Source organism: Phalacrocorax carbo, chromosome 1 (genome assembly GCF_963921805.1).
Source record: "Phalacrocorax carbo chromosome 1, bPhaCar2.1, whole genome shotgun sequence".
In the NCBI taxonomy this organism is placed as follows: domain Eukaryota; kingdom Metazoa; phylum Chordata; class Aves; order Suliformes; family Phalacrocoracidae; genus Phalacrocorax; species Phalacrocorax carbo.
Genome location: NC_087513.1, coordinates 82,918,377 through 82,989,490, shown reverse-complemented (window position 1 = coordinate 82,989,490; position 71,114 = coordinate 82,918,377). Strand labels below are relative to the sequence as shown.

The 71,114-nt window shown below is 44.5% G+C and overlaps 2 protein-coding genes across 5 annotated transcripts; both read right to left on the bottom strand.

The window, feature by feature from the left end:
* Positions 1-468: 468 nt before the first annotated feature.
* On the bottom strand, positions 469-12,569 carry TIGAR (TP53 induced glycolysis regulatory phosphatase). Of its 2 annotated transcripts, XM_064462356.1 has the most exons (6): positions 12,418-12,569; positions 10,808-10,845; positions 8,479-8,600; positions 4,926-5,003; positions 2,347-2,457; positions 469-1,940 (listed from the first exon to the last, which is right to left on the bottom strand). In XM_064462356.1, the coding sequence occupies exons 1-6, from the start codon at positions 12,447-12,449 to the stop codon at positions 1,482-1,484; spliced, it is 840 nt and encodes a 279-aa protein (XP_064318426.1). In that variant the 5' UTR covers positions 12,450-12,569; the 3' UTR covers positions 469-1,481. The 2 variants fall into 2 exon arrangements, with proteins under 2 accessions (XP_064318426.1, XP_064318435.1); XM_064462365.1 differs by lacking the exons at positions 10,808-10,845; positions 12,418-12,569 and adding an exon at positions 10,726-10,795.
* An 8,263-nt stretch (positions 12,570-20,832) lies between these two features.
* Positions 20,833-59,454, bottom strand: CCND2 (cyclin D2). Of its 3 annotated transcripts, XM_064462341.1 has the most exons (5): positions 57,310-57,922; positions 55,548-55,763; positions 52,629-52,788; positions 41,601-41,731; positions 20,833-24,999 (listed from the first exon to the last, which is right to left on the bottom strand). In XM_064462341.1, the coding sequence occupies exons 1-5, from the start codon at positions 57,502-57,504 to the stop codon at positions 24,844-24,846; spliced, it is 858 nt and encodes a 285-aa protein (XP_064318411.1). In that variant the 5' UTR covers positions 57,505-57,922; the 3' UTR covers positions 20,833-24,843. The 3 variants fall into 3 exon arrangements, with proteins under 3 accessions (XP_064318411.1, XP_064318404.1, XP_064318396.1); XM_064462334.1 differs by lacking the exons at positions 20,833-24,999; positions 41,601-41,731; positions 52,629-52,788 and adding an exon at positions 59,376-59,454 and having other exon boundaries at positions 52,798-55,763; positions 57,310-57,530; XM_064462326.1 differs by lacking the exons at positions 20,833-24,999; positions 41,601-41,731; positions 52,629-52,788 and adding an exon at positions 58,060-58,137 and having other exon boundaries at positions 52,798-55,763; positions 57,310-57,530.
* Between the last annotated feature and the right edge of the window lie 11,660 nt (positions 59,455-71,114).

Below are 71,114 nucleotides of genomic sequence, written 5' to 3'. Positions count from 1 at the left end.
ATTAGCATCAGGCAAACAGCATGGAGAACAGAAGGAGATCCCTGTTCTGTGTTCAGCTAGGAATCATGAGAACTTTCCTAGTGAATCACAGCCACAGGAGTGAAAGAAGCAAAGTACAGTCACTAGAGTCAGATTAAATAATTATTTTGCTGTTTTTCAGTAAGGCCGCAGTAAAGTACAGGTACCCACCTCTTCCAGGAAACAACAGGAACCTCTTTTTCCTCCTCAGAATTCAAGTCTCTGCCTCAAGGCAAAGAAATCGAGTAGTCTGAAGTACACAGGACAGCGTATTTTTAAAAAGGACAAAAAAATCACAACTTCAGTCAAACATTCACTTTGTGTCATTGCAAGCAATGTAAGACCAGCCTGGGGTTTTCCAGAAAAAAACCCGGAAGTTATAGGATCCAAGCAAAACTTCACAGAGTAACATTAACAAAGATTTTTACGTCAAAAGAAACAGAGATGAAATGGAGTTCTATTCAGGACCCTTTAATTTTAATTTTTTTTAAACAGGCTTAAAATATGCAAATGAAGAAAAAGTATGTGGATGTTATAAATAACATAAGTCAGATAAGCTTACACAGTAACACTACAAACACCCCAGCGGGGAAAGAATACAGTACTAACAGCAACTATAAGCAACCATCAAGCAATCAAACTTGCCTAATTCTAGGCAAAAATATTCATCCACCAAGTATATGGCTGCAACTGGCAACAGGATTCTAGTCGGGTGCAACTCACCCTGTTGAGAAGGTTCCTTTTCAGAAGAGAGACCGTTATTTCAACAATGCGCACATGAGGTTCCTCGTCCTGCTTACAGTTAAAAATAAATACTATATGTTTGTGTACAGTGCTCTTCAACAGAAGCCTCAACAACACTAACAATTTCTTACAAAACACTCCTGCGAGGTAGGTATATCATTGTCCCTGTTTTACAAATGGAAAAGAGTCTCACAGCTATTTAGTATCAAAGCCAGGAACACGTCCCCTGACTGTACCAAACCTTTTCCACTAGGCAATGCTCCTTTTTAGGTTATACTACTGCATTAAAAAAAGTTATTTTAAGACAGCATGTATGTTTAATATTACAATATAGCATTTTGTAATAAAACAAGAATACAGTATAGGTCATCCTTGAGGTACCATTCCTCTCCCCTCCCCAGCTCCTCTATCTGGAGATAACCAAAATAATTACCGACTAATCAAAAGAAGTTTTTAAAAATATGCGCTCTAGGAGCAGATATGCAAGTGACTGAAGTATGGCTCTGTTCAAAAAGAACATTTGTGTTATTTCTCTAGTGCCAACTTATGTCGGGCACTATGACCATGCAAATTGTGTTATTTTAAGATGGTAAGCAGTTGTATGTCTTCGATTTTCCAGTTTAGTGTCAATAACTCCAGTCAATCTCAGTAATGACTACACATACCTTTCCCACGCTTAGTATTACGGTGATCTAAACCCACTTCCCCTACAGAGACACTTAAAACACTTTTGGAGCTACACATTCAGCTCCCACATCCACTAAGTGAGAGTCTTGATTAAGACAAACACATGTTATTTCAGGTTTTAACAAATTTCCGTTTTCAAGTTTTATAATGAAGTGACTAACTCCTGTATTGGGACTGACAGAAGACAACTGAGACTTTGTTAAATTTGTTGGTAAAGTACAGTTTAGATCTGAAACAAAATAACCAATCCAGTTCCTCATGTAGGCTCCATGACTCACCACTAATATATTGGCATCTAACATTTTAGAAGCTCCACTGTTACCAGAGCTAAGTTCTGCTTCACTGCAGTGGTTTGTCCATGGGAAAACTAACTGTTCTTCAGATGCGCCTGAGCTTCTGCTTGCTGCACCATGCACATCTTGCTCCTTCTGTTCCAATTCAACAGCTAGCTGACACAGAAATTCAAAAAAATCCCTTGCACGTTCTCTTACCTAAAGAGAAAGGTCAGAAGAGTACATTGTGAAGAATGCAAGAGACTTCAGCTTTCAGAAATCTGATATAACTACTTCAGTTAAAAGATAAACATTTATGACAGACAAGTCTCAGAAATTAATGATAAGTCTCTGAATGCTGTAAAAACTCCTCCGCCCTCCAAAGCCAAGGTTGAGAGTAATTGCCATCATCCTTCTGCAAACGACAGCTTCATGAGGAGTCAGTCTCAGAATCAATATTTTGGTTCTAAAGAGATTCAGCCACTGCAATCAGGTCAGGTAGTGTTCTTAGCTTGGAAAGTAGCTACCTCTGGTTGGGCTAAGCTCTCAATAAGTTGTTCCTAAGTAGCCATCTGCACTCATGAAACGGCCTAGAAACTAGAGCACAAATAAATAAATACCATACTTCATCCAGTGTTTCTCCTCCAGAAGGTGTGAATGAAGGACACTGCTCTCCGGCAGCCTTTGCCATAGCCTTGAGGTCAGTCAAAGGCCTTCCTTCTGCAACACCGTATTTCTGTAAGAGGTAAGTTATGAAGAGGGGGCTTAGCAAGATATTTCGAGTCTGCAGAGGCGCTTCCAATGCAAACATCTCTTAACAGCTTTGTTTTCTTGGATTCCCAAGTGTAACATGCAGGCTTAACTACCTTTTACATTTTATTCCAATATTGGGGGAGGAGGTATCTTTATAGCTGCTATTGAAGTTAAAGTACATGTATTTGCTGAGTAGAGAAATACATTAAGAGCAGTATCTCATTTAAAGTATTAACATTCAAAACACTACCTTCAGCCTGATCTTTGCCTTGAGAATTTTTCCTACATTCTTGACACTCAGCATACAAAATTCGAGTGTCTTTGCAGCTGAGGTTACATTGCAACCACCTCTGTACATAGCTGTTCACATAAGGATAAACTCCGTTTACTTTTCATTTGCAAATGACTACAGGGAATTATTTTTCACATATAAGAAACAAATGTTTTCTCTACAGACCTCTGAAATCTCCACAACAGAGGAGGATGATTCCATTTTAAAATCTGAATTTTTGAAAAAGACATTAAAAAAACTTCCCAAAAACAAAACCCCAAACCAAAAAGGCCTCCCCCCACTTTTTCAGGATACACATTACTGCTGTGGACAGTATTTTCAGAGAACAAGAAAGGCAAAAAAGATCTTAAAAACATATGCTAGTGGACTCAGAGAACATGCAATTAACTATCTTTAGTGATGTGCTTATTCCTGAGACCTCCAAATAGAACGGCCATATGAGAAACAGTAGCAAGAACCCATATATACCAGCTAGTTATTCTGGATCACTAGAAGTCCCATTATAAAACATAATATTTATCATCTGTAGTGTATTTTACAAGATAGATTACTTGGACGTGCGTTACCATTTTTGACCTTGAAGATCTTTCCAAGGTACTTCTCTAACAATTGTAAAACAGATTAACACTCTTCCCTCTGAAGATTAATACTTCATTACCACTAACAGATGAAAAATATTTTCCAATGGAAAGCTTTGGTCTTTCCTTGGAACATCCGAAGACTGAAAATGCTGCAGTTATGGTATTTTGAGAAAGTAAGAGCTGATGCTATACTGCCAAACACTGAGTTATGCACATTCCAGAAATCCAGATGTTGATGACTAGGATACAGACACGCACTCACTACTGAGGATTTTTTGGCTTCTATGTCACTATCCACTTGCTGTGGATATGCAATTAGATGTCATAATAATTAATTTATTACAGTCTTCAGAATTTAAATGTACCAAAACACATTTAGTTCAGCCTCTCAATCCCTTTCTCTAAAGCAAAATATTGGCAATTTAAGAACATTAAGAAAGACATGAAGAAATAAGTGCTCTGAAGCTGCTGAAAATGAAATCCTAATCTTAAAGATTTTTCCAGAGTTGTCTCATGAAAGCAAGGCATGAGAGAATAAAACTTTATTAATAGGGCCAATGACATATGTTCTTTTAAAGGACTTTTCTTCTTTTCATGCAATTCAAACTTAATTTCGGTTATCCAGAGTAGTGACTTACAACCTATGGCCTGCAGACACTGTATTGGCATTTCTATACATCCATACAAACACCGTGAAAGGGGAAAAAAGTGTAACAGAGACTGAAGGTTATTCTTTCTAAAATTCTGTATCATGAACTGTAATATTTTCAAAAACGTCAGGTGGCAAAGCAACCAAAGTAGTTTGGGAGGTATTTAACTTGCTGATTTCAGGGGAAGAACTGGAATTTCTGACAAAAAAAAAAAAAGAAATCTAAGTAGGAAATGATACAATCGTGTTCTGCTTCTTGAACACTTATTTGCCTGATGGCAACTTGCCATCCCACTTTTGGTTTTATAGCATTTCCTTATTTAAAATTCAGCTGACACTCTCAGTGTAGCATCTGAAGGGTGAGTCATATTAGCAGAAACAGCCAGCATCTGAGTTTATCCTGATCAAGACATACTTAAAAGCAGACAGGAGGTACAATTATGCCTGTTATCAGGCAGAGAGGCTAATCAGGAAAGCAGACTCCATGGTCAGCAGAAAGCTTTCCAGTAGTCTTTGTGCAAATGAAAAGGTATAAACAGCTAAAAAGCCAACACTGAGTTGTGCAATCAGGCTACAGAAGGCAGGCAGAGGGAGTATCTTTAACACTTTATGTATGGGGTTAGAAAGAAGAGCTAAGCTTTTTATTACATTTAAGATAACTCTCTCTGCATGTAAATCTTACCTTACTTAAAGCATTAAAGCATCACAGCTACAGCACTAATCACTAAATTTTGGCTTTGCTTCCCAAGTCTGCAAGCAGTTTATAGTACCTGATGTGAATAGTTCAGTTTTCAGTGACTAAAAACACATCAAATAGTGCTCTTCACTGTTAAATCCACCATTTAATAAGCCAGGATACCCATCACCAGTAAGTTACATTTTCAAATTGTTCAACATTCAGTATTAAAACAAACTCTTTTGGCACTTACTCTCTCTCGAAGTCTTGCATCATACTTGATTTCCAAATCTTTGCAAAACTTATTTTTTCCTAGAATTGTGGCAGCAGTCTAAAAAGTGAATACACAGTCGCATCAATGAGCTGTTTTCTCATGGGATAGCTAGACCATCTTACCACTACAGCCAATGTGAATCACATTAGTAGTGCCCAACAACCCAAATAAACAAGATAAAAAGTTTTTCAGAGAGTCGTGTCTGTCCGAATTGGATATATGGCCTGTGTCAGGCCATAAAAGGCAGAAACACTGCGATCTTTTGAAAGTTCTTTCACAATTCAAAGTCCAAAACAGTCAAAGACACTGAGCACCCATGAAAGGTGGGCAGCATGATGCACAGTAGCAGCAGGATTTGCCACTCACAAAGCAATTGTGACAACATGTTCTTTACTTGTAGTATGTGGGTCAGATTCACAAGCAGTATGTTCCTAAAAACTGATCAATTAATCCAACTGTGAAAAACATAGCATCTAACAAATGAAATTACTTTCTGGCAAGTGGCTACGTAATGCACCTCAGAAATCAAATACTCCGGCAGCAGTGAAGAGGCAGGAGGGTATTTGCTGGCAACATACTGAAGTGTCAGACCCGATGTTAAGGAGGAAAAATGTACTGGATGATACACTTGGGGAAAAAAGAAATATCTAGCTTATTGTATTCACCTGCCTTTTGATAGCATGGCTTAAGAGACAGAGAAAACCCATGGGGCTTAGTCTGCTTTTAACAATAGGCTGGATGTCTTAAGTTTTGTGCTATATATCTTTTTTTCTTCCATGGAAGCATATGATTTTGGGGGTGCAGGGAGGGCAAGACAACTGATCAAGAGGAAATTCTGATACCACTTTGGAAAAGTATTGCCTAACACAGCCTCCAGCATGTTGGGTATCACAGACCCGTCTCGCTGCTGCAGCCAATAATGGGAACTAAAGGATGGCTAACCTGCTCCTGTTCTTACATGCACCAGTGTGTGAAGGTTGTACTGGATTTGCATAGTTTTGACTGGTAATATCAGCTGCAAGTCTTGTGCAAATGTCCACATCCAATCTAACTGACATTCAAAGAAGTAATTTTGAAAAGGCTCCTTGGATTCTGGCAAATAATAAGCAGCCCTGTTGTACTAACAAGATTTTGTGACCTAATTAATGTATGGCTTAGGAAAGGCCTTCTGTTGCAACTTTACATTTCTGTCACAGAATAATGTCAAAATTAACATAGGGTTGAATCAATGTCCTTGTATATATGAATAGCATAGTTAACTGTATTATCATATCCTGAAATTTCTCCAGTACTGAGGTCCTGTTCAGTACTTAGATTAGACAACATTCACCTACTGAGCACTAGTTCGTACTCTAAATCGTAAACATCGAAAATGAAGCCTCATTTCCTCACACCTTTCCTATACTATCCATTACTAGAATATCAGCATGCTTCAGAAACGTTCCTGAATCTTCACAGCACCCCAGTGAGAGAAGGGATATTAGGCCCACTTTACATATGTAAAAGCCTCAAAGATTTTCTCTCATCCTTCTCAGAGCCCAGCCTGCCCCAGTCCAGAACCTCCCTTCACTGCTGCAGAGTTCTTGTCCCAACGGCATGAGCATCTCACAGTAGGCCCCATATTCCCCTGCAGGCTTTGGTGTTGTGCTCTGTTAAGCTTATGAGTCTTACAGAACCATGCTCTGTTCATACCACATCCCAGTCTGCCTCATTAGTCTTTTTTTTTATTTTCACATTGCAGGTCTGCCTGCTGTCTTCTGCCCTGCCAATTTCTGGACCTAGTCTTTGACCCTCCCTCCTAGGCTTACTCTCTCAAACAGGCTTCCCTGCAAAGTCTCTCTGCATTTCCTATACCTGCTCACTTTGCATCTCCTGTAGCTCTCAGAATTCCTGCCCAGCAGGAATCATTGCACTTCTCCTATTTTGCTCAGGCTTGAACGTTCAGCTGTCAGCCACAGGCAGTAGCCAGACCGCGTACCACTCCTGGTTCCAGTAACCAGCACACACCCTGACTACAGCTGATTCAGGAAACATTGCAAGGAAAACTAATCTTTATCAGTAACAGTTTCTTTAAAAACCCATTTATTCTCTTTTGCAAAGGAACTTGTACATTCCTCTCATGCTTGAGCTATGAAGTGACAGTGTAGTAAAGACTAAAGGACACTTCTTCATAAATCTGCAGCTGCCAAAAATGGGAGTTCCAAGCAAATGGAAACTGCAGCTTTACACATCTTTGGAAAAGCTTCGACAAAGTCTGGATAGCTTGTCAAACGAATGGCAAAACACATTTCCTTTATACAAAGAACAAATTCAGGTCTGTCTTCTACATTATGAGAGTGCAAATGCTTCTCATGGAAAAGGCTGTCACTAATATAAGGAAAAAAATCACCAACCTTACTCTCAAGTGGTTGAGCATTCAAAAACAATTCCCCCAAGGCAGGCACACAGCACAGACAGTCTTATGAACGCTATAAAGCACTATTAATATTTTTAAATACAATCACTGCCATTCACACACTTAAAGGAAGTGACTTGTCAGGCAGTTATTATGCATTTTTAAAATATCTAATTATTGCACTCCTCCCTGTCTGTCTCTCTAGTTTGTTTTCTGCCTAAGTTGTGCTGCTACAGCAGTTTATGGGACTGTTCTGCAAAACTGATGAGCAGTGTTGATGAACGTTTTAAGAGAAAAAGGGGATTTATGCTAGATATTGTTGATCTGGTTTACAGCAAGGCTTTACAGACTTCTGTAGCAGGACAACAGAGCAAAACACAAGGAACCAGCAGAGCTATCAAGAATTACTTAGTAGTGTCAACCACGTGAAGCCTACATGTCTCCTGAAATCACAGCATCAGTAACAGTAGAGAGAATTGAGGATAGGGCTTCCACAGGAGATATGACCTTCCTAGGACAGCTGATCTATGCCTCTACCTTTAAAAGTTCTGTTTCCCTAATTTTTTGAGTATTTTATAATCTTGCACACAAAATCACCTGTAATCAAGGTGAGAGGTGTGCTATTACGTTTCCTGCCAAAATCCAACCTCTCTCTGCACATTTAACAATCCTTGTACTGACTTTAAAGCAAAACTTGATCTTGCCTATACTGGTCTGCATTCCTCAGAAAAACACAGCATACAGCCACAACGCATAGGACAGCATAACCATATCACAGCCAATTTGTTTTGTTTCTTCAAAGAAAAACTGACTTCAGTCTGTGTTACCTCAAAGTGCTGATTACGCCGTTAGAAAGAACCTATGCACATATAAAATACCAGCAAATCCATAAGAACACCACCACATAACAACCTGAAAAGCAAGCTGGCCTTCATCGCTTCCTAACTGAGCTGTTCTCATGGTAATTTCCTTACTCACTGAGGCCTTCTTGAATTCTGCAGAACTCCAATTGCAGTTCTAAGTCCATCAAAATGCTTTTGGCCCTCCATCACTGTATTATTTTTGCATCATCAATAGCAAATAAATGCCGAAATCTGAAGGTAGTATTTACATTCAGTTGCCTCAAGAAGCACTTGCCTGCTTTGCTCGAAGGAGGTCACTTGAAAAGACATGAGTAAACTTCACATTACTGAGAAATAAACCAGCAGCATCTGCTTGTCTGAAACCAGTTGCAGAAAGCGGCTCATCCACTCCTTGACCTACAAAATAAAAACCCATCAACAGTAAGACATGCAAATTTTAGATAATTTAGCAGCTGAGCAAGCATGGCAGCAATAAATAATCTGATCAGTCATAATAAAACACTTCTTCATTAAAGCCACCATTAGTAAAAGTCACTGTTCCTCAGGTCTTCCCTAAACTCACTCAGATTGTATGAAAAAAGGGAGTGCAGGCTAGGAAGACAGAAGGATCATCATTGATATTTATATTAATGTATACATACAGCAAGTTTAAGCATAAAGCAGAGGCCTACATTTTCTAATATTAGTAGGAATTTCAAATCACTTGTCCTTTTTAGAATGGTTGCTGGTAGGCTTCCTGCAAGAGGAATCTCACAAGTGAAACAAACTCTATAAACAGATTTGGTGATGGTAAATAAGAAAAAGAACAATACAATTGAGATAATGTTGTTGATACTAAAATACACACATGGAAAAAACATGCACAACGGGAGAGTCAAGTCCTGACAAATATGAAGTGCCTGCTCCTCCCCATTCCCTAATGTTGACAATGCCTTGAAGAAATGAGGCAACAAGAAGGGATTCTCTGTAATGCGGAAAGCAGAACACACTCTTTGCCAAAGACAGTTTCACAAAAATTTTACAGTTGACGTAAACACAATCTGTTGTGGTCTCTTCCTCTCCCCTACTCCACCTCACACACTGACACTGATGCTTATGCAGCTGCACACTGAGCAAGATGATGGAACAAACCTAGCAGAAAAGCAGCAAGCCTTCCAAAAACTGTTTTCAGCCAGAGTAGTCTGTGAAACTAGCTGGTCACAGAGCTCTGGAAGAGTGTTGAGAAAACCAGCACTTTGGTGATCCAACTTGAACGAAATAGGTGTGCTCCTGTCACAGCTCAGAGAGCCTGTAGGAGAACCAAGAAAGTGGCAGACGGACAAACCTGTAACAATGTTGACACTTGTATCGCCTACTCTACTTTTGTAGGAAGTCAAAGCAGAGAGTGTGCAATTCTCATCAGATCCAGAATAACAACAAAAACAATTTTCACCAAGTAAATGCACTGTCATTTATATGCTTCCAATAGCAAAAGGACACCAGAAATCCAGAAATTGAGTTCTGAGCACCTTGTCTGTAATTCAGCCATGTGAGACCTCAGGCCCCACCATGCTAGTATAGGTCTTACACCTCTCAAAACACAAGGCAATGTTCACTTTCTGCACTGGAGAGGGGAGAGGAACCTCCTACCTCTCATTTGACACAAAGGGCTATGAATTTAAAAGACACCACTGGTACTTTTAAGAACATAAAGCAGGGGAATATTCTTTATTCACTTTATTATGACCAAAAAGCGATGTTGCAAGAACTGTAAAGTGCAGTATCAAAACAGAGGTAGGAAAATCCAGAAGCACGATTCTTCCTCACAGCCCGTAGCATTATATAAAGGTTATTTATTCAGACTACAACACCACTAGGTTCCTTGGGGTGGTAAGCCTCATTTTTCCTACAACAGACATCCATGCAGCTCAGTGTTTTCAATTCTAGATGTACAAGTCAGACATAATAAAGGAAAGTCTGGTTTTAAATGTTTTGTCCAAGAGCCACCTTCCTAGAAAGAGCTGGGATTGAACAAATCAAGCATTTAAACAATCTTCACTTCTCATTCATCCTTGCTCTACTGTAGGCTTTTTTGCAAGCGACAGACTACCTTCTTAAGGCAACAGCCCCTTTACAGCACGACTTTTACCCAACCTTCTGCAGCTCCTTACCAAATCCATCATACAAGTGTGTACCTGGCTGGTTCTTCACCACAGCTGCAGTTCTCACTTCTCTGAGCCCCAGAAGCCCATTTCCCAGCCTCCATACTGCTGAGATTTAACACAGTGCTATGGGACATTATGACATCCTCTGGAACAGGTGCTGCTATTGTTTTATTTGATTACAGGTAACCTTTTTTCCCCCTGTTCAGAAAAAGGAACTATTGTAATACTGCTGATACCAGAAATGCACCACTATTTGTTGGCATTCTGTGGAGACTGACCTAGAAGCTTCATAGTTCTGTAAAGCTATCAAGCTAACACCCTGGCTTACAAATAAAGTCTCTTAAGGGTTACAATGTTATTCTGAAATAATACTTAACATTTCATCAGTTGGTTACATGTTTTCATATTTTGCAGGGAAGAATAATTTACCATCTCAGTGTCAGAATAACTGACACTAACCTTGCAGTATCTTGTCTTTGTTGTATCTTGTTTCTCCGCTGAAAGAGATCATAAACAAAAAAATTAGCTCGCAATAATTTTACTGAACATTCAAAAATATTATTGTATTAGATACCAAGAGGATACAGCAGAGTCTGATTATGAAAAATGAGATGTAGTACAGCACAGCCTCTTTTCAAAAAGACATACCTGAAGACTTTACAGTAATAAAAAACCCCACCAATTTCAATTAGTCAACCCCAATCATGCCATCAATATTTACTAACACAAACCTACCTGGTATAAAAGGAAGGAAAGTAATTCCTTAAATTTATCGTAAATGCAGCAAAATTAATCTTTTACAATAACACCTCTATACTGGAGAGAGAGAAGATGCAGGAAGACTCTGGAGTCCTCTTATGCAAAGCGTGTGCTAGCCAACTAGACCTTGGTGCTTTAAAGGGAAGCCAATTCGAGCACTTACCAAAGACAGCAGCAGAGCACACTGCACAGCTTGAAGTAACACTAGATTAAGCCAGAGCTGCAGAAAAACTACTGGAATGAAAATCACCTTCTTTAAGAATTAGAATATTCTACCTTGAAAACTATAACTGACAGTATTTCAAGAGAAGAGTGACTAAAACCATGTGCAGATTTATTCAGGAGGGAAAATCTAACAACTAAACTTGACATGAACAAAGTTAAGCATGTTGACTTTGTTGAGATTTCTCACCTGACTGAAACATCATGTGCTTAAGTTTTTTGCAGCATTAAGGCCAAAGTGTGCTGCTTGGTTTTTATACAGAGAGCTATCAACCATGCTGTACAGAAGTTCTCAAGATGAGCCCCAAAGAGGTAACTGATCACAGAACCTTTCTGAAGTGTCTGCAAGAGTCCCACCTGAAGATTTCAAGTTCAACAAATTGTTTCAGGCTCACATGTTTTCTAGCTGATGTAAAAAGTTAGGCTGCAACTGCAGCACCAAATCAGCAGATCCAGGTCTTTAAGGGAAGTCAAGAGTCACTCTTAACAGGAGGAAAATCAGAAGGGGGAAAAAAAAAAAAAAAAAGTCTTCATAACTCCAGTTGCACTGATCAAGTATTAAACTGTATTATGCTGAAGTGGAAAAAAAAGTTAAGCAATTGACTACTGTCAGTTGAAAGAAGCTGGATCTGTTTAGTCTCGTTAAGGACAAACCTTTGACACTGTCCACCGTAGCTTGAAAGAAGGACTCACCTTAACAACTTCAACTAAGTCACAAACGCCAATTCTTTAACATTTCACAGTAGAAACGTTAGACTGCCACTCCTAAACGAGCTCCCTCACGGCGCACACCCGCCCGCCACCCCTGACGGACGGAAGGACTAACGGACTGACAGGGGCCGCTACACCTAAAGGGGACTGACTGACTGACTGACTGACTGACAGGGGCCGTTTCTCCTGAAGGAGCCGCGCGCGCCTAACGGACCGCCCCGGGAGGAGGGGGAGAGGGGGGGAGCGGGGAGCGCGGAACTCCACTGACGTCACGGCCGTCCCGGCATGGCAGAGGGATGGGGGTGGGGGACAGCGGGACGATGGGGGAAGGGCAAGGCCCGGCACCGGCGGGGGCGGGGGGGCGCCCCGGTACTCACTGCCGGACGACGGTCAGCCCGAAGCGCACCATCGCGCGGCCGCACAGGTACGCGCAGGCCCAGCCGCCGCCGCCGCCGCCGCCGCCTCCTGCCCGCACTGCGGCGCCCGGCTGCCCCGCGCCTGCCGGTGACGTCACGGCCCCGCCTCCCGCCGTCCCGTCGCGGTGGTGGGAGGAAGCGAAGGGAGGGCGGATGGTGGAGAGGCGGCCGGCAGCGCTCACCTCCCGGAACACATCCCCCCCATTCCCCGGGACACCCCCCCGGTTCTCCGCCGCCGGCTCCTGGGGGGAAACGGGTAAAAACGGTTCCCGGTGCCGCCTGCTCACGGAACTCCCGCTGGCGCGGGTGAAAGCGTCGCCGGGGGGGATTCGCGGGAGTTCGGGTCCAGCGCAAAGGGGGCCGGCTTGTTTCACACCCCAAAAAAATGAAGAGGCTTGTTCAGCAGCAGCTGCAAAACAGCCTTCCGCAGGGAGTTCCTCTTCTCAGAAGCTCCGAGAGCTGCTCCCGACGGCGCTCGGGGGCTCAGAAGCGCAGTTACTTGACCGCTTTCCTAAAGGATGACCTTCCTCCACATTAACTATGTTTAAAGCTGCAGTATACGCGTTCATCGTCTTAATATTTCGCAGAGACTGTGGGGAGAGGTGCGAGTCCAGTCAACGTTTGGTAGAAGGACGTGAGTGTGTGGGGACAACCTGCCGCTCTCTGTGGCCGCAGGTGCGGGCAGTGCACCAGCCAGCCCCAACAACCTATGTATTTAGAATATTCATTTTTTAAAATTAGAGGGAATATATGTCTAGTCTGAAGCATTTTTGAAGGTCTCAAGGCACATGTTGAGAACAAGTCTTAGGAGGAGCGGCTGAGGGAACCAGGGTTGTTTAGCCTGGAGAAGAGGAGGCTGAGGAGGGACCTTATCGCTCCCTGCAACTACCTGAAAGGAGGTTGTAGTGAGGTAGGGTTTGGTCTCATCACCCAAGTAACAAGTGATAGGGCAAGAAGAAATGGGGTCAAGTTGTGTCAGGGGAGGTTTAGATTGGATATTGTGAAAAACTTCTTCACTAAAAGGGTTGTCAAGCATTGGAACAGGCTGCCCAGGGAAGTGGTTGAGTCACCATCCCTGGAGGTATTTAAAAGACATGTAGATGTGGTGCTTGAGGATATGGTTTAGTGGAAGACTTGGCAATGCTAGGTTAACGGTTGGACTCAAATGATCTTAAGGGTTCTTTCCAACCTAAACAATTCTATGATTCCATGTTCTTACTTTACAATTATAATCAGAAGGCTGTCACCTTAAAACTCTAGTTTCCACATAATCTCATGATTCTGGGACCAGAGCGTTGAGTATGTTTACCACATTGCAGAAGACGGAATTCTGATGATGTTTAGTCTTGTTACATCATCTAAACTAAGAATGCTAATCGGCAACAGAACTTTGCTCAGAATAATATCAATACTTGGATAAAATATGTTAATTACATGTCGATTAAAAGTCTTTGAAGCCAAATCATACCCCTGAGTAATCATTGGCAAGGTGGGAACTGTTTCGAAGCAACGGTTTCAGTCCAGCAGTTTACAAGGCAAAGGAGTATGTAGTGTGAGCTTCCACAACACAGACATCCACAACCAGCCAGGGCCATCCTGGCCTTGTGCGGCAGAAGTCCAGAGCCTTCATATATTTTCTGAAAAACGAGACAGACCATAATCTTCTTCAGGTCCTATTTACCCACATTGTTTCAACTCTTGGGATCTAGATGGAAGATTGGTGGAATACAGTTTGGGGATCCACAGTCCTGGGACGGCTGAGCTTCATATTAAGACTGCTTGATTTGTTGGAAAGAGGCCACTTTTGCTCCACAGCCACCATCATACTTGGGAAATAAAAGAGAGAAGAACTAGGGCAGTTGGGGGGAGAGAGAAAAGCAAACCTACTACCTACACACTCTCTATATTACAGTGATGTTTTCAAACTCAGGAGTAAAGCTGACATTTAAGGTAGATAAGAATAAATCAGCTCTCCTCTTTTGCCTAGCTGTGTTCTTTCCGGTCCAACTGCAGCATTTGTGGGAAGATACATGACACATCTGCATTTTATGGTTCGCACTCTTGTTGCCTGTGCATTACTTGCTGGGTGAGTAAGGGGATTCTTCCTTCAGTTGGTAGGGTTTGACATTCAGGCTCTCACTTTCCCTAGTGAGAGTGAAAAAGCAAAGCAGAAGAAAAAAAAGAAGTCTTACAAAAGTAGAAATTTATTTTGCTGTTCCTTCCCCACTTCCCAGTTTTTGAAGATTTAGGAAAAAACACACATCTTGGCAAACTGCAAGGATACGGCATAGAAGGTGTTTTCCTCCACACAGAAATACAACATTCACCTCAGGAAAGGTCCTGCTGGCCAGAAAATTTTAAGGATTAATATTAAATATTCAAAATGGTTTATATTTTAGGAAATTAACGATAAAAAATTGGTCAGCACTCTGTTTTTGATGTAGAATACAGTAACAGGTAATACCTATTTTACGGTTGCAAAAAGCAAGGAAAGAAATAGGAAAGTCACTTTAGCGTGAACAAAAATATCCAAGGTGCTATAATAGCACACCAGAACTGAGAAAACAGCATTTAAAGTTAATATTTTAATCATTTTGCTAATGGTGATTTCTAATAGACAATGAGAGCAATGATCCAATTGCTATTATTAAATAATAGCTTTATGAAATTACTGCTGGTAAAATGGGCAAAGTAGTGAAGAAACAACCACAAATCATCCTTTTTCCTTCAGAAAGTTCAAGCTTTATGAATTACAGACAATCTGATCAACAAAAATATTAGCTGGTCAGATAGATGAGTGTATATCCTTTAAGATTTCACAACTGGATGGAATAAATGCTATCTGAAAAATCACTCATTTGAGAAATTCTTCTGGGTTGCCCAGAGGTCTGACTTAACTTTGAAACTTGTTTGTGCTTTAACACCAAGCAAATTCTAAATGAAGACTAAAATGTGATTTGTTTCGTTTGATAGCAGTTTAAAAGATGTGCTAAATAAAATATTTAATGCAATGGCGGGTCTGCATCATTGCCTTTTTATCTTCCTTTGGCAGTGTGGCACAATGCTGTGTTTCTGCAGTGCCTCTCCTCTACAGATTTCAGAACTGACATTTTCAAAGGGTGAGACTAGTGACATGTCTAGCCTCTAAATGAGCCAATGCCAAATGACTCAGCTCTGACCTATTTCTATTGTATCACCATTAAAAACAACTGTGGTTTGCTACAATGATAAGAACCCAGCTGTCTTTCAAGCATGTTTTAGAAGGACAAGAAACAAATATGAGCCAACACTGTTAGTGTCTATAATCTTCTAAGTGCATGTTTTGACACAGGTCCCTTTGCAAAAGTGACAGCCCTTCAGGCAAAGTTTTGAAGGGACTTTGAAGTCACACAGTTTGGGTTAGTTAGAAAACAGCTCGAAAGGCCTGCAGCGTCTGACTTACAGCCTCATGGTTTGCCTACTAGATCATGTTTCCCTTTTCCACTGTTTAATCCTCCTATCTTTGCTCCTGTCTCCTTTATCTTTATAGTATGTGCACATTTTTTCCTGATTGTTAAAATTCTGATTTTTCATTTTTCTTCCTCAGTAATTTCTCTGATCTGCTGTAGCACATCATGTCTGTCTCTGTTCATGAGTCTATTTTTTAAACTGATCCATTGAAACAAAGTGTTTCTAAAGCACAACTGCTAACACAAGCACTATGCTTCACCAGATGATTAATAGCCCTTTGAGGAAGTCATCTTAGGAAGAAAAAGCTTTTGTGGAGCTGGAAATTAAACATTTTTTAATGAGAAAGTTTTATTTTAATAAAAATTTTAAACTCTAATCTACTAAATTCGTCATCATATGGATCACATACCACTAACGTCAGACAATATTATCAACCCAGGGAGAGTTATCTAGTCTCCCTGAAACAACAGTCAGCAATTAGGAACGCAAAACTGAAATGACCACCTGGGCTATATTCCTGGCAGCCCACCTGTCATTCAGGATCTGATCCTGCTTCTGTCCCACTGAACAGAAAACCTTCTGTGCTCCTGCAACAGCACTTCACACCAATTTGCCCAAACTCCTAAGTGTAAAAGTTCGAGTCGCAGCTGCAGGGTTACTGGTAGATGAAGATGTTCAGGTGAGCTGTTGGAAAAGCGAGAAGGTTCATTTAAACATTTTACTTCACAGAAGGCTGGGAAACCCCAGGCAGCTCCTGGAGGAGCTCCAGGAATAGCGGCAGCTGTAGGAGTTACATTATCGTCATCTAGCGGTCCTGCTGCAGTCTGCACCCTCGGGTTTTACAGTCCAGCTATAGTCAGTTCTCATTCAACTTTGCATTTTGCTTAGATAATATATTTAATCTTTTGCTCTGGTGCTGCTAGTCATCAAGGAGAATGATATCCAAATTTTGTGCATTTCGGTTGCCAATTCCTATAACATTAGGCCAAGCCTTAATACCAAAACTTGGGAAACTAACTAATAACATCAGGACACTCCAGAAAAATCAATATGTTGTCGTGTGTGAGAAGCAAATCCAAAGAAATTGAAATAAAAAACTTCCTGGAGAAGCAAAGAGGTTGAACTTGAGAAAGCTGGAAAAACTGAGGGAAATTTTTGTTCGGGGATGCTGGGTAACAATCCTGAATTCATTCCTCATCCTCCAGCTGGTTATGTCCAACTCACAGTTTTGTTCAGGTTCTCAAAACCCTAGTCATCAGAAAGGTCACTCTATTGCTCTTCAGGGATGCTTGCTAGTCTCCTGCCAGACAAACCAGTTTTGCCTTAAGAAGCATTACCAAGTAATCTGAGGAGCTGCAGCCCAGAACGTGGCCAGTGTACTGACCTTTCTCTCTTTCCCTCACCACTCTGTCCTAATTCTTCTTGTACTTTCTGCATGTTATATTTTGGAAGAGCTCAAATAACATCCCAGTTTATTTTTAGAGAAAACTCAATAGCAAGACAGAGCTATCACCACATCATTTCCACAGAAGGACAGACATTTAAGGAGACAGACATTTTCCCCTTTTTATTCTCATTTTCTTACTGTGCTTTGCATCAGCTCCTTTACTCTCTCTCGCAGGTTGCAGCAGAACTCATAGCAGCCCTTCATGCCAGACATATTGCATACACGAAGCTCATACCTAAGCATAAATACCTCAGCTTTGCTCACCTTAACTTGTAAGGCCAACAGGTCTTGATTTAACGTATCTGCTACTGAGGGATGCCCTTCCCCACAGTGTACCTGAAGGCCATGCTGAGTGCTGGCCTGATGTTCTCCCTGACAAGTGTCCATACTAAGACCCCGCGATTTTCACTGTTGTCCCCTGGCAGCATCAGCACCAACATCAGCTGCTATGCACTCTTTTTGGTGTAAAAATATTGTGGTACCTGTACCCCTATGACTGCACACAGCTGAAATGCAAATCACCTTTGGGAACCCTTTGAAATATATCATTATATTAAGAAAAATGAAAGAGTGTGGGGTTTTTTTTTAGTATTTCAAGGAGGTACAAAGTAAACGTGATCTAAAGGGATCCCCAAAGTCTTTCTGAAATAAACTTTCCCTTAATTGGGAGAAATGATTCAGTGGGCTGTGGGGGACAAAGAAGTAGAGCATAGCCTGTTTCCCTTCATGCCAGCTGGCTGGTTTTGATTTGCAAACAGTGCAGAGAAGGCTCTAATATTATTCTCTAAAAACTGAATGCAACTACTCTATGTTTATGCTTGCCAGTGACTGCAGAAGGGTGTGAAAGTATGTCACCAATTGAGTCACTCGCATAAGCAAAACCATACTTTCCTGACCTGTTTCTTCTCCATTAAATGTTAGATTAAAATACACCTTTTCTACCTTATGATCTACATTGCCATTAAGCAGTCCATGTGTTTGATAGTGCACGCGAGGTGCCCTTTGTCTCACTCTTTGCCCATGGGACATTCCAGTTACACTATGTTTGAAAATGCTTGTCATTTATGCATCCTCCTGCGCATCCTTCCAGGCAGAGTATGGACAACTGATGGGCTGTGACTGCAGACAGTGGGCTTCAGTGTGCTGATTTTAATAGGATAAAGCACTGATAATGCTCAAGGGTTAACACCATATTCAGAAATACGGCTTCACGCCTCTCATACCTCTTGGCAGCTAAATCCTGACTTTTCTTGCTGAAAAAAAGGAAATGGCTTGGCCAGACTTAGCAGAAATTGTACCTGCCTTTACATCAGCTTCACATTTATTGATGTGATTGATGTAATTTACAGTACAAGGCAAGAATGAACTGGAGTTGGTGGGAAAATTATTAAACCTATTAAAAGGTTTAGCAGCAGGCACAGAATTTCGTTCTCCTTGTGCTGGTTACATTAGATTTGTAGGGCTTTTTGCTTCTTTACAGCAGTGCAGGCTGAGGAGTGGCTACATAGTTCATGAACAAATTAAAAAATACAGCAATTGCAACAGAAGCGTTTGAAAAGACTCCCGAAACAAGCATTAAGGATGCCTTATTTGCAACACAAAGGAAAATTGCCTGCTTAGAAAGATAAACTGCATTTCTATTCCCTACAGAAAGATTTGGGGAAATATAAAATAAAACATAATCTAACTCATACACCAAGATTGGAAATACTGAGCAATTGCATGGTGTTTTTCTCTTCTGAAATCTCAATGCTAAAGCTGCCTTCTCTTCGCCTGCACAGTTTTCTTATACATAAAAGTCAGTCCAGCATGCAGTTGTTTTAAAGCATGATTTTGCTATGTTGTCTTTCCTTAAAATCGTCAGGCTGTCCTCATGTAAAGTATAGGATCATGATGGGCAGAAATTGTTTGCAGATGGTAAGAAGATGACAATACAAAATGGTTTCACAGGCCACATAATAATGGAACTTAACCCTATTGTATGTGGCTTCTCGGCATTCAGCCAGCTTTCTTTAAAGGAAGGGAACAGGCTGTTGTCCTATTAAATTCAATTTCAGCTTCTACACCCTATATCCACTAATTCTAAAAACATACATTTACTTAAACAGCAACAGAAGATCTCTTTTCTGCTAAATCTAGATTTAGTAAAACCTCTTAAACGCAAAACTGCAGTGCACATCCCTGCAGTTCCAGGACTACTGGTGACACTATAGTGGGAAAGGAATTAATCCCCTGAAACCTGAAATTATGCCAGAGAGCACCCCTTTGAGCTTTAAACTACAAATGGAAGGTGTAAGAACAACTCTCATGAGTTCCAGTTCTTCATAGGCTCTAAGTTACACCTAGGAAATGCTGCAGATTGCTGTTAAATGGTGGCTGGAGGAACAGGAGGAATCACAGTGCTTTAAAGTCTCTACCTTTCATGCAGACAACCTGTGAAACGTGAGGCAACAGGTCACTTTCACATGGAAGTATTGAGAGACTTTGCCTAAAGCTCCCAAGTTTGTGTGATTATGACCAGAAAGATTTGTATCTCCTGACTCACCACCTCAAGATTTTGTTCGTATTTCCTTACCCATCCATGATTTTTTTTCTATTTGTTCATATCTATTTTGCTCACATATTTCTTCATTTTAGCAACGTGTTTTCCTTTTGCATATTTTCCCTTCTCCCTGTTCATTAAATCTTTTTTCCTTTTTTTCTTTCATTTCTCTTCTGGTTTTGGCTGTATTATTCACTTTATGATGGTGTTACTTTTTCCCCAGTGTGTCTACCTAAATACCTCTTCTTCATTCTTCAGTGCCTCTTTTTTCTCCCCAGGGGTGCCCAACGCAGGCCTCAAATTCAGCATAAGAGTACTACTGGATGGCAGTGGAGAAGGAGAGACCCTGAGGTCAGGCCAAGCATGTCACATGGGAGACTGGTGAGTTCACAGCAAGCATCCATGAGCAGCAGACATGGAAGAGGGAGAAGGCGAGCATCCTGCCTCCTGAGCGCAGGCTGAGGAAGGACACTCTGTGCATGGAGGCTCATTTCTTCCCACTGGCTTCACCACAAAGCCCTCTCCTTTTACTCAGTTTGTCCAAAGCTTATAGAAAGAAAAACGACAGAATTTTTGCAGTAGTCTTTAAATGCAACCAGTAACTAAGTGGAGGTTTAAATAATATTTCAATTAGTTGCAAAAGTGTACTTACGAGGACTTTTCCACCAGCTCAATTTGATTTCCATGAAATGTTTCGATCCAGCAACTTACTGTTTCTAGGACTTTGTTCTTAAATCTCATGGGACTGTTTCACAGAAGAAACAGTCCAGAATTTGCCTACCCAGGACACAGTGAGCTACGTTTTAGAGGAAAACTCGTTCTGTGACTGCAAAATTCAATAGTTCACATTTTATACGCCTGCTAACACCATCTACCTAGAATCACGTCTCCTTTTGCACCATCTTCACACTGAATGAATAAAACCAAGACAGGCAAATTTAGGTCAAGGTGAGTTTATTGTCCATACAGCATACCTAATCCCGCCAAAACACTTTTCTTAAAACCATCTTTAAACTAGTCAAAACAACAGGTTATTAATAAAAATGACAACACTGAATAAACAAGACCTTTTAAAAGGCAATCAAGACTACACTGTATCAGAGTCTTATCCATCAAAAACAACCTCACATACTTTCTAAATACTTTTGTTTACACTGATCATGTCTACTACTGCACTTTCTAGCATCCCCTGACCATATAAACATCCACACCTCTTAAAGAGCACATTGTGAGAGAATAACGTTGACTTGATATGGCATCACACTCGATAAAGCAAAAAAAAAAAAAAAAAAAAAAAAAGAGTCTGAGAACAGAAACTGTGCAACCGAGAGTGATTTCTGAGGTACATGAGAACATGGTAATAAACATAGTGGAAAAAATCCAGTGGCCAGGTGGTTTGCTGAGTAATTAAGAGCCGTCCGATAATTCAAGCATAAATCATTGACATGGGATTAATAGTATTTTTCTCTTTCACAAGCATGTTGGGAATATAAATAAATCGATTATGAGGTGCTCCTACACTACAGTAATGGGAGGGAGGGGAAGATCATCAAAGTACCATCAATAGGAAGCTGGGAGAGAAATGCCTTCAGTGATTGTGCCAATCCTTTGGCACTTGTGAAGGTATAATCAGCAACGTATTTTTTTGAGTTTGATTAACTCAAAAGGTTAAAAGGAAGGTTTATGATTTCTGCAGTTTGGGGAAAAAAAAATCTCACACTTCATTTTCAATAGCAATATTCATTTTTTTAAATGTCTGTTAAAAAGGAGTACTATGCAGTATTTTAATTTTGAATGCTACTGTGAAAATGCTCAAGTTCTAGGCTTTCCAGACTTTAAATACAGCATGCTTCTGGGTGTAACTAGACAGTAACTATTTTTTGAGTACATCACTGTAGCCAAGGACACTCTTACTGATGGCAGTGACACTTGCAGATCCGCCAGGTCCCTGTGAGGGACCAGGGCTGCAGAACGGCACTCCAACTCCTGTGCCTGCTCCTCACCCCTCTGACTGCCATGTGAGGAGCCAACATCAGTGATGGAACCTCACCCCGCTTCCCCATCAGTGCTGCAGAGACCTGGGGGGACAATATTGCAGGAGGGGACCCCCGCATGGGACCGAGGCACTGAAGGAGGTGGTACAAAGAGCAGGGGCAGGCACCCTAAATACTACTCCTGCCTTCACTCAACCTACAGCACAGTGGGGAGCAAACCAGGCAAATGTGATGGATGTAGTGCCTACGCTCACTATGGGCAGCCATGATACAGCCCAGCGTGTGGACAGGGCACCCCACCATCTGGGGACTCTCTGGAACACCTCCCCATGAAGCCTAACAAAGGAAGGCTGTCAGGGAATGATCTGATCTGTCATATACACTGCCTGCAGCTCTGAGTCTTGCTTCCACAAAATCCACTATTTTTCTCCTCCAGGAGAGACATCATCACTGAACTTCAGGTGCTCCCAACACGGAACATCAAGGTGGGAAGTGACGGCAGTGAAACAAGGCTGTCCCCACCACCGGTTTTGGGAAACACGGACCTGCTCTGGTGAAGCTGCCAGCAGAGAGTCAATGCATTTTTTCCACTATGAGAATGATACCGAAGACCGAAAGGGAGCCAGCGCTCCGGCTGCCTGCAGCTTCTCCCCGGCACGGCCGGAGCGCGGGCCCCAGGGAAAAACCAGACTGTCATGTTGTGAGGTATTGTGAAAATGGGAACCATTTCTGTTTTGTCCAGTAAACCTGAGGTAAGTATACCGTCTTTGCAGGATGTGATCAGGAAGGAAGGAAAAAAAAAAAGAAGGAAAAAATAAAATAAAATAAAAAAAAATAGTCATGAACACGCTATTAGGAAAAAAAAAACTGTACAGGGCATTTCCAGTAAATCAAAGAACTCATCATATCTCCACTTAACCATCTACTTCAGGATTTGAAATTTAAGCAGTAAAATAATATATTATAAAAATGTTTATAAAATAGCAGCACACTCAGTGAAACAATACAGCTAAGTACTGTTAATGTGAATAAGAATGAAACAAATCATAGCTTCTTAGCAGCGCAAAAAAAAAAAAACCAAAAAAACAAAAAACCCCCAAAAACCAAAAAAACAACAAAACCTTAGAATCTTATTCCATTTTCTACCCTCATCTAGCCAAATACGGCTGAGTCCATTCATATAATATTCTTCAAAGTAGCATGTTCTTTCTGGATTTTTGTCTTAAAAACGCAAACATTAACATTTCAACCAACAGCTTCATACTGTATATTTGCAAACTGTTAATACAATTGTGCAAAAAAAAAAAAAAAAGTTGCTCCAACTCCTTTGCCATCTAAATGCCTCTTCATTACAGATGGAGCAGAAAAATAAATTCAAGTACACTGAATACACCTTTGTAATGAAACTCCAAGTCACACACCTTGATGTTTACCACTCGTGTCTTTTGCACCAGCAATTTCTTACGTCGTCCATAGATAAGCATGCAGCTGGTATTAAGATCCTTCTGTGACACTGAACAATACAAATCGTCAGGCTTTTATCCGGAATGTCATGACAGGAATGTCATCTGAAGCAGGTGTTGGTATTTCCAGCAACACCGCAACTAACCAAGTACACCAGATACTGGAAAATATTGACTATAAAAAGCTATATGCTTTGCTTTTGTGACTTTTTCTTTCTTTTTTTTTTTTTTTCATTTTCTTTTTTTTCTTTTTTTTTTTTTTTTTTTCTCGGCAAAATTGTCATAAACCATCTCATTTAATCCCTTAGGAACAATTTTCAAAGTGCTTTTCGAATGAAATGGTTTATAAAAACACTCACTGTGGATGAAGAAAGTTAATGAAATGCTGATAAAGTGTGCGGGGGCAGTGGGAGAAGATGGGTAGGTAGAAGAGGGATCAAACCAAATCTCAACCTTCTTTAACACAGTGAGGTTAAAAAAAGGAAGATGGACAGAGCATCGTTTAAATGTCCTTACGGCCAAGCTAAGGAGCTGCCAAAAGTTAACATTGACGTGAAGCATTAGCACTGTAAAGGAATATAATGCTTTTCACAGATGATCCACTGCATCTTGCAATCCAAAGGTTGGAGGTGGTCTGATTAGCTGACTGGTCGAAATTAATTGGTGCATTTTCCCCATCTAATGTGAACACTTGATAACTTTGGCTTGGCCCACAATTGGGTAAACGGAATTGCCCTTATGCCAAAGATGCTGCTGTGTTTAGAATGAACCATTTCTGAAGGAAAAGTAGAAAAAGTCAAGAGGGGAGAGGGGAATTTGAGAAAAACAAAAACAAACAAACAAACAAAAAAAACACCAAAAAAACCCACCAAACCACCTGCTCTTCTGGCTGGCAAAATAAAGCATCTTCTTTCTTAGGTAGCAGCTACCACAGACAGCAAGAGTAAACAAAACTAACATACAGAGATCCAACAAACACTTCTGACTAATAACAGAGGTGACAGATCAGCAAATCTCTTCTGCATTCAAAATGGTTCAATTGCTTCAGGGATCTTTTCCCACTTTGCCCTAAACCCCTTATTCTATTGCTTTGCAATCTAGTCAAGCCATAAAATCGCACACACGATTCCTTTCTTAAATCTAAAAAAGGGGTGTATGCACTAGGTCATAATACACAGACAAGTATACTCTACTTTGTTCCCACAAATGCAGGCTTACATTTATCTAGCTACTTTGTATGCTTTTATAAGCATTTAATATCACTGATACATAATCAAATAGCAATTACCAAATATATTGTGGGATTCCCTTCTGTAGAACATCACAGGCACCAAATGCTTTTTTTTTTCCTTATTCAGTTTTTATATTTTTTATACCTAAAAGAGCTTTAAATATGTTCTATGTGGGAGCAGATTAAAAAAAATCACTCTAAAAATAATAACAAAAATAAAAGGGCTGGGGGAGCAAGCGTGACTTTCTGTGCCGGTGTCCTCACAGGTTGATATCTCTCACATCTGTGGGAGTGCTGGCCTGGTCCAGTTCGTCCACCGTCTTGGAAGGATTGCTTTGCTGTTGCTGCTGCCGGACTTGCCTAAGGTTGTTTACTAGCACCGCCTCGATCTGTTCTTGACAAGCTTTAAGGCAGTCCTAGAGGACAGAGAGCAAATTGAGCTGTTAGTGGAGATGACAGTGGTTTTTTCCTTACTGAGCTAGTAGAAGTTGGATAAGCATCAGTCTGGTATTCCCAAGAAGCATCTGCTGTGACAGAAAATGACCTTGAATTCTCCCAGGTAAAATCACTGTTTACAAACTCCCTGGGTTAAATAATGCTAACGCCATACTTACCAGACTCTCTAAATCTTAATATTGTATGTGTTCTTACTCATTTGTGTGGTCTTCTTCAGCAGGAACCCAAAGTGTTGCAAAAAATGAAGGGCGGGTTATATGAATTTTTGCATTCTCCTATGCAGTATTAAGTGACTTGGGTGGGCCTGCACCACAAAAAAGCTGCATCTTTCTCCTGAAATAACCATTATCGAAGTCGCATAGACAGAGACACTTCAGTTTTACTGTCAAGCAAATGATGGTAAATCAAAGTGAGAGTAGAGTTTTGAGGTCCCTGGAAGAATGCAGTGCTCTGTCACTGAGTTTTTATCAGTCACACATTTGGGTCCCCAAGGCAAAGGCAAAAGAAAGGTCCATTTATCTGTGAAAATTCAGGCAAGAGGAGTGAATGATGCAGCCCCAAACATGCAGCCATCCTATCATTCTCTGAGCGCATTCCAAAGAAGAAAAGTGATTTCAGCAGCAGAGGACGAGGAGGTGGTATAGGGTACGCTCCCACACCTTCACTCTGAGAGCAGGTCTATTTTAACAGCCTCAGGAATAGTTATTGGCAATAATTCACACATGGAATTAAAGCAAGGACAGCTACTAGAAAAAGATGTAAGTCAAAAATGCACAGCCAAGCCCGAGAGACTACTGCATTACAAATTATACTACACAACACTTGGAGAAAGAGCAGCACATAAATTTTGGAGCGCTGCACATTGGGAGTCCTGCAAGGAACATGAAGTACAAATAAATAAATGTGAAGGATTCCCCACACTTAAACCAGACACAGCGGTGAAGATGATGACTATTAAAATATTACAGGATGTTCCATGTTCTTGATAATATGCTGCAAGACCAAATAATATGGATATTTTTTTAAAAAGTGTGAGAAAACAGAGACAAACACGTGGTTATAGTAGAAACTGAAAACTAAAACCCAGGACATGAGTGTATAAACTCAATGCCAATTATGTGCAGTGTGCTGGGACTGAGAGTATCAATATGACACTGGGTAGGTGGGCAGGTGGTGAAATAATAAATGGGTTTTCTAAAAGCAGCCCTGTGGAGTCCTTCTACAACACTGGAAAAGGTACTGATACTATAAACTCACTAAAGCCTCAGTCTGCCTAAGAGGCTGTCTCTTCTGAAGACAGCAGAGAAATGCCATTTTTGGCAGCAGGAGTTTTACAATATTTAACCAGAATACTGGCAGTGGTGAGACCTGCTATCACCATTCCCACTTTCAGGCAGGGGAGCTGAAGAACAGAGCTGGGCACTGACCTCCATGGGGTCCCACAGGCGCCTGTGTCAGCCCAGAAACCGTGTATGGGATGCAACTGCGATGCTGGGAAGCTGGGCTCTGACCAACAACGCCCACTTTCTCCATGCAATACCAGGTTATTCAGGAGAGTCTGAAATATTCATGTATGGAGGTTTAAATTGTCATCCTAGGCAGACTGGGAAAACACGTCAAATGCAGAGTATCTGTTCTGCTGACGACATTTATGTTCGTGATGGGTGCAATTAGCTCCAGTGGGTCATGAACACCCATTTTTCTTGGCTACCAGCCAGCAGCTGCTAGCTCCAAAATCATGTCCTCTCCTTGTCGTGAAACTGTCCTGCTTAGTATAATGAAGCATAACAACCTTCCTCTGAAGGCGCATCCGCGAAAGAGAAGCCGTGAGGGACAGCTTTTCAAACTGACCCAGGAAAAAGGGGTTAGATGAGATGCTGGCTGTCCTGGAAACAAAAATATTCACAGTGATGTGGTTCACGTCAGCTAAAGCCAGAGTGAGATGTCATCAAAATCTCCTGAGTATCTGGGCTACCTGTGTGCAATCTGGCTCAGGAGTTTGTTCCCTTAGCACAGTGAGTAACACCATGCTGAAACCGAGTACAGGGCATGGCAACATGAAAAACCTCTGCTGCAATGTTGAGTACGTGCGGTGGCAGACCAAGCCTTCCCCGGGTTCACTTTTTGTCTCAAGAGTTGGGGACTGTGGGACTGCCCCTGAAAAAAAGAGCTGCGGTCAAGTTAACTGGCTTGCAGCCATACCATACCTACCCCAACAAAGCTCCATTATAAGCAATGCTTCTCACTGCTAGCAACTTTCCTAAGTCTCAGTTGCTGGAGCTAAACTTTACCCCCTGCTTCAGGCTGGCTTGTTTGTGGAAGGGGAGAAACTGTGCCAAAAAAAAGTGCTGCTATGTCCAAGGAAAAGGTTATGGAAAGCAGGTAATTTTACCAGCATTAGCCAGCCCTTAACCAAAGTTTCTAATTGTATTTTTTAAAGAGTTGAGTATAATTAGGATTCAGTATGGCACATGGAAGGGGGGAGTCAGATATCTTTTGATATCCTCAGGAAATGCAGCCCAAGGTTAGCCAAGATACATGACTTAGGAAACTGCAAACGGCATTCATTGAGACCCTGTATGATCAAGGAAGCCTGTGCTTTGGAGGAGGGCAACCACCACCCCTGTTTGCATCTAAGCCCAGCTGAGCACATGAGGGTCCCTGCAGGGGTGCATGGGAGCTCCCTCCCAGCCCAGGCACCCATGATTCCCTCCTCTGGAAACCAGGTTATAGGAAAAAAGGTATATATGTGCCATACCACTGGTGCAGAAGCAGAATACAAATGAAGCATGATGCCAAAGTAAGCTGGGACACAGCTGTTTAAGATGGCCTGGGCAACACTCAACACTGAAGTCAGATGGCTGGTTAGTGTCTGAGCCTGCTCAGAGTGGACCAGGAAGCCTCAGAAGTGAGACTGAGACAAAAGCCTTTGAAGATGCAATAAAATGTGAACACAGTGGATTTTCTGGTGATGAGATCCAGGACAGATAAGCAAGTTTTTGAGCATGCCTCACCTCATGGGGTTCTTCCTTTTAGCAAAAGGTAAAGAGAAGGGCTTCTCTGTCTGTCACCACTTTCCTGCTGCTACTGGCAAAACTTATTTTTTTAAGGTAAGAATATGTCCTTTTGTTTAACCAGGTAAATGGGGTTTTTTATAGCTGGGGCTTCGTCTTGTATAATTGGGGGCTTAGTAATTTCCTAATACTGGAATTGCTTGTTTAACGATGGGAGCTGGACAAATTCCTCAGCCTTTCTTCCAAAGTACCTATCTGCCAAAAGCTATCAGAAACTCAGATAAAGAAAATCCCCTGTTATTAGCTTGGGTGGGTTTTAGGTCTGTTGTAAGCATTCACCTGCTTGTGAGAGGGCAATGGCAGCAAGTCACTTCAAGGGTCAAGGCATTTTCAAATGGAAGAAAGAGCAGGGGCACCAGTTTGTAGACTCTTCTAACAGACTACACTCAAAATGTGGGTTTTGTTTGTTATAAGAATATCTTCTTTTAAAGCACAGTGGTGCACAATTTCAAAATAGTATGTCCTTCTGAAAATAAGCCAGATTTTTTTACAAGCAGCTTCAGACTGGAGAGCTTAATGAGGCAATTTCCTTGCAGCCAGGCTTAGGGAAGGAAGGGTGGTGACACTCGGAACATAAGGCTTGAATATTTGGATCAACTTTATCTGTTGCTAAACACCCTTCTATATGGTCATTTACACTGTTATACAAACTTCTGATGGACAATATTATGCTTCATTTAATGTATGAAGTGGCTAAAATCTCTAAGTAATCCTATAGAGAAATGGGTCAGTTCCGATGTCTTCATTTTGTATGTAAAACCAGTGAAGGAGCACAGACTGAAACTGTCACATCTTGCATAGATTTTATTTCATATGGGGATCCACAGGCCACTGATGTATCTTTTTCTGTCATGTGTTAGCTCTGGTCTACGCTTACGTTTTGAACTTAAAATAATGTACCACTGAATTCTTTAAAACAAAGACCCTATGGTGAAATGACCAGCATGTTGCATTCAGCATGAAATAGCTTCCTAAAAAAGTGTTGCTATTTGCATACTAAAACTCATGTTTTTGTTAGTCTGAGTAACACAGTCTATTTAACTAGTCTTGTCTATGAAGCATCTATCCAGGAGCTGAAAATACCCGGCCAGCACAAACCAAAAATGGTGAAACCTTTATTTTGCAGGTTGTCAAGTTCTACCATCAAAATCTAGTAAGGAAAAAAAGCCCCAATGCCAGATTCATGAGTGAACCCCAGTCTTGCAGCAAAACAAGCTGGAACACACCAGCAGATGCAGCCCAGACTCTCCATTACTCATGGTGGAGATACAGCAAACTTGTCCACGTGAGGCTGTGGCTGTGCAATTTTTAATTCTGGCTCTGCACACTACCCTATCAGCCAGCCATCCTGGTTTGCTGAAAATCACGCACAGTCCCACACCACCACTTCTGCCAAGGTATTCAGGTCACACGATGGGTTTTTACTCACTGTGGTAGCTGCAGGACAACAGATGATATATGGCACTACACAATGTCAAGAGTGTTGTAGACAGATTTGAGCATCAGGTTTTATGCCAGATGAGATGCCAACTAAACCTGCCAATGGCTATTTTAGTAAACTGGAATTGGCAGAAGTTCTCCCCTTGCCAATGTGACATGTGGGCAAAGTGCTTGTACTCTTACATGAAAAATCCTATAACCACAATTGCTGTGCACTTGAACCACTGTCTCAGTCTGCAACTAGCTTTAAGACATATTAAGTACACCGGCTGGATGGTAATCTCATGGGTGAAAAGAAAAAACCAAGAATTTATTATGAGTATCTTATCAGCCCAATTGTCATAGTGTGATACAGCCAAGTGGCTTATTTTACAGATGGGGCTACCACTTCTGTTTGCCTTACTGGAACTTCCTGTCAATCCAAAGTTAAGTGACAAAATACAAAAAATACAAAAAAAACCAATCAGGACAAACAGCCTGGCAATCCCATGGTGCAGTGTTTTTAATCCCTCCAAGTTTCATGTGTATTTGTTGCATGCGTACATGCTTTATTGGTGGAGTTTCGTTTTACAAGCTCTAGATGGCATTGACAAGAGAAACTTAAAGCTTTCAAAAACATATCAAAGAAAAAATACGAATGGCACTATTTTCAGCAAATCTTCCTTTAAAGAACACTATAATGCACTGAAGTAATGGCCCTAGATTTTGCAATAAAGGGACTAAGCCATTCCTTCAGAATACTGTAGGGTTGCCTTTGTTGTTTTTATAAAAAAGTTTTTAAAGTGTGTGTCACATGGATCAACTTCCCCATTCTTCTATATGGTCTAGTAGTTTTAATGATTAAAATAGTTCAGGTACTTTCCATTCCATAGTTTTATTTTTACTTCAGCGTGTACAGAACTAAAAAGGCAATTAACTTTTGGGTTTCTTTTTTTTCTCTGACACTTTCTAATCCCTCGGTGATTTTACTAGCACACTTAAAATGCATTTGAAGGAAAAGAAATGCTCTTCTCTGTCTGATGAGGAGTACCCTCGTGGCTGTGATGGCAGTGCTGGCAGTGATAATGACTAGAAGGAGGAATCAGCAGTGCTATGGCAGGATCTACTTATTCAAGTCAGTAATAATTGAGGATTTCAATTTCCATTCATTACAGTCTTGAAAGAAAGCACAAGCACTAGGAAAGGTCCTGCGGAATATTATACATAATTCATTTTCCTGAACTTTTCAATACCTCTATAATATACATGCCCTATACTGCCCCCCCAGCTTCCAGTTTTAAACTGATGTTTATACTCCATTGGCAAGCTATCAGGGGAGGAGGCATCCCACTCAACCAACAGGCTCTCGCTTTGCACTGGTAATTGCTGGGATTTTCAGTCCTGACTGCTCCAAGTTCCAGGACTACCTCATTGTGACCCAGGCAGCCTGTTGCCCTAGGTTTACTGTGTTCAACAGGTGCAAGACACCCTCTACATCTTGCAAGATTATGACTGAACTGATAAATTTAAAAAGAAAAGAAAAAAATAAAAGAGGAGGGTACTGAAAAGACACTTTATAGCTGTTTTAATAACGTGGCTTGGGTTTAGGCTATAGACTTGTTCTAGACATTTTCAAGTCTTCCTCGGCACCCCATCCAAACTGAAGCTGACAGATGGTACCTTTCAGATGACAATGGTATCTGCATCAGATCCCACAGCAACTGAGTAGAAGCACACCACCTTCTCCACAAAGATCACTCCTCTCAATAGTGAACAGACGATAGTGGAGGGCTATCACAAGGAGGTAAACTGTTTCAACCATACATCTTTTCTCTCTTTCTCTATTTTGAATGAATCCAGAGCTTCTGTGACCGTAAGGGGACTGCAGCTGTGTATTTATTGCACCTACTCCCATGATGACACTCCCACTCTGAAACAGACTTAAACCACCAGATTCATTTCACAGCCAGGCAGGGCCGAGAAACAACAGCGCACTCCTGGATCCATACTAGTCACATAACACCCAGGTCTGCCAGCCTGTGCGCTCCTTGTGCTAGCAGCCACCACGGCTTTGTCGCTCAGGGACTCTGGCAGGCAGGGAGGCATGCCATGCAGAAGTGGTGAACTTAGCTCTGGTCCCTTCCACAGTGCCTCAGGACACAGTGCTTTTTGTATCATGATTTTTAGATTCCCCTTTTGCACCTCAGTTTTCATCTTGCCTGGGAGAAGAAATAAGAAAGCTTACCCCAGCAAACCTCCTCATGTTTGTTTGTTTATCAAAAACTAGATTTAGGGAAACATCTGGGTACATGGAAACTGCCTTGCAGCCATCCAGCTTTTGCCCATCCAAGGTGGTACTCATTGGGGAATACCTGTGTCCACAGAAAATGCATTATGGCAGCATTTAAGGAAGAAACCAAAGCTACTGTTTAATAAGGTTCCATTTTAATTCTGTTAAATTTAAACATTGCTTAACCCTTGACAAGACCTTAGCTTTATGATGAGGCATTGTTCATCAGCAACCACAGGATAACTAAGGCCAGCACCAGCCAAAGCCTGAGACAAACAGCTTTGATAAGACCAGTGCTGAAGAGAAGCAACACCATATCTCAGAGCCCCACCTTGGATGTACGGACATCTAGCTGCCAAGAGCACAGCTTGGTAACCCCAGGGAAGTCATCAGGGATCGCACGCCTGCCATCACTACCACAGCCCAAGCCAACAGCAATGCAGAGTCATGAAATCCCTTGTAATGCCAAGGCTGAGGACACCCCTGCTCAGTGATTGAGTGGGTCATTTCTCAAGGGCTTTCAAAAGCCAAACCACACCCTACTCTCCTTTACAACCAGCAGCAGAAGTGTAACAGTAGGACTGTTGTTATATATAACATATGCCTACAAATGATGCAAAATACTGAGCTATAAACTCTACTGGATACTTCTTGATGCTCCCGCATTTCCTGACCAGCTTTAAAAGCCTGGATCCAAACCCTCGGTGCTTTGCTGAGTGCTCAAAGTCCCAAATCTGGGAACGCTGCAAAAGCCTTCTGGCATTTTTGTGCTATAGTGTGGTTGGGTTTCCACATATACATTAATTACTTAACAAATACCTGTTAACGCCCCTGATCTCTTCCTCTTTCTTAAAACTAATTGCAAAAGGGAAACCAGAAAAGGACTCTTTTTAGGTGTAGGACCTGGTATGGTAAATGGAAAGGATGGTGGAAATATCTGTGACAATACTGGTCACCAGTCATGTATGCATTGCCTGGATAATCTAAGAAAGCAGCAATTAGACATGCACTAAAGAGTTGGGATTTACATATATTCCAGCATGGAACGTGTCATCTGTACTCCTAAATAGAAGAGATGTCGTCGGGATTGCCCTGCTGGTTTACATTTAGGCCCCAGTTCAAACACCTCCAAAGCACATGCTTCATTGTTGACAGACAGGGATTCCTTCCCAAAGCAGGGCCTTTGGGTGCTGCGCTCTGGCCTTTAGCTCGCCGATGTTCTCCACAACAAGAGCCTGAAAAGCTGCTGTGGGAATGTCATGCCCATTTACTACATTTACTGTATCTCAGTGATCTCACGTCTAATGTACACAGTTTAAAACCAGAAATATCTTCCCTCCTAAATGTGCCTATTTTTGCTACTGTAACAAAGAGCATCAATTACAGATAAGCATCTCTATCTCTGTTTTTCCATCTGTAAGTACAGAAAGTAGTAATTTGCTGTTCTAAAGGGCTTTTCATGTTTCATACAGACTAACGAGGGCATCTCACTTCAAAAAAAAAAGAAAAATCTCATCTATGCCAGAATTTCTCAACTTACTACTGCTACATTATTGTAATAATGCAATATACAAGATGACTAACATTAAGCATCTGAAAGATTGCACATGTTTCTCTGCAATTTTTCGGTCTTTTCAGCACTTTCAACAGTGTACTTTCTAGATTCAGTTCCACTGTTAGCTTCAACAGTCAGTTTGTTGGTTTCCTGTTGCTCATGTGGGTATTTCTCATAGCAACAGGAGAGAACAATGTTTTCAGAACTGGAAAAAGTGAGAGTAAAGCCAAAACACTGGCAGGGTGATCCAGGGGCAGATGCCATGCCTGAAATTATACTCCCTGCTTAATGTGATTTGGGATTTTGAACTGACTGTCTAACAGGAATACGTCGCAACTGTGAAAAGCTGCGAATTTACCCTGCTGCAATAAATGCCACAAGCGTTTATTGAAAATGGGGGTTTTTAAAAAGCTGCAACAACCCACCTGCGTTATACAAAGCTGTATGAGCCAAGCAAGGATTTGGAGGTCAGGGGCAAGTCTCTGACCAGACTGTCTGTTGCCGGCCCATGAGCTCCTCCGGCAGTGATGCTTGGGCTGCGGAGCCGGTTCCTCGGGGGCCTGGCTTCCTCGGCGCGCCGGCCGAGGCTGTATTTATGAATGGATCTGACGGAACTCCGCCATGAGCCCGCAGTGTAACTGCATCACCCCATTGTTGCTACACACGCACAGCACTCACTGGGGAACAAAAAGCTGAATGAAGCGGAGCAGCTGCCAACTCAGGCAAAGACAACTTAGGAAACTATCTCATTCTTCCTTTCTTTTGGAGGCTATTTTGTCTGTTGTTTCCTTGCATACAAAATGTGGTCTGCAACAAATAAGGCAGGATAAGATACAGCGAGTCCTGTTACTTGGTTCCAAAACCACAAGCCCTAAACACTACAAAGGAGGGTATAAATGGTGTATGTGCTGTAGGGACAATGTTCAAATGCTATCCATTCAAGATAGATTTCCATGATTTTATACTGCAGCTCAACAGAAACTGAATTCTTGAGCGTGGTGGTTCTGACTGTTGTTTCTGTGCAGAGATTTGCAAGGATCTTTATGAAGGGACTTTTCAGACCTTGGGGAAAAAAAAACCAAACCATCCCAGCACCGACATATGTAGCACATTTAAGTGGAGATATTTTAAATGCCATTTATTATGGATCCAGTCTTCAAAACAGCCTGACTCCACATTTTCAAGGGCTCACAGCCAGCTATTTCGACAAGACTTTAAGAAAAGCTTGGTTCCTTTTTCCTTTCTACCTCAGGCCCTTAAATATGCTTTGGATTTTCAAAACCACTCAGTACACACCAGTTCCCATCTGGGAACAGACTTTTAGAAGGGACTTGTGCCCACGTACAAACCTACATGTTGGCTCTGCCTGAAAACCCCTTTCCCTACTGCTGATGCTGAGGAGAGCAACTCCTTTTGTCATCTGGATGCAACCTTGAAAGCTGGGCTCTAGGAAGAAGATGCTCCTTATGTGCGCATAGAGCCCTCATTATCACACAGAGTGAACCTGGCCAGCCTTCTGGCAGCTATGGTGCTACCGAGTTTATTACACAGCAACTAAGCAGCTTAATTTGGGAGCTAACCTTGCCAGCTTTTGTCAATGAAGTAACCCTGAATGCACTTTTTAGTATGAGATAATAATTTCTACATTTCAGTGCACTCAGCCTCATACAAAGGTTGGAAGGGACCTCTGGAGGTCACTTAATGCAACCTTCTGCTCAAAGTAGGGTTATCTTTAAAACTTAGTTGTGTGCCTAATTCTCTGTGAGTTTAGCCTACAAAATTCTGGTCCAAGGTGCTTTGTAACAGGTAAGGACCTCATCTACCTACCCCTGCAGTAGTTTCTTGAGCTCCTCAGAAAATTTAATGTATTTCTCCTCCATGAGGAGATCCGGGGTACCATAGAATGGAAGGGACAGACTGAAGGGAGATGCAAGCAGTAACCAGGCCAGGGCATGCACGCCCTGCACATGATTTATGAGAATGCTCCCAGGCATGGCCAGAGAGGCAGTTTCTACCCACAGCTAGCGAGCTGACAAGGAACCGATGGCTGCTCTTCCAGGAGGTGAGGAGAGAGATTTGCCCAAGGCAGGTTTGTGGCAAAGGAAAACAGTGATTGCAAGGTCTTAAAACGTGCCCTACCCATTCAGCTATCCTTCCTCACATCCCGTAATTGTACACAGCGGGGATGCTTGTATCCTCCTCTGAAGTATCTGGCTCCACTGGGGACAGGATACTGCATGCACTGGAGTGCTGCTCTGGGATGCTGTGGAAATTCCTGACTTCCTGAGTTGTTTATTTTTCCATTGCAATGACCCACCAAGAGATGTACAGGGAGCTCGGCGCGCTTCCTGTGAGTAGGTCTGTTAACTCTTTGCCCACCAGCCTCCCCTCTCCTTGTCAAGAAACAGTAAAGGAAATGTTCCAACTCTCTAGCAGCAAAACACATCAGACAATGCAATCCCTGTCCTGCAGAGCTGTGTGAAGCTGTATGGGACTAGCTCTTATTGACTCTTTGGGACAATAATGATCAGAAAAGGCAATTCAGATATACCACGCAGAGCTACTTTCACTACGCACAAGGCTGCTGAGCTTCTCCAAGAGTAGCTCCCTGGCATTTATTTTGGTGGGTGGAAGAAGGAATGAAACTGAGGTTTGCACAGCCTCATTGTCACTGTCTCTTCAAACTGCGATTCAGCCTTCACCAAATGGCCCAGGACAGCCATCTATCAGAAATATCTGACATGATGCCTTGTACTATCTTGTCTGAAGTCTGGAGCGCTGCTTTGGATTCATACAAGGATAGCTGACACCAAAGTAGTTTTGAAAGAAACACTCATGTGTTGGTTGTTTGCTTACCCAATAGCTGGGTTCTAAATCAAATGCTGTTTATTAATAACATATTTTTGGTCTAATTCTTAATGAAACATCCATTAAAAACATTATAGCTCTAAATGCCAAACTCCAGTCTCAATTACACCAGTGTAAATCTAAAATAACTCCATTAACTTCAGCCTCTTGGTTTATGCTGCTATTTCCTAGCAAACAGGTATCACCCTCAAATTATCGTTATAAAACAGTAAAAGTTCAGAAAAGCTCACTGCAGTTAAGTTGCATCAGGATTTCATTATCATTCTCTGTTTTCATATGCTTGCAACTTTGAAGCTGAAATTTTTCATGCTTCACCTCAGATGGTGAGATTTTTTGGAATGCCAGTGACAAAGTCCCATCGTCTGTTTCCGTGCTAAGCAATCATACACATCAAAAGTAAAAGAAGCAGAAGGCTCTGGGACCTCTCTGGTCAGGAAGGTCTCTCCCCGCAAGCTCTCCGCCATTTCCTATGGGTTACCAGGAGGCGGGGCAAAAAGCTTTTCATCCACAGAACTGCAATTTCTGCGAGTTCCCTCGCTTTTCCACCACGTGATACTCCTGAAGCCTAGAAGCTCTTGTTTCTTCCTCTTCCCTAACCCCCCCTTTGAAAACAATCATTCACAAAGTGACGATGAATTAATTGTGTTGCTGCAGGAAGAGCTCTCAGGCAGCAGAAATTAGGAAGTGAGAGAACTGAAGCTGTTCATTCAACTTCAATTAAGTCCCAGGGAAAAATATATTACAATAGTCTTTATTCTCATTAACACAGCCTTGGGCTAACTCTTACACAACCTAGCCAGTACATTTTTTCCAACAATACATTTTACAGATGAGGCTGGTATCGCTACCTATTACTAAGATTGACCAATACTTCTCTGAGACCCTGTCTTCTGTTGCTTATCTCTTTCTCAAGCCTTAACATGTGGGATGAATTTTTCCAGTCCTGGGCCCTTTCACATTTTTCCAATGCAAAAGTCACGGAGAAAGTTTCTTCCAAAATATTTCTCCCATTTCCAAATATCTGGTTAATGAAAAATACACTATTTTGCACAAGTTAAAAAATCTGGCCGCCTTTGTTGGGCTGAGACTTCAAAGCTTGCAGGAGACTGAGTTAAGGCAACCTCTGCCACAATGGAAACACCTTGAAAAATGACAACACCTCTAACTTCTGCGAAGACTTAAATTTTTTAAGTGATTGAATTATCCAGAAGGTCCTTTTGTCTCGAGTGTGCCCTGATTCAGGGGGCAACTAAGACTCTCCTCAGCGGTCCATGCTGCTGTGGGCTAAGACCAGGAGCAATGGGAAGAAAGTTTGTCTCTACCAAGTGCCGACAGACTCTTGGAAAGGATGTGACCAGCAAAATGTTAAGAGTTCTTTGTTATTTGGAAAGAGTGATTTTTTTTTCCAAAGCCAAATTTCGGAAGATTTTCACCAGAGTGGTTAAAAAGCACATTTCTGACAAAAACCAATCTGTTGAATTTCAAAGAGAAAGCATGAAGAAATTTTCAATGCAAAAAACAACATCCTTTTTTCTTCTAAGCACTTACCAACTACTAAGCTGTTTTGCCAGGTATTTTCTTTCTGACTCAAACAATCAGGATAGAAAAATTAGGTATTAGAGAAAGCTTGTTCAATCTGCAAGATGCTGCAGAAGGGCCTCACATTAAGAAGCGCTGGGATGCCTGAGAAAGCTTTAAGTATCTCCTATAATAAAGAACATGAGCTTTAACTGTATATCAATAAATATCAAATTAAGAGGATCCAGAAAAACTCCCAAGAGAGCAATGAAAGCCATGTATTCCCCCTTAAATGTGGTTATGTGCTAATATGCTCGCAACATGCTGTGAAAGTCAATTAACATGGGGTCTACCAGACCAAGGAGGAAGAAAATTCCACCAAAAAGACACCCTGCTGTGACTTTTCTTCTGTCCCTACAAGCCTTCATAAACATCCCCAGTATGCAGACTGAGCATGGGGAAGAGTCAGCTGGGATCCCAGTTCAAGCAGGACTTCACATATGAAGCAGTGAGGCACGAGCCAGCAACCAGAAAGAAACATATGGAGAGGTGCAGCAGCAAAACCCATGGGTGTAATTCCCCCTGTGAAGAGCAGCTATGCAAGCAAGCAGCTGCATCTAGCCTTGCGGGACCTTCTGAACATGAGCCTATGCACGAAGATGACTAAGGAACAGATTAGTGAGGCAAGGGCTGCATCAGAAAGGGATGCTCAAAATCTCTTAGCTGGCAAAAATTACAGGTGAGAGAGGGAAATCCTCTTCCCTCTGACCAGGGAATCAAGGCAGAACTAGGTATCTTCCAAAGTCCCAATGATGTAGCCCTTGTGGCCCATGTGTTGAGCCTGCTTGCCCTAAGAGCTGCTTATTGTCAGCACCGTGCTGTCACTGCAACCCAAACCTCCTGCCCATGCTGAAAGAGAGCAAGAAGGGAAAAGATACTTGTGACTGCACAGGGAAACTGTTAGAGGAAATGAAGAACTACCCTGAACAACTCCCTGGCATCTCCAGAAAGACAGAATCCAGCTACTCAATGGTTGATCAAAGCCCACCAAACACCTCAAATACAAACACACCAGCAAGAGCTACCTTGGCATCTCCCGTTTGACAAGTGCTAAAATACTGTGGAAACAACATCAGAAGTTTATCTGGAGCTTACCAATATGGAGAACATGGCCTAGTGATGGAAGACTGCATTGTTAATCAGATCGTACAGGAACAAAGTGATGAGCTCTGCTCAGGGTGTCTGTTCTAGGTCTGGGTTTTGGTGGTACCTGAGCACCACTTGCTTCTGCCTTCAAGAAAGACCTCCAAAGGTCTGCCTGGGGATTTCTGCAGGCAACATGCTCCATTCTGCTTCACAGCAGCAGAAGCAGGAGCCCAGCTTGTGAAGGCTCCCCCTAAACTTTCCATTTACTGTCTTCTCTTTCATTCTGCATGCCTCCCTGTCCCATAAGGGCTATTTGTGTTCCCAGTCCTCACCCCACACTGCCATTCCCTCATTCTCATCATTATCCTTTTCCTGCTGATTACCAAGTTGGTCCATCAGGCTGTAATTCCTATAGCTGTAGTACAAGAAGCTCAGAGACAATGACGGTTACAGAAATTCCTCTCATTCCCATCTCCCCTACAGTCCTGCCATCTGTCACTGCGCTCAGCTCTCCCACCAGTTTGTGAGGCTGATCTTGGAAATCTATCAGTTAACTGATCCAGTTTACAAACCAAGAAAGCCCTCAGAGCCCCCACCTCTGAAAAAACAAGTGGTCCTTCCCTCCCTTCTTTAAGCTGGATTAGTTCCAGGATGGGGTTTGAAACACAAGGAATACAAGCAGTTGTGTGGGCATACATCAGCAAAAACAAGCATGAAAATAAGCAGCAGCCAAGAAGGAACAACTTCACATGACTTTGTCATAGAACAAGGGAAATCACAGCAAAGGGGCATCAGCCTTTCAGATACTCCATGGAGGTAAGGCATGGAGTTACACAAGAAGTCCTTAGGGGCTAGCACAAACCACTTTCCCTATTCTATGGATATTTGCAACCTTGGCTGTAGACAGCACCTTTGCTAACAAGATGTTAGCCTCTCCCTAAATCCTTGTCCTTCTTTGTCTGGTTTTCTAAAGTTCCTCTCACATCTGCACACTTGTCTTAAGAGTCCCCCCAGACATTCGCTGCATGCAGGAGCTAAAACTTATTGTGTTACATCAAATCAGACAAACATCCAAGGAGGAAATTTCATTCAGCCAATAACTACCAACATCAGTACCAATAACGGATAATTCTTGTTATCCACGTAAATAAAGTGAACTTAATGGGTTTGCCCAGTCTAAATGTACAAATGAGCTTTGTGCATTACTTGCACCAGGCCATGCAGTCTGAATTGTTATATAAGATTCTCCTTGCACACTCCTGTTGCTTACTGTAATGTATCACTGCTGTTTCTCCATACTTATAAAATGAGACACGAAAGAGCAACTGCCTGTGTAAAATTTTCATTTACACTGAAATGAGTGTATGTTAAATTTCTGCAGCTACTTTATTTACCTTATAAGCATTCAGAATTGGAAATGTTCCTTCCTCTGTGCAAAACCAAGTTCCAATCAGAAGAAATGGAAAGCCCCGGAAATGCACTTGAAAATTAGGCTCAATCCGATTGAAAGAAAAAAAGAAATAGTGACATTCTTCCCCTTTTGTTAAGCTGGACTACTCCTTTTTAACCAAAACGCAGAATATTTGCTGGAAAAAACAAACCTTCTCTTGACAATATTATCACAGATCTAGTAACTGCAGTGTATTTACTCTGCAAAGTAAAAGCAATAAAAAGTTTTATAGTTAGCACACGATAAGGACGACGCATTGGAAACTCATAGTTTTATGGTAAAAAACCCCCACATTATCTTATTAGTGGCCTGCATTTCAGAAAGCCTCACTCATTTTCTTTCAAGTGAATTTCATTATGGCAAAACACGTCAGCTTCAAAAGAGATGAAACTCCTGTTTATCCAAGCAGTTTGGATTTGCAGGAGCGTAAGCTCTCCCCACAGTGTCCCACCGACACAGAGGCAGAGCAGGTGAGGCACCATCCCTTGGGGAAGGCACCCTGAGTGTTCCTTTCAGTCCTCCCAGCTTTCTGCCGAGACTGCCAAGAAGAGCTGTCAGATTTGGGTTTTTCTGTTGTCCCCACTAGAAGCTGACCCCAGACCAGCAAACTAATTTCTGTGTGAGTTTGAGCCACTGAACTGCTGTCAGATTCACCTCTCCTCCTGATGACACGACCTTCTGACAAGCCAAGAAATGCCCTTCGTGGGGCAATCTTAGTGAAGTCACAGACAAAAATCCAGACAGCCTGGGCTGTACCTGCCTCACACTGTGCCAGCACATTAGGTCATTATTCACTTTGCTTAAGTCAAGGATTATTAGAAGATACCTCAAGGAGGGTGAGAAGAGCATTTCCAAGGTTGCGAATGCAGGACCGGCGCACATACTGGTTTACCTTATGCCCCAGGGTAAGCTCTCTGCCTGCTCACCCCATCACCTAGGGTGGTACCCAAGGCGGCTCCCCGCTATAGCAGGACTGACGATCAGCCAGGGTGGGCAGAACAGGCTCTCCCCACCAAGCTGCTGAACAAAGCATGAATGAAAAATTATCCCAGGAGCCTAAGGAGCTTTGGACATCCAAAACACTGCAACCAAGGTGCCAGGTCCATGCCTGCAATCCGCTCACTCTAGGAGCACCCCTCCTCCTTTGCTCCACTGGGCTTTCAGAATCAGGCTGGATTGGTGGCCCAGTTCTCCACTGCACCCTCAGAAGTGAAAGGAGAAGGGGAATGTGGGACACTCACCACATCTGTGTTTGTGATCTTGGCCAGGAGGTCCGTGAGGCTGTCCCCGTCATCAAGCTGAAGGCCACAGATGGCTGCTCCCACACTTCCAGTTGCTATCATTGATGGTGGGTACATGGCAAAGTTAAAATCTGCAAGAACAGATCTGGGAATTAGTCCAAGCCCGGACCAGAAAAGCTGCAAAACATCAGAGGCAAGCAACATAAAAAAAACCACACCCAAGAATAAAAAACGGGGAAGTAGAAGAAAGGGAAAAGTGCCACTCTTTTTGGTCCAGCGGAGCTCATTAGTCACAGTGCTCATCACAAGCAGTCAAAGGAGGGGTAACAGATCTGCAAATTAAAATGGAAATGCAGTTTGGTCTTTTATTCTCACTGATGCATAAAGTAAACCTGGACAATTTTTAATAGTCTTTCCTTAGTTTTAAAGAAAAGGAAAGAGAAGAAGGAGGCTTTCTGTAATTTATGCCAGAAATTTGGGTCTCAGTCACATTAGAGCTCTCTGTATAACTGGAAAACTAACTGGAATACGGTATCACAAAGGACCAAACTGAGATTTTTAGTTACGTCAATTTTTAAAGACTTAATTAACTCAAGCATTTAAACACCTGTCCGTGAAAGAGATTTTAATTAACAATTCATCTTTACCACCTTTGCAATTAGGAAGTGAGAACACTTACAGCCCATAGCTATGTCAAAGAAAAAACAAAGACCACATTTATCATTTCTATTATTTCTCAATAAACAAGTGGAAAATACATTTCACAACTTCCTCTCACACATCTGTAGATATCAGGAGAGAAATTAAAATAAAACTAAATGTTCTTGTTATCTTTAGAAGGCCATTTTATGGTTTGTGATACTGCCATAGGCACTGGCTTATCAGCATGTCTTACTAAATACCTTTTCCAGGAGATTTTCTTGGTTACCGATGTCTTCCTAAAATGAAACTTGGTTTGCAAGTTTGGTTCATCAATAACTCATTAACAAACCCTTCTCTACCAGTTTTCAATTGGGAGCGACTGGAGGAGAAGGAAGAGGAAACCCAAGTAACACTTAATAAGAAATAAACAACAGTCAATATATTCAGCCTATTTATAGAAACAAATTGTTACAGAAAACTGCCCTTCTGTTAAGGGCAGATCCCAAGTCCTCTCTGCACAGCTAGAACAACTTCTGTAACTGTGGTGATGTCTGTGTAACTGCTCACGGTTTAGACACCTGGAGTGTTGTTCTCAGCCTTCCAGACTCTGAGCTGGCAGATCCTGCAATAGCTGTGGAGGCGGTATGTTCTCCTCCAGGCTGGAATATACCCCTGGGACCCACAAGGAATGAAGTCAGGTAAGGCTGGGACTTGGGTCATAACGTTCATCCAGATGGACTGGTGGGGGGATGTTAGCAGTGGAGAGAGAAAAGGAGGAGCTGAAACCCTGACATGGATTTGTCTGTCTCACAAAGCCACCAGGAGATAACCACCTGCAAGCCCACCACTGCACGCTGCTTAAGTCCACTGTCCTTCCTACCAGAAAAGCTCAGCAGACATCACACTCGGTCAAACACTTCTGAAGGAGCAAATTCCCACCAACAGAAGCAGTGAATATGGACTGCCATTATTATAAAAATAATAATTATGCACTATTGTAATAGTAAGAACCTACTGTACACAAGAAAGCTGATGATCTTGCAGATTAAGTTATATTGCCCCCACTAATGAGTGAGTAAGCAGGAGAGCCTTGACTCCTACTTACCAGTGTGGGGGACAGCCCTAAGGATGCTGATCTCAGCACATGTCAAGGTAACCAAAATTGCACTTTTATGATCAAAATCACCTTCATACACACATCACTTTCATACACACATACGCAAGGACATCCAGCCTATAAATGGATGACCAGGTAAAAGAGATAAGGCTACCTAACACAGAGCACATGCACTCCCCACAGAGCCTGCCCTATCCCCAGTGCCTCAGCCTGTGGTTGCACTTATCATCAGGCCAGACCTTAAGAGCAGGCCACAAATACAGTGGGATTTTAAGCCCTTGAAACAGCCCCCATTTTATATTGTTTTGCCTCTCTTCTTACTCACTGCTACTGACAGGGGACCCCAGGACTTGGCTCTGGGTGACTGCTGCAATAGCTCATGCCTGCGGATTGATCTGGTAGCTAGTAGCTCCACAGAAGAAGCGTGATTGCTGGGCCACGGGTTTACAAAGTCTAATATGAAAACCAGGAATCGTTAAAGGGTCCCAAAAATAAGAGGATGTTTATGTGTTTGCATGACTGTCCTGAGTGTCCTCCTGGTCCATGAAATAAATGTCTATAAAATTTAAGTATGTTGGAACATCTATGAGAGAGACCTAGTATCCCCAAAATCTGCTGTCATCTACATAGAGCAATTCATCAGCAATCCCACTAATTTCTTTAGAAAAGGGCTAAATTAAAGCAGACTACATCTCCACGTGTGTTTCTTCTCTGGTACACACTGCATTCACTTGGGTTTGCGAAATCTGTGTGCTTGCATTGGCGTGAATGAGGCTGCACTTAGCCAATGTGGGCCTAAGTTGGGATGTGACTTCCACATTTAAATCCTTTAATTTATCAAACCGTCTCCTAGTTATGCATGGGAACTACGGGCTTCCCATAACTTACCCCTCATTGTCTTGAGTTTTGGGGAAGATGTAGTGAAAAGATGATGTGAAACCTCTCAAACTCTGCCAGTATTTGGATAGTACCTATGGAAGCTACGATGCAGTGGATGAGGACGAAAGCCCACCCCCTCACACCCATAATTTGAGCCAGCAGCAGGGAGAAATGTACTGACTCGGAGGCCTGGGTGGACCCACACCCTCATGCATGGTCACTGAGCCCCCATGGAGCAGTCCCACCCAGCCCCAGACAGCTGGTGGGGAGACTCAAGCAACAGGGAGCTCCTGTGTCTTGCACTCAACGCTCAGCACCAGCCAGGCATGGCAGGCTGAGCGAAGGACACAGCTCCAGCCTGTCCTCTGAACTTCCTTGCCTCTTAGGGGCTTGCATCAGGACCTCCACATTATCCAAATGCCGGTTTTCTCATGGTTGATTTTATATCTACTCCCAGAAAGTGTCTTCCTAGGAAGCTGAATAAAGAGCCACAGTGCCCCTGCCAACTAGCACTGCTGTAGGTCTGCTTCCACGTGGGGTCACATGAGAACATTTCTATGCCCAATAACCTTGTTAGTTCCCTTAATGTCATTCATAATGCAAATGAGACAGTGAGCGAATGGCCAGAGGCCCAGAGTGACTAAAGCTCAGCATCCAGAAAGTCTTACATTGCCTCTAGCTCTAAACTAACTTCCCTCCATAACAAGCACCATAAACTTGGCTATCAAAGCTACACATGCCCAGTCTTTGTTGTACAACAGGCAGCGATTTGTATCACTGGCTTCTATTTTTAGCATATTAATTAACTACTGCAACTGGTGAGGCAAGTGTCTCCAACTGGAGAGTGTGGCGCCATTGTCTGAAGTCATCACCTCATCTCGCGCTATTGAAAATCATGGCAGTGACCCTCCTGCTGATATGAATTTAACCTGACATACCCACAAAGGGATGGGGGGTGGTGCACCAATTTTGTGCACATGGTTCTCCACATCACCCTGGACCCTATTAGTGTGGAAAGAGCTCATTGAAAGAAAAGAAGCCACATTGTGCTGGGCCACCTAGAGGGTTGAATAGAAAAGGCTGAGGAAAAGAGCAGGCAGTGGAATAAAGGCCGTAATTAACATATTTCCATATTCAAGCAAAGCAATAACTACGTGAAATGTTTGTCAAGGTGCAATGAAAGCATAAAAATTAAGTACCGTATCTGAGGGGATGCAGAACGCCCCTCAAGTCCCTTACATTCCGTCAAGAAATCCAAAACAAGCTTTTTACATGTTATTTTCAATTATAAACCTCTACCGCTGCTTCCCCCATGATAACAAGCCAAGTCCCACCATTCGTACTCAGTTTTCACCCAGGTAAAACTGCCCCCCAGAATTAAGTCAAAAGCTTGCCCTGGGATTTAAAAAAATAAAAAATCAAAAGGGGGAGAGAGACGACTTAAACATTTAACTCTGAAACATATGCTTTTACTTTAAATTCTTGCTGGAGATTATGAACCCTGAATTACAGAGGGAATCTTACAAAAATCACTTCTTCATGGACACCTGAAGCAAGGTTATGGGCTAAATCCATCTTTCGGATCTACGTGCAGTCCTGGTTAATGGGCACCCAGAACCTGCACCGAAGACATGGCTCTGCCTCCAACTTTTTTGTGATTTATGCAATTCCACTGCAAAGTGCAAGAGCCTCGTGAAACGTCAGAGGAGCAGTGCAACAGCATGTAGACGCTGCGAATCTGAGCACACGAGCTGTTCAAGGGAAGAACTGGGTAGTCAGAAAGCATGTCTTTTTTTACTTTCTATTCGCAGGAAATAAACACCAGAAACTGTCCTATTGCCATTTCGGTACCAACTTTTTCCTAAAGTGCCTAAAAACATGGGCCAACCTTGCATAACCCCAGTGACTTCAAGTGCTGGAAATAAAAAAAAAACGACACAAGAAACAGTGCCCTTTGAAACACAGCCACCTCTGGACCAGCCAGCCACAGACATCAAGCAAATTCAGGGTACTTCGAGTCCTCAGCCTGCTTTCAGGCTGGAGCTCACACTGACAGCTAGGGCATGAACGTATGCATGTGCTGAGGACGTTTTTCTGCCCGCACAGCACATGTAACCTATGGTCAGGTTCTAGGACCCTGTGCACCACAGCCGAGCTGTTTTGCTGGCTTTCTCCTGATCCAGTGGACTTCACTACCTCTGAGCCAGGAAAATGCAAGGTTGACAGTCAGTCTAAAGCAGGAGGGAACCGGAGGCAGGAACCCAGAGAGGTCCTGCAAGGGGAAGCCCTAACTTGCAGCCAATAAATGAAAACTGCCGGAAGGAAAAGAACACTGACAAATATCCAGGCTGAATGTGCTCGGTGTGCCAAAGCAGGTGCGAACTCTACCTTCTTATAACGACCCTTGTTACTGCTTGGGCTGCAGGTTGGTTTTTTTTTTTAACAGCCAGTTTTCATCTCTATAATTCGATAAAGATTTATTTTCAGAGTTGCAAATGGAGAACTGGAAACTGCTGCCTGGAGGAAGACAACACTCTCACAGGAGGAAAAAAAAGGAATCTTACCTCCATCAGCAGAACAGAATCATGACAAGTCACCAACATCCGTTTATAAAACTATATAGATAATGGTCAAATTTCACCCAGCCTCAAACTTCACTCAGCCAATGACTTTAGTATGAGGACTTAATGGATCTATATTTTACCATGTAAGTTTAAAAGAGAGGTCTAAGGGAAACAATATAAGTAGTGAATCTAATTCTTGCCTGTTTTGATCCAAATGCAATTACAGAGTCAGTGTGCTACTTTTTTTTCAGATGCAGCTGGTTTTAACTGCATTGGTCATTTTTTTCTCTTGCTCTCTTATTTCTACAAGACACAGCAATTTTTCCCCATGATAACTATTTCTGCTTTTAAAGGCAAAACCAGGTGACTCTCCAGCCCTTCAAAAAATGGCATGGCAGTGCCAAGTATGACCAAACAAAAAACCATCAAGTAAAATATAATGCAGACCTGCTTCTATTTGAGTAGGCGGGAGGGCAGACATCTAATTCTGTTCCTAGGCTACGGTAAGGCAAAAAGTATTTGGCCTTTACAATAATGGGTCTGAAGTATCCTAAATGCTAATGCTACGTTACAACCATCCAAGTGAGGCAGAGACAGGGAAACACGTTGAGCAGTCTGTGTAAAGTATATGAGCACTCAGTACAACATGCTTGTTAGCGGATCCTAAACTCTATTTCTGAACAACAGTTTGTACTGACTATTATTTTCACTTGTTCTACACCTCCAGTAAGGAAGCCTAAGCAAGGATCAGGATTATGTTAGTGCTTCAACATCAAAAGGTCAGATCTGCAGCTGGTAAGAAGGAGAGCAACTTATCTATCAATTACCCCAGCTTGGATCAGCAAAGTCTCTCTTCCTCCATTTCCTTCCACCTCATCTTCCCAGATTTGACGGGTCCTACTACTCAAGGAGTGAGTCTGCTCATACAAAACACTTCCCAGGCCCTGCTTACTTGTTGATGGAGCTTCCCTGGTTCTTGTGGCTTCATTTTGCTGGAGAGCTCAATATACTGATATGACTTGTCTCTCCCAGGAACAAGCAAGAGCCTTCTTTTGTACGACAATAAATTCATGTGCATTATTCTTTTTTCTGTCATGCAAGAAGATTCATGCAACTACCGCCACTTTGAAACATAAATTTCCTTTCTAAGAGATTAATCCACACAACGAAGGCTCTGTGGACTTCTTTCCCTCTGCAAAGAACAGGTCCCGGCTAAAACTCATATCGCACTTTTATCCTCTGCAGGGACAGAGCCCAGTAGCTCTCACATTGGCTGAGAGAGGAAAGATGCATAGTAGGCTGGCCTAGCCACAGTCCTGAGAACCAAACATGCCTCTTGGTGTTACAAAGCATTCTGTGTGGTTACCCTCCAGATCACTAGGGTTTATGGGCCTCATCTTGCAGTCTTTGCTCAGACAACACTCCCATTGACTTCCACAGAACTTCTGTCTGAGTAAGGACCCAGGATTTGGCCCAGAAGTCAAAAAAAAAAGCCTCTCAGCTTTCAAATGTACATGATTAATGTCCCAGAGACAGTGGGCAGAGGTTTGGCACACTGTACAAAACTGACTTAAAGCCGAAATTTTCCTCCTCTTTCTTAGCCTCTTTGCAGACACCAGCTTTGAAAGCCACCAGTCTGTGAGATGCTGCATTGTATCCATCACGGGAACATGTCACCTGCCACAGGACTCGGCTGAAGCACAGAAGAGACCACGCAGAGGGCCAAGTCTAGGGATCTACATAAATTGCCGCCTGTCTCTGCAAGTCTGCAAAGCTTTTTGCTTCCGAGAGTTGCATGCCACTTAAACACTGAAGACCTCCTCATTGAGATTAGTCTCTCCATTACAACTTGTGTTCGGAAACGCACAGCTCCTCTTTCTGAAAGCCTGACTTGCACAGCTTGTCCTCCCCCAAAACCCATTCCCTTACAGGCTCTGACATAAAAAGGGGTCTCCTGTGCTGTAACAGTGGCACATACAGCCTCCAACAAGAGAGTGTAATGCAAAGAAGCAGCTAGGCATCTGTGACTCTCAACAGCCTGGGAGAAGAAGAAACGAAGGGCATGCTAAAGTCAGGGAAATAATACATGGTCCTCTTCTGCTCTGCACACAGCTCCATAGCTGGTGCCCTTTCCCACTCCTCCAGGAGCGATTCCCTCACTTCCCCAGCATGTACAAGCAAAGAGGCAACCCCAGAGAAAACACTTCTAAACTATGGAGCGCTGTGCAAACAGAGGAGGGATGAAGGGTGCAAAGCAATGAACAGGTGGGCTCAGAGCGGCAAAGCAACAGGATCCCAGAGAGCAGATGAGGGATGATCTCCATTGGGCTTACAAATAACAGGAACCCCCCATGCTGAAAAAGCAGTAAGCTATATTGTAAGGACAAGGGGTCCAGACGCAGCCTCTTAGTGCCTTTAAAATTCAGAAGACTCCTGAAGGAAATTTTCGCTTACACAAGGAGCCACCAGTGGGATGAGAAAACAAATGACATGATGATAGACTAGCCTATGCCAGGGCATGTCAATCCATATGCTCTTACTGCGCAGCAAGCGAGGCAGCTTGAAGGAAGCTGGCCTATGCATGGGCAATTCCCAGCCAACAGATCGAGCTCTCGCTTAATGACAGTACCCTGTTTGCATGGCCACGTTGCTGGAAGCACAGCCAGGGATGGGCTGCAGCAGACACCACTTTTGGCTCCTTCCAGTAGAGAATGAGGCTCCTGAAAGCATTGTGAGTGCAGGGCACAGTAAAGAGAAAACTTTTTATTCAGGGAATAAGGTTCTGTCTTGTTTAGCAGCCGTACGTTCAGATGGGACCAAGGGCAAAGAGGGATACGTTCCAGTTTCAGTCATGCTCATGTGAATCATTAATCACCGGAAGGACTGGGGGAGAGGCTGTGGATTTATATCCATGCAGCTTGTTTCAGAAACTGGGCTTAAAATAAAGACAGAGAAACAGAGATACTGCCAAAATGATAGAACATTACTGAGAGGAATATACAAAAGAACCAAGTATCATCTCCTTTTGCATAACGTTCAAAACAAAAGGAGAATAGAGATGCATATCAAAGTGACCCTACACATCCAGCACAACATCCAAAACTGTTACTGGTTGTTTCCTTCTCGATTGCTGGCACAAAGTATTGCAGGACCAAGACCACAACCAGCTCTTGTTGTAAAGACAGGCAACACTTGGGAATTTCTGGTGTGTGCTTTTGCTGGGAAATTAAAATGGTGCAACTGGTGAAGAAGAACTGGGGCTACAGGGAGAAAGTTCAAAATATGCCAGATTTTGCACCATACATTAATGAAGAAAAAAAAATAGTTGAAAGCAGAGGAAACTATACTGAGATGGAAATAAAAAGAAATTCATTGCTGTGCTCCAGACCAGACCCGTTAGCCAGCCAGCGAGGTCAGGTCTGGTGAAAGAGTCAAACCCAGGCTAAAAACACGTGTGGAGGGAGCGAGGGAAGAGGCAGCCACATGTCAAAGGAGGTCATCCTGCTGAAAGAAGGCAAATGGGGAAACGAAACACCAGGCTTAACCCGTGCTGGCGGAGAGCAGAAGCTTTGAGGGAGAAAGGGAAAGAAGAAACAGAGTGGCTGATGAGACCTCTGCAACAAATAGGACAAGAAAAGGAAATGACAACTGGATCTGGAAGGAAGTTTGATGAGAAGGGACTTTTCTTCACCGAGGAGGGTAAAAACGACTTCAAGAAGTGTGGCAGTGAAAGGGAAATACAGTTGTAATAACATGACATTTCTATAACGCAGATGGGGGTAGTAGCCTGCTAGTAAACTGGGAATGAGGTAGAAAATTGGGAATGAGGACTTGGGTAAGATCTCCGCTTTTGAAATTGCAAGGGGTTGTGGGTCTTCCTCAAAACCTAATGCCAACACAGTGGTTTGTGGAAATTGGGATGAGAAGAAAAGAAAATCTACAGCCAGCGCCACGGTGTCCTGTCTTTTGGGAAACTCTGTACAGAGTCAATTACGTCTTTCCTTTTCAAGAAAAGAAACTCTGACTGGTTGCCTCTTTAAACTCTATGCAGAGGACTTCAACTCATGCATCGGAGATGTACAAGAAGCAGGTCACATGGGGGAAACACATGAGAGAAGTGCATGACTGGACTAAGGGCTGGAGAGGAGATGCTGTTTTGCATCTCGGTAAATGTACTAGTAAGGCACGGAGCTAACCATCACAGAATTCATGGAGAATGGCCATGGACTTTGGAAACTCCTTCATGGCCCACAGTCCTGCAATGTTTTGGTTATATGTAAAACTTCAAGGGCAAAGGATTACAGACCAGAATCTGGAAAGTTAAATCATAATGAAATCTATGTCACTCAAGAAAATGTCCTCTTGGATAGAAATAAACAAACCAAAACACTATTGTAGGAAGTGAAAGCAACAAAAGACAGGGAAGATTGGTTTGGTTTGGAAGACAACATCCAGGTATGTTGGAAGTTGATGGCTGATGGTGTTGCAAGGATCCAGAGAAATGTCCATGGGAAAGACCATCTTTTTCAGAAGAAAAGGGTAGTGTGAATGAATCCTGGGTAAGAGGAGAAGGCAAAGAAAGAAGGCAAAACTGACAGACTAACCCTAAAGTAAAAAGCTAATTAGTCCAGAAACCTGATGAATTACCAAGAGTGATCCTGCAGACTTTGAGCAATATTTCTATTGAGTCCTGTGGTCTTTCACTAGAAAATGATCATACAGCAGTGGGAAAAGAAGGAAAAGCTTGATCATCTTGGTAACCAAAAAGTCAATTACCATAACTGAGCCCCTGTAAGATTCTCTAGAACAGATTGACTGAGGTAGCATAAACTGGCCTACATTGCAAAAGCAGCCATTACATCTCAAATACCAAGAAGCAGGCATAGCAGTAGATATTCATACCAAAAAGCTGCACCCTGTCTTCCTTACCCCTACTTGATAATAATCCTGGAAGACACTGCATGCTGTTCATCTGTTCCAGGTCTAGCTTCTAAGAAGTGGTCTAACCATTTCATTCTCTGGATGAAAATTAAGAGTGCACTTATTTTCTACAAGTCACTGGAAAAAAAAACAAAACCCAAACAAAAAAGTGTTTTGCAGAGAGGTATAAATTAAAAGCCTCTCTTCCACAGAAGCTATTATTCTCATCTAAATCTTCAGAAACTGTGCTCAGCCAAACATACGACAAAAGGGGAGTGTAACGGTTCCCTGTGAAACAAACTAGTCTCACCATTTTATTTGAGTGAAGTTACAGAAAGAATCCAAATGTTTTTTAAAAAAAAAGTCATTACTCTGAATTGCCATTCCCTATGCTTCAGTTATGTGGAGTATCACATACATATTAAAATACAATTTTTACCTTTTACCTAGACAGCATCAAGTTAACGAAAAATTTACAAACACATTAATTTAATGCATTTGCCCTATGCATTTTGGGCTAATGTGCCATAACTGCTTCTAGTATTTTGGCTGTCCCATTTCCGTCCTCACAAATGATCTGTGGCCCTTTAAAAAAATTAGTGAACGGGCAAAGTAGAAAATCGTGTGGTCTAATCCAGTCTTACTGACTTCACTGCAAAAGCACCGCACACGCTAGCAGGAGCAGGACTGCAGCTGCACTACAGCTCCCGGCTGCAAGAATTCTGTTTATACACAGTTTCGGGACCTGATTCACAATGCCCTTTGCAAACAGTCCCACCAGCTTCAGCCACTCTTCCCATATCACGTAAGGATGGAGGGGATGAAAATCCTTTGCACCACCAGGGACTAATCTACACTTTCAACCACATGGCAAGCAGCAGGCGCACCCAGATCATCTTCGCCTACCTGTGGCACAAAGGGCAATGAACGTTTGTGCATGCTTCCGGATCAAAAGCAACTTGTCTTTAGGTAGAGGCAGCTTCCTTAGGATGTGTTCAATGAAATCATGCGGGGTGACAGCTGCAAGGTTCCACTTCAACTTCCCCAGCACCACCAGCTCCCATTCCTGCAGGGAGGGACAGGGAGGGGAGAAGAGAAGAAAAGCCATAAGTAAAGCTGAAAAAAACCCCACTTCGCTTATTTCTTTGATTGCAATTATATCACTGCTAAATCGGTTTTGCTCAAACATTTTTTCCGTATGCCCCTACTGCTTTGAAGTTGTTGACTTTATTCTTTTTATTCTTTTTTTTTTTTTTTTAACACTGGAAATGTCAAGCTCTACTGAAAATAATGAGACCTGGCAGCTCCTGCCAAGATTTTACTTTTTTTGTATCCAGTGTTGAATGCCCACCCAGAAAGTTTAGCCTGCAATTAGATATTGCCAAGGTCACTGTGGTCTTTTCCTAGTAACTTCTTTTAAATGGCTATAGTCCTTACTTTATAGCCATTTAAAGTCCTAGGGATAACCATGCACAAAAATAACCTAGATATACAATCTTTTTTTAAAAACTGGGGAAGTTAGCTTGACGGCATTCTCTCCTAAAACTTTATTCAAAAGCGCCTGCAGATAAATCTGATGGTGCTTAAACTACTCCAAGACAGGCTTTGCCGAAAGGAAATGCACATAACACAGCCAAGAAGTAGCCTGTGTAAATTATCTGCCAATAAATCATGTAGGATCCATTCCCACATTCTTTGCGCGCCCAAAACTCCCGGTGAAATCAAAGGAAAGCTTGGGTGTGTGTGTAACTACTGGCCATTCCCTGCAACGTGATTACATGTAGAAATGGTACCTAACCAACAGATCCAGCCAAAGGGTTCAAGCCAGGCTAGACCTGCACACTTCAACATTTAAAATAAGTTTCGAATACCTTTCAGTGCCCCACAGAGTGAACAAAGCGCAGGCTTTGGACTCGTTTCTGCCTCATGCATCAACTATTAGCTATTAACTAAATTCCATGCACTGATTCTTGAGTCCTGATGATGCGTGAGCCTGATGGAGCCCAGCGTGGCGGGGAGCCCCAGCTAAGCTTGTAGAGCTGGCAAGTCGAAAAAAACCGTCCTTTTAATTTTGCAGCCGAGGAGACGTCAACCAGCGTTGCTGAGAAACCATAAACATGGACCCCACAATGCCATTTCTGCAGTCGTTTCTCTGAATAGATGCCCGCTTTAACAGCAAGTCACTTTCCTACAGGCATTCCTACTGGATTATGACAAAGCCCTCCATAGCTTGAAAAATCTCATGTTCATGTATGTAACCGGCCCCAGAAACTAGACAGGTTTTTTTTTCCTTTCTCAAGAAAACCTGTAAAGTGCTTGAACGTAATGGCAATTATGTTAACTAAGAACTGATTTTCCCAACATTACTGATGTGACAGATTTTAATATCAAAGAGCACTAAAATCTAGAGGGCCAAATACAGGGAAGCACTTAAAACACATGCTTAAATCCACGTGGCACAAAAAGGTAGGCACATTGTTTCACGCCTTCCCGCACGGGGGCCAAGGCACTTCCCCCGACAGTCCGCACCACCAGTGGGACAGCTCGTGTCTGTGACAGCCATGGCAGGGCTCGCAGTGCAAAGCTCTGCAGAAGCGTGAGCTCCCAACCCCTCCCCGGGGGGAATTCCCGCTGCCTTCACCCAGTGATTCATAGGAGAAATTCTCCTGGGATTCGGCTGGCTACGCACATTCACCAGGGTCTGTGAGAACAAAGCTATTTGGCTGAATATACATCTCACTGAGAGGCTAAGACTTGCCTTACTGCTCTAGATCATGAAGCGCTTAGCAAATATTATTCCATTAAATAATTTCGATTGTCTCTGCTCTCACTATGTCCGAATTGATCTTGAGGTCTCCCAGGAGAAGGACCAGACGTGGCCTTTTACTCACAGGGTTGTTTAACCGAGGTGAATTTTCACCTCGCCACCTGCCTCGGAGATAACCTCCCGGGCACCTCATTCGCAAAAGCCGCAGGACCAAGGCCGCAGCTACCCAGGTTATAAAACCAGGCATTTACCTGCTGGCACCTGCGCCTCCCCAGCAGCCAGCCGGCTGCAGAAGGGCCCCTGGGCTCGGGCACGGCGGGGAGCCCGCCCCGTCCCGCCGCACCGCCGGGCACCCACAGCGGCCCAGCCCGCGGGCGGTTGCCCGGCATTTTGCGGGGCGGTGGGCGGCCGACGGGCCCCCGGGACGGGACGGGACGGGAGCCCCCCCACCCCCCGCCGTCCCCCCCGCCCCGCCGGGGGCGCGGGGCCGCCCGGCAGCCGCTCCAGGGGTGAAGTCACGCCCGGCGGCGCGTGTCTGCCGCCAGGTGGCGCCGCCGCCCCGCGCCGCGCACGTGCGCCCGGCGCCTCCCTCCCGGCGAGGTCCCCTGCGGGGACTCCCGCACCCACGGCGGGACAGGCGGTGCGGGACGGGGGACACACACGCGGTCCCTGCGGTGACCCCAACCCTGCCCCCCACCCCCCTCCGCGCGGGCTGCCCCCGGCAGCGCCGCCCCGGCGGGCGAGGCGGGGAGCGGGTACGGCCGGGGCGCCTTCAGAGGAGCCCGAACCGACAGGGAGGTAGCCTGCGTCCCCTCTGCCCCCGCTCTGCGCGGCTGCGGGTCCACACACCCCCCACCCACCCACCCCCCGCAGTCTTTAGCGCTTTTTGACAATTCACAGAGCGCATAAAAACCCGTGAAAAGCGTGATTTTTTTTTTTTTTTTAAAGCTGTGGGGCGGGTGGCAAAGGCGGCGGGTGGCCGTGCTTGGGAGGGAGCGGGAAGGAGGAGGCCGCCAGCGCGAGAGCTGATGGAGAGAAGGTGGAAGGGGGCTGCTTACCAGCAGCTCTTGGGGTTTGATGGAATTGTCCGTATATATGCACAGCTTCTCGGCTGTGAGGGGGATTGTCTCTTTCAGCTTGGAGGCCAGGAACATGCACACTGCCCCCAGCAGTTGCAGATGGCACTTTCGAGTGGGCACCACAGCTAAGAATCTGTCCAAGTAATTCATGGCCAGAGGGAAAACTTCTTCTTCGCACTTCTGCTCTTCACAGACCTGCGAGCGAGGAGCGTGGTGAGGGGAAGATGGGGCAGCGGGGTGGGGGGTGGGGGTAGAAAGAGAGAAAGAGAGAAGGAAAAAATAAATAAATGAGTGATCCCACGAAATCGACCGCTGCCTCCCTGCTACGGCTCCTGCTATTTTTGTTTCCCGGGGAGCTAAATTTTGGGGGAGGGGGAGATCTCTGGAGAGGCTGGGAAGGCTGTCAATCGGCTTTCACATTCCTTTAGTTCATTCAGTAAGAAATGAATTCAAGACACTGTGTGGGAGAGCCGAAAAGCCCCATCCAGCAGCAAGCGAGCAGCCTCCGACTTTTTTTTTTTTTTTGCGACCCAATTTTTTCCCCCTTTTTTTTTATTTCGTCATATTTTCAAAAAATCGATAAAAATATCAAAACTTCCCCGGGGGTCCCGGTTTTGGTGCCGGCGGCATCCCGGGACGGTCCCCTATCGTTTCCGACAATTGTAAAAATTCCCCCGGGGGGTGTCCCCCAGCCCTGCGCCCCCGATCCGGCGGGGGGGGGGGAGGACGAGACACAGTGAGGGTGAGATGGGGTGGGGAGAGCCCGAGCAGCCTGGATCCTTTTAGCAGGAGCGAGCGTAAAAATTATTTCAAAAATTTACCAAAAATCGGAGCAAGGGTGAAAATGCACAAATCGCACATGAAAACCAAGCGGGGAGTCTGGTCTTTCCAACCCGGGGGGGGTGGCCCGGGAAAGGTCCCCCCCAAGGGAGATCCGAAGGGGCAAACGATGGGTGGTGGGGCCAGGGCAAGGCAGGCGAGTCTGCGGGGATCCGGGCCCTCTGCCGCCCCGCCTGAAGTATCGGTGGGAAGGGGGGGATCGCCGCCAGCTCGGGCCTCCCGACAGACCCCCGCCAGGCCTGGGGGACCGGGGCGCGGCGGCGGGGTGCACTTCCGAGCGCCTTTTTGGAAAGGAGGGGGGAAGACGGGCTCGGCGCCTCCGAGCACAGTTGCATGCAACGCAACATGGCGAAAAAAGGCACGTCCTCACCACTGCATACGTGGGCATGAAATCCTCGCTGGGCAAAACGCAGGGGGCACCGGGCACCCCCCGTCCCTCGCCCTGCCCCGGGCGCAGCTCCTTTTCCCAGAAAAGCCTCAGTCTCAAGCGCTCCCGGCCGCCCGCAGCCGGAGGCGGCTTTTCTTTACTTTTTAATTGCAAATGACTTTTCCAACACCCCCCCACCCCCCGCCGCTTCCTCCCCTCCTGCACCCCGCTTGGCGGCAGCCCCCCGGCAGGAACGATCCCCTCCGTGGGCCGCCGATGCGCCCCGCGCCCCTTCCCCCACCGCACCGGGTGAGCTCGCGAGGGGGAGGAGAAGCGGGGGTGGGGGGGGAAGTGGGGCAAGATGAACCCCCACCGCGACCGGAGGGGCGAGAGGCTGCAGGGCGAGAGGGGACGGGGCGAGGCGGAGGTGCTGCCCCACGCGGGGAGCCCCCAGCCGGCCGCCCTGCCTCCCCCCCTGCCCCGGCCCGGCCGGCACCGCTCCGAGGGGCCGGGGAAAGGCGCCGGGATACGAACCTCCAGCATCCAAGTGGCCACCATCCTCCTCATGAAGGGCTGGATGTCCTTCTGGACGCACTTGAAGTAGGAGCATTGGGGCAGATACCTCTCCTCTATGGTTAGTAAGTTGTGCAAAACGCGGTCATCGTAGAGCAAGTTTGGGTCCGGCAAAGCTCTCCTCATGGGATCCACCTCGCAGCACAGCAGCTCCATGTTTCCAAAGAGATCTCCCTCTTTCTCTGATGGAAAAGTTTTTTTTTTTTTTTGAGGGGGAAAGGGGGTGGGGAAAGGAGAGGGGTAAAGGAGGAGGGGTAGGTGGGTGGGAGGAAGACGGCTGGGCTTTCCAGCTCGCTCCTGCCTCCCTTGAAACTGGTCTCTCCCTCTCTCTTGATTTCTAGCCTAAAGTTGAAGCAAAGTGACGCAACTCGCCAGGGCAGGCAGTTCTCTCTCTCTCTCTCTCTCTCTCTCTCTCTCTCTCTCTCTCTCTCTCTTGTTATTATGGAGAACAGCAGCTGGTCAGACGTAACATCAAACGCGGTTTTTTTTTTTCCTGTCTATAAGCTAACAAGGAACCAGGAGGCCCTCGTATAGGGACACACACACACACAAATGACAGCTTCTCTTTTTCTTCCTTCCAGCGACCAAGTGAAATCCGCTCCACACTTTCCTTCTGCGGGAGCCCGTCTCAATCGATCCCCCCGCTACCACCACCCCCACCACCCCGCTCTTCTTATTGCAAGAAACTAAGGGCTCCCTCTCGGTACCCACCGAGACGATCGGGACGAAGGCTTAAGCGTCGAGGCTCGGCAGGGAGCCAGATCCACGTCCCGTCCCCGTCCTCAAGCCCCTGACCCGCTCTCCCCCCCCCCCCCCGGTACTCCCTTAATCTGCAGCCGGGCGGGGTGACATCAGAGCTCCCTGCTGACTGCAGCCTAACAGCAAACCCGAAAAAAAGGCCCTTCAGGGGTCCTTGGGGGGTGGAGGTGGGGGTGGGTTCGACAGCGTTTTCGGGGTGAAATCTAACAGTGATCACCACGCTACTTCCTCCGGCGCACAAACGTGTTTCCAGCAGCCGAACCGTTTTAGCACGGCACGGCCGCACTGACACAACTTTCTAGGAAACGCGGCGGGGGAGGGAGGGAGGTTGGCTGGAGGGGGGGTGGGGGGGTGAGGGGGGAGAGGAGTTATGTCCCGCACCGGGTGACTTCCACCCTCCTCGCACTTCGCCGCCGTCGCTCCCCGCCTGCAAAATGTGTCAACTTTGCGAAGTCTCTGCCGCTGCCTGCTACGGTAGAGCGGAGGCTCCCGAGGGGGGCAGGAGCTGCCGGGGCCGGCCGGGGATGAGCCGCCCGGACGGGCGGGCGGGCGGGGAGCTGCGGCGGCCCGGCGGTGCACCGGAGGAGCAGCAGCCCCCCTCCCCGCCGCGGCCGGCCTACCCCCCCTCCGGGCGCCGCCGAGGTGGGCTTAGCGGGGGCGGGGGGAAAAACGGGGGGGGGGGGGGAGAAATACCGCCTTAAATGTGTGAGTGGGGAGTTTGGGGCGCCGCTTCCCCTCCCTCCATTTGCATAGCCAATAGCTCTGGGGCTCTCGCCGCTGCGCGCTGATTGTTACCGGGCAGATTATATTTTAAGGACGCATGCTGCCCGGCATCGAAAGCAGCCTGGGAGGGAAGGGGGCGAAGCGGAGACCCCTCACCTGACCGCACCGCTGGTCTTGGGAGCCGCACGGGCCGTGCTGGCATCGCGGGAGGCGGGCGACCCGCCGTCGTTGACCCGCGAGTGGGCAAAGGCGCCCGCTCCCACGCCAGCCCTCGCCCCTCCGCATAGAAGCGGGTGGGAGGGATGGGGCCAGCTCTGCCGTGGATTGCATCTCTTCGGAGTACAGCGGCAAGGGCTCCCTGTCAAAAACCGGCTGGTAGGGCCCCGCACCTAACCCGCCCGTCGGAGCAAATGGCTACTTCGCCACTAAAAAGCCAGCAGGACTCCCTGCCCCCCATCCCCCGGTAACGCGGAGCCGGGCCGGCACAACCGAGCCCTCCACCCGTTGGTAGCAGCATCCTCCCGCAAAAGCAGTTCCGCGCCCACCTCCTCACGTCCCGTCCACCAAGCGAGCAGCACCCGGCCGCAGCCCAAACCAAGTCGCGGCGGCGCCGTCCGGACGCTGCCGGGCACCGTGTGTGGCCCCTCGCCTCCCCCCCGCCCCGCACCCCCGAGGCGGGAGCTTACCGGGGCCGAGCCCGCCGTAGGCGGAATTGGGCAGAGCTTTACCCAGCAAAGGATCGCGTTTTAGGACGGCGAAGGAACGGGGCGAGGAGGGGTGCCCCCGCCGTACGTCGAGGGCGGCGAGCGGGGACCCGCTGCGGCGCGGCGTGCTCCGCAATGAAAGGCTCTTTAACTTCCACCATTCATTTCCCCTTCCTGGCTACTCCTGTGAACAGGGAGCGTGTTGTGTCAGCGCACGTTTTCCTTCTCCAAACTTAAATTCATAAGCGCTCCCGTCTGGCTTTGTAGCCCGACAATGCAGCGATTGTGATTTATGTGGGTTTCGGGGGGGAGGACAACGGGTGTCCTAATTGTCCGGCACCGACTTTCCGAAGTGGGGTGATGTCTGGGGCACGGCGCGGCTGCCGGCGGCGGGGAGCCGCGGGGACCGAGGGAGGGATGTGGGGGCCCCCCGCGCCCCGCGATGAGGCGGCCGCCGGGGGAGCAGCCAAAGGCCCCGCGGGCGGGCCGCTGCCTGCCCGCCACCTTGCTGGGGGGGCGTCCTGGTAGGGGAAAAAAGCCCCTATATCAGTAGATGGAAGCACGCCAGCTCTGCAAGCGGAGGTGGCGTTGATCTGCAGCAACGTCGTGAAAAAATAAAATAAATTGTTAAAACCCCTAAACCAGTTTACCCCAGTGCGACGGCTTTTATATACGCAGCACCCGTTTCTAACGGGGAAACGCCGGCACTGCAAAAGGCGGGCGGGCGGGGAGGCGGCGGGGGAGGCCGTCGGGGGGGCCCCGCGGCCGCGGAAAGCAGCGTGCCCGAGCTGCCCCTTCGCCTTGTCCCCGTGCCCACGGGCGCTGCCGCATGTGTTCGGAGGCAGCAGATGTTTTAACAGCCTCTGTGTAGAGATTACCGAGTGCCATATGTTAAATACCACCCTCCCTCCGGAAAAAAAAAAAAAAGGCGAAAAAAATAAATACATTTCGCATTCGCTCCTGTTCTTTTGCCGAGCCGCTTCGCCCGTTTAAAAGCATAAATGATTAAATCAAGCAGCGTCGGTGTATGGTTTTTGCCCCGGCGGCTCCGGGAGCGGCGGAGCAGACCCGGGCGGGGGATCCCGCGGAGCAGCGCTGCGCCCTGCGCGGAGCCGCCGCCGCCGGGGAGGGGGGGAACCGCGCTGCCGGGACCGCCGCCTTCCCGCACCCCCCCCGCTCTGCTTCCTACACCCCCCCACCCCCAGGCCGGCGGGAGAGGGCCGTCCTGCTCCGAGGCCCACCGCAGCCGCCGGGGGGCAATACCGCGGTCACTGCTTGTGCCCTGGGAGCCCCTCTTCTTCGGGTCATCAAGGCTGGTGCCACCGCTCCTCGTCATTAATCCGACACACAGGCATCATGGAATAGGTAATGTGCGATGGTATTTTATTGGTGTTAGTCCGAGAGCGCTGCAAAACGCGGTGACTCTCGTTTTTTTAAAAAACAGATCCTTAATTCGTCATCACTCCTATTTATTTCATTTCATTTCTTTGCAAATCCCAGAGAACCATCGTGAAGATGCTTCAGGGGACAGTATGGGATCAAGCTTTGCGTTTGAACCGCAGACCAATAGACATGTTCTGTGCTTGTGCCCGGCGGCCGCAGGTTTTCTGTTTGTTTAAAGGAAATAAGTATTCCCTTGCAGTGCTTGAAACCTGAAGGCTGGAGTGTGAAACATGAGAATCTGAAAGTGAAACCGACTGGAAGCCAAAAATGAAACAGATGAATGTGTTTCCACTGTCCAAGCTGAGGAAAGCCCTGAAAGCAAACAAATACTGTGAATAATAGAGTGTGCAACAGATTTGAAATAAAATTATTCCAGCGTCATCACTGGAAGCAGTCTATCTGTGTGGTTTCTTTTTTTTATTTTTTTTTTAATACCTGATTTTTAGCTGTTCAAAGGTAAATCCGTAATTCCATACTGTGCGTTCAACAGGAACAACATGATAAAAATTATCTTTTCTTTCCTCTGGTTTCTGATTAAAAACTAGAAAAGGATTTGGATACCATAGGAACTGCTGCACATTGCCTGTGTATTTTCAAGGAGTTATTTTTAATTGTACAGGCAATTTTTGACCCTAAATACCTGCGTAGTGGCAGCTTTATCATTAACAGTCACCTTAACATAATTACTGAGCAGGTGAAATATATCCTGTAGTAAAACTATACATGCTTCACATGGTGATTTTATGTGGGCATAACAGTTGCAGCATTAACTAATGAATTCTGTGTGATTGCTTAACGCATTTTTAATTAATTACTCCTTTCTCCTTTTAGGCAAAGTTTCTTCTTTATCCTTTCTCATTCCTTATTTTAAACTTCTTCAGAGCAGGAATTAGAAACTGCGTGCAGTGCCCAGCGCAAGGAGTGCGCAGCTCCACTCACAGATTTCTTTATTAGGCAGGATGGGAAGGGAGTCAAAAAAGAGCTACCAGAATGATCGTGTACCTGGGACTCATGTTTTAGGCTGGAAGACTTCGCAAATTCATCACAGTTAGCCCAAAGACACTCCCAGGTTTGGCATGAATGTAAGCTAGAGAAACTAGATAAATTCAGGGAGATTTAGGATGATAGAGGTGGTAGAGGTACATTTAGGCTAACAACAAAGTGAACTTTTCAACTGCAAGTTTAATTAATCCCTTGATATTTCATTTAGGGCTGTGTCTTTAAGGTGAGGTGGGGTTAAAGCCTATATTCTACCACAAATCACAGTTGCAGAGTTGAAGGAAGAGTTACTGTGTGGGGTTCTGTGACCAGTGTTACACTAAAAAAAAAAAACCAAACTAGATATGTAATCCTTGTGATGCATTCTGGCCTTAAAATTATTATATCTGTGAATCTATATAGAACCTATAACCTGTGGTAACACAGGCACACCCAGAATTAGGATGAGATCTGGCAGTTTTTCCTCAAGCAAAAGAGTTGAAACCAATAAGAAATTTCTGCTGGAGCTGAAAGTCTAGAACTGGGGTTTTTCTTGCTGTACAGGACACAGGGAAATTTTTGTGTTGCTGAACTCTCCTGGTGCCACAGCCTTATCTTGCAGGGGTGCCACGTACTTTGCAGCGAGTGCTGCTGGCTCGATCCTCTCCTTGGTGAGCTGGGTGATAAGGCTGCTGTTCGTTTACAGGGAGCAGGAACACACAACAGGTGCCTCCCACATGCCAGGAAGTCAACAGAAAGGGAAAGCTTTTGACATTTTTTATAGAATCGGGCCCCTGGTATGCAGAACTGTACATAAGTGCCGTCATTCTTTTTTTTTTTTTTCCTGCTAAGTGGTGTGGGGAAAAAAATTGGCTTTTGGAGCAGATATTTGAAAGAGCAAGAACAGTTCTGACAAATTACAGGTATAAACCGTTGATATTTCTTTCATAATTAATAGGATGATAGGATCTGATGGTGACAGAATCTTTCTTTTCCTCTGCTTATGAATCAGCTTGCTTTACTGCCTAAAGCTGACTTTGGTGTTAACCTCTTGCATTTTGCTGTGTGATTTCCCTGCTCTTTGGGATGTTTGTATCAGTTCTTCGTTCAAGGATGGCTTCGACATTAAATGTGCAATCTTTTTTCTTTCCAGGCTGTTAGGAGAGATTAATAAAAGACGCTCCGTCCCCAGACCTTCAGCTGATCTCCAATTTTTGAAGCATCTTGCTGTCACACACTCTCCTTCAAAAGTAATGTTCTAACTTTCCTCTGTGGTCTCTCGGTCTTGATCCAATACACGTGGTTTTGCTCTTACCAAAACAAATGTGGAGCTTCAGTTCCATTTTATTTTCTTTCTGTCTACACTGAGGCAAAGATTTTTACATGTGTAGCATGCCTGGGTCTATACAAACAGGGGGGAGGAGGGGAAGAACTTCAGAGCAAATAGCTTTTTTTATGGGGAGTTGGGAAGGGATACTACATGCCTTGGTTGTCTTAACATTGCTGTGAGCTGCTAAATAATCATGGTATTTATTTCCAGAAGCAGCTGTATTTTAAAGGTAATGATTCTGTTAATCTGCAGTAAAAGAATTATCCTGACACAGGTTCCCATTCTGAATAGTTTGCATATATTATGCGGCAAATAGAAAAAATCATATTTTATATGGAGCTACATCAGTATGAGATTTTGCTCTGGAAGCCATGTGAGTGACTGTGTTAAGTGACAACTTGTTATGGGGATAAGCTGGACTTCTCATTTTGTGCAGATGTATAGAGCACATCCGAGTTCTGAAAATAGGTGGATTTTTAAAGGGAAGAAAAGCTAGGTTTCCCCTCAGCACTTGGCTTGTTTAATCTGTAAAAGCATCAAAACCTATCCATAAAGAAATGATTAGTTGCACAAGTGTTCTGGCTTAAATAACCATTGATACAGTATTTTGGATGTCCCCTTTGCATTCCAGGGACTATGAAATACTCTCTAGGTTTGTTGACTTTGGTCTCCTTAATGTGGTCAGACAAAAAAATGGAATGAAGAAAGTTTATTTGCCCAACAAGTGCATGAAAAACAAAACAAGAGCAAAACAAAATAAAACAGTGTAAATAAATGCCCTCTATTGAAGTAAACAATTTTACTTGTTAATTTCCTCTTCCAAAACTGCTGAATTAAAAGCTATTCCCATGGATAAACAGTTCAGGTACATTTTACTACTCTGTTTTGTGTCAATTACATCCACGCCTGGGAAAATTAGTTACTTTAAAAACATTAATAGCCTAAAATATTATATTGCATATGATATTAATTACCACCTGAATGCAATGCTATCACTTAGCAAGTGCTTTTTTTCTCTCCTTTTCTTTTGGGAATGCAGTATATTATTCCTGTGATGGAGTGTCTCAGCACTAGTGTGTTACAAATGAAGAATTACGCATTTTCAAGCTAGTCATGAAATGAAAGCACTTCAAAAGTCTGTGCCCCTTTTCACAGCAGCAGTTACAGCCGGTCTTCAGTCGCTTGCCAGGTGCCACATGGCTTTTGAAGACATGGTTTTCCTAAGAAGTAAGAAACTGAGGGTGGTGTGAAACCCCTCTCACCCATGAGCTCCTTAGCAACCCTTGCTACCCCAAGTCCTCATGCTCAGCACTGCTGCCCTTGTTGAGGCTTTGCTGGGCATTTGTGAGTAACAGGGAACAAAGACCTCAGGGACTGGCCCTCTGCCTTTGTGCAATGGGATGACGAACATCTTTGTTTCAAGCTCTAGCCCCATGCATTTCAGATCTAAGCTCCCAGCACTTTCATGCAGGTAGTTTTTGGCTGACTGGGGTTTCTTACTAGGCATGGTGAAATATCTGCTTTGTCTGAATTACATCCAAAGAAGTTCCTGTTTGGCCTGGGCAAAGCTCCTGATGTAGGTAAGAAGGTCGCTTGGGCAGGGACTGAGACAGAAAAGCAGCTGAAATGATGGCTGACCTCCTCTTGAAGTGGAATGAAATTCTCACAGGTTTCTGTGAAATCCACTGGTGCTGCCCCAGAGAGCTCCCAAAGCTCCTCCATCACCCCACAGGGGCAAAACACTTCAGCAGCAGCTGGGTGATCGTGAGCAATTTCTCAAGGGCCACCTCTCCCCAGGGCTATCAGAAGAAATGTCCTTCTCTCTGCAGCTCGGCTGCCTCACTTCTGCATCATTTTGTTTTGCTCTCAAATAGGAAACCCTTTTGCTTGATTGCCGTTTTCCCTGATTCTAAGGTTGGTGTTCACAGGCACACACAACTTGCTGTGGATGACTTGATGCTCCCTAAAGGTTGGTGCTGCCCTTCAGCTGTCTTACTGGATGTAAATACACACAACTCTGAGAAAAACATTGCTCATAGAAGGAGTTAGGTTGGTAGTAATCTAGTCCAATCCACTGCTCACAGAGGGCCACCTTGCAAGCTAGATTGGGTGGCTCAGGGCCTTGTCCAGCCAAAATATCCAAGGATGGAGATCCCACAGCTTCTCTGGGTAATTTGTCTCAGTGCTGCACCACTCTCAGGAAAGAAGAACCTTTCCTTTGTGCCTGGTCAGAGTTCGCCTGGCTGCAATGTTTGTTCATCACTTTGAAGTTTCCTGAGTATTTGAAAAACAGCAAGAAGCAGTGACAGGTGCTTGCTGTCCATTGACACAACTCCATATACATAGCTCAGGATGTAGTGTGCAGGATCTGTAGGTGAAGGTTTTATTGTTAAATCGAACTAAACTGCCTTATTAACTAAGAAAATCACTAGCACATGTTCCACACTCTTCTCCTTCATTGAAACCTCCAGATTTCCTCCACTGTCTCCTCCCTTGCCGCCGCTCTTGATTGTGAGCTATGCTCTTTTTTCATCCATGATGTTGCAAATCTGTACCCCCAGCAAAAATATGCTCAATTCATTGTATGCTCAGACTCTCACCTGGGCTTTCTTCTCTTCTAGACAGCACAATAGCCACTTTGAACAGGGAGTTCCTGGGGCAATGTTGCTAGTTGCTCATCTTCCCTAGGTACTGACCGCTGGCAGACCCAGGGCACTGGGCTAGGGGACCTTTTGCCTGAGTGGCTGTTCTGATGCCCAGACATGAACTGTGTCTTTCTTGGGTTTCAAATTTTTATTTATAAGGCTCTTTGGTAGCAACCACCATCCTCAGAACAGATGCTTCACGATGACCCGTGGGTTAGGAAAGCATCATTTCTAGTTTACAAATGGGAAGCTGAGGTTCAGTGGTGTAAAGAAACACCCTGCGGAAGCTTCGCAGCACATCTTGGAGTAGTACTGCCTTTCCGATGTTAGAGCGGTACGTGAACAGAAACATCTCCCTCATCAGAGTGGACGGGATAGGTAGTATTTTTAAAGAATCTATCCACAGTATAGAACCCCAGTTTCATTTTATAGATGCTTTCCACCTTTATGTTCTAGGACTGTCTGTTGTGTCCTTGTCTCACAAACACTGCACTGGGAAGGAAGGGAGGGAGCTGGGTTCTCTGTGAATGGATGGATCATTAGAGGCTGTTGGCACCTGAATGGGCTCATTAGTTTCAGATCAGAAAGGAATTGCTCCGTCCTGGAGAAGGTCAGTCTACCCAGCTTCTCTGGAGCAGGCTGGGATTGAGGGAAAAGGATTCCCTTAGAAGCACGGCTAAGCAGCCATATGCAAAGAAAACTTGGAAAGGAAAAAAAGGAAGAGAGAAACATACTTCTGCAAAAGAAGGATCCTTTGAAATGAGGCAGTACCTGAGAATGGGGGCTGCAGAGGAAAGGCTGCACTATCATGTGGAGAGACCTTGTGCAGGAATGAAAGAAGATCCTCCTGAGAGGACCTGGAGATATCACAAAGGGTGGTGAAGAACCAGATGCAGGGAAGTGCGGATGGGCTCTTCTGTTGCATTATTTAGTGCTATATATTTTCTTGCACATCTCAAGTAGACAGTGATCATTTTTATGAATGTTGCACAGGCAATCTGCTATGTATCTTAATAGTTTTTATCCCTGAGGTGGTAAATTATAAAGTAGAGGGCCTACAAGGGTGGAGTGCATGCAGAAATATAAGCTAGAACTCCTGGAGACCTAGGAAAGCCAGCATTAGTCTCCGGTTCTGGCTGTGGGGTCTCAGGGAGCAGAAGTACTTGCAGGAGGACCCCTGCCCTGAGAACATGCTTGGAAATCTTCGGTGCCTGGGATCTCTTTGGTCTAAGAAAGCACCAAAACCATGAGTCCAACATGGTATGTATGATTCAAACACAGCTGTATTATGAATAATCAGAATATTACGAGCAGGGTTTTGAAAGGATTTAGCAGGTTTGGGGGGCAAGGCTTTTTTTTTTTGCCCATTTTGTCCTTTTTCCTGTGAAAGTCAGGGACAGATTGAAATCTGCTGACTCCAGCACACTTAGAAGATGGTTCAAAGGATCCCGCTCCTGGCTTGGAGTTTATAAACCCTGCTGGGAATCAGAACATATGTCCAGAAGAGCATCAGATACCTAGAGAAAGTTAGCAGGAGAAGTAATTTTGCTTTTCTTCTGAACTGAATCACAATTACTATGTTTGCTGACAACTTTCTGATGCCTACTGTAACTGTAGCTTTTTTTTTTTCTCACACTACAGAAACAGCATATTCTTGTCATGCAGCTGTTGCTTACTGTGTCTTCCTTCTGCTTTGGGTGGATTTTCCCATGTTCATATCCGTAGCTTTTGAGTCCTTCTGTCACTGAACAGCTGCGGGTTGATACTAGATAGAGCTGAATTTTTTCTGTGTTCGCACACAAGCAGGCTTGTGAACAAAAGATTTTTAAGAAAGCTGATAAATGAACAAGGTCTCTTGGATGCTGCAATGTTGCTAACATTGCAGACAATAAAAATCCTTGTACTTGTACACACTTAAAGTGAAGGAAGACATAACTCAATCTGTTTTATCTGTAAGCCTCCAAGCTTTTCCCTACAGGCTTGAGAGAGGATGTTCTATAATGAACTCATCTTTCATGTGACAGAAAAGGAAATGCTATCTCACAGCCTAATGCTTACATTTCTATTTGCCGTTTAACTTGAATGTTGTCTTCTAAGGTGAGCCCCTGTTCTTAGGGGTCAGAGCTTAAGAGAGGATCAGGGCTTTGCAGGTAGTTCCAGCTCTGGCATATGCAAATCACATAGTCTCCCTCTGTCTATGAGGAAAGCAGATATAGTTATCCTGATGTACGTCCATCTCAGGCACGCTCTGAGGTTTGATTCAGTAAATTTTGCCAGCTGTTCGGGAGGCAGAGGACGGTGGGCCCAGCCAGGCACACTGACTACCATTGTCTCCTGAGCAGGATGGAAACGGGAGCATGCATGGGGAAGTGTCATGTACACTTGCCCTGTTCTTGCATCTCTCTCATGTTTCCTTACAGCTTTGTTTTTTGCACGTGAACCCTGGGGACATCTGCTTTATTTGTTTGTTTTCCCTGCTCCCTTAGCTTTTTTTCCTTCTTGAAGTAACTCTTCTACCCATATGAAAAGAACCCCATCAGCGACTGACCCATTTAGCTGGCATCATCCACTGTCCACTCTTGCACAAGTGGGCACAAGGAAGAGACAGATCCTGGTGCCCTGGGAGGGGGCCCTGCGGGGAGTTCTCTGGCCAGCTCACCCTAACCAAAGTGCAGAAGGCTTTTTTGAGGACAGAATGGGAAGGCCAGGGTGTCCAACGATGCGTTTGGCACAGAACTGGCCACCCTTTGCCCCCTCTGCCAAGGGGCTTTGCCAGCATGGACATTTGTGTGTGCTGGGGAGAGCAGTGTGGGCTCAGGACGGGGGGAGGCATATGCTGACAGATGGACAAGGGAGGGTAGAAGGGTTATGCCCAGCTCTGCTCAGCCTCCCTGAGACAGCCCTGTGTCACAGCTGCTTGGGACACTGCCAGTGGTGGGCTCTGGTGTGAGCGTGGTGGGAGGCAGGGGGAAGCACCAAAACCAGGCCTGGTACTGAAACAGAAGAAGGAAGCAGTAAAAGAAAGCTGGGCATAGCTGAGGACAAGTTACAGGGCTAGGTGGGTCCTTAGTCTGAACTGGCTCAGCCGGGTCCCAATGTTTTGCTCTTCTGTTTCATTTGTCTCATCTTATGTGCAGTATTGCAAGGTTGCTGGGGAAAAGATTGTGCCATGGATTTGTGTTTGTGCAGAGTCAGACACCGAAGGACACATGTCAATGTGCCAGCAAGGAGACCTAGGTCCATCTCCACCTTCTCTTAGGGCAGCCCTGTGGTCCACTTCCCCAGCAGCAAGAGAGCTGCGAGGAGAAATATGTGAAGGCTTCCATGGCATTCACCTGTTTTACAGAGTGCTTACAGCAGATAGAAGGGCAGAGTGAAAATATTACGTGATTTTAACAGCTTAAGACAGTGAAGCCAGCTTTGGGCAGATGTCAGCCTACCAAGGCACAATGTTCTGTTGGTGTAGGACTACATGCATTACAGCCTTATGGAGAAGAGTCAGGCTTGAGAGGCATTTATCTTGTGTTCATCTGAAAAAAATGCAATACTCTGGCTGAATTAGCTCTCACATAGACTCACACAAAGCCAGAGTGTCAGCTTCTGCTTTGGGAGAGTTATTCCCCATTTTCATCCTATCGGTGAGATCAGGACGTGTAACAGAAAGGGAAAAGGAAAAGAAGTGTAAATGGGTAAGTGGTATATGGGACACAGCTAGTCCACTGTTGGCACTTTCCAATAAATGTGCATTTTGTCCTCTACCAGTCTTTACACAGGGAAAGTGCTTCCTATAAATCATTGCCCAGCCTCGTCCCACAGACCTTTCCATGCTGCTCTTCTCTTCCTCGACCCCTACAGAAACTTGGCAGCAGCAATGCATCTGGTGTCCTGTGATTGCTGCTCAGCATGCTGAATGGTACCATCTAATTTCTTCCTGGGCTCCTGCCCTTCAGTTCAGACCCACCTGCTGCCTCTCATTGTACTGCTGCATGTGTGGCCGGTACCATAATGGGAGCCTGGGTTGTGATTACCAGCCTTGTTTGGGACAGTGCTCCCCAGCCAATGTAGATGAAGTGTCATCCTAAGAGTGAGGTCTCATGTTGGGGAGATGTTGCTGCTAGCCCTACCCTATTACAAATATTCCTCATCTGACACTGAGAGCCTAGGAAGAGGTTCCTCTGAATCCTTCTATTCTTTACTCCCATTAACGATGGCTTAACGCTGTGGTGAATGCACGAAAGTGGCAATGCGAATGAGGGGAGAGAACTGTGTGGGACCTTAGGCACAGAAGGAACAGGGCCAGGGAAGAAAAGTCAGAGTAGCAAGAGGAAGCTTTTTCAGGGGAAGAGAGGGAGAGTTAAAAGTGTCACTTGTATGAAAAGTGGAGACCTGCAGTGAAAAGCACAGCTTAAACTCTGTGTAGGGTGCCGTGCCAGCAGGAGCTAAGCTACAATAGTGGGCACTGATGGAAAATGACAGCTGCAGTTTAAGTCAAGGAAGGACTCAGGGCCATCTTCCATCACATTTTGACAGGCTGCAGCATGGTACTGGCCCAGAGATACTGCATCCTCTCAGCTGGCATGAGGGGGAATTAAGAAATCTGGCAGTAATCTGAGCAAACTGAGGAGCTGAGGTGAAGGAACACAGTATTGGTGACAACCCAAATGTTAGAAAATGCTTTTAGCCAAAGACTTAAAGAAAACAAAATGTGTTGGGGGGATTGCTTACATAGGAATGTGACTTAATATTTTGCACCAAGGAATTATTACAACTATAATGGCTTATTAATGGGACAGTGCTTTGTAAACAAGCAAGAAATTAAAATTTTGCTCTAAAAAGTAGCACAGGATTGGAAGGGATCACTTTCATCACTAAGGCAAGTCCTCTGCAAATCACAGGCCACTGAACAAAAGTGCTGAGCTCAAAGGGTTGGTCACCCATTTTTTCCCAATGACCCCATCACAGTTTAGGTTTTTCAGAACTCCATAAGAAAATCCTGCAGGAAAAACCAAAAGCAAAGCCATGGGAAGACTGTGTAGTGGAAGAGTGGGATAGATTAAGAACTTTGCTGGGATGGTCAGCTCCTGCACTAACAGGAAGTTTTACTTCCCTGTCAATCCTAAAAATTGGTTCCTCATCGAACAGCTTCCAAACACTCTGCCAGTCAGCAGACTGCTTATGTTCAGA

What these genes read in the sequence shown, in the direction of transcription:
- TIGAR (XM_064462356.1), bottom strand. Translation starts at nt 12,449, where the DNA reads ATGGTGCGCTTCGGGCTGACCGTCGTCCGGCA. An exon ending in GGGCTGACCGTCGTCCGGCA is followed by an intron (nt 10,846 to 12,417) that starts GTGAGTACCGGG and finishes GATCTCTTTCAG; the next exon opens with CGGAGAAACAAGATACAACA. An exon ending in ACCTCCTTCGAGCAAAGCAG is followed by an intron (nt 5,004 to 8,478) that starts GCAAGTGCTTCT and finishes TTCACTTTTTAG; the next exon opens with ACTGCTGCCACAATTCTAGG.
- CCND2 (XM_064462334.1), bottom strand. Translation starts at nt 57,504, where the DNA reads ATGGAGCTGCTGTGCTGCGAGGTGGATCCCATGAGGAGAGCTTTGCCG. An exon ending in TGGCCACTTGGATGCTGGAG is followed by an intron (nt 55,764 to 57,309) that starts GTTCGTATCCCG and finishes CCTCGCTCGCAG; the next exon opens with GTCTGTGAAGAGCAGAAGTG.